We start from the raw sequence: 72,089 nt of genomic DNA, 5'->3' as shown, positions 1-72,089 counted from the left end.
GCTGTGCTGACCAATCATCAAGAACTTTTGACTACGGAGAAAGGCTGTGCTATATCACCTAACGAATCTACGGAGTTCTTCCCGGACCATACAATTTCTGGAGTGTCGCGATATAATTTGAGACTGAGGAAAGACCCCATAGTGCTGGAGAAAACTGGTTGAGCTACCGCCCTGGGTTAGTGAAATGGAGAGCCAATGTGGCAAGGGGGGGGGGATCAGCCATGCATTAGAGTAGTGACACCCGTCTTGGCCTGTGGTGAAGAAATCAGCGGCTGCCCAGGGATAAGAGCTCCAACAATTGTTTTTAATTAATTTCTGAAAGGGTCGATTATCACTGTTGCTAAAATGAATAACAAACTGATCATTAGTACTGTGGGGTTTGTTGTTGTTTTTGTGGTTATAGCAATAATCACCTAGTTTGTTGAAAAGAAGGCTCCTGCTCGTGAGTTTTTTGTTGCCACTACTCCAGTACCAGAGGATCACTATTACTTTACGATTCCCTATCAGGAGCAGAAGCACCGCCAATCGTACTTCAATAATACTTTCATTCAGATGTTGCATCATACTCACAATGCTACTAACTGTTGGGTATGTGGAATGATAGCTGCTCTTCAAAAGAAAGGAGGAACACCTTTCATTCCTCTTCCTTTTTCACACAATGGTTCTTGTCAAGCTTGGTATACGCTTTTGTTTGCATCTGGAAAACGTACAGAGGGCGGACTTCTTTTTTGCCTTAATAAAGTATGCTACCAAGACAAAGATGGGTATCCCCAAGCCAAAGGAACTAAATGGGAATGGGAAGAGTATCAACCGGACAATGTTTCAATAACATATGTCTTCACAAATATAAGAGACTCTGACAAGAAAGAACAATTTGTGATTTCTGTTACAAAAACTAAAGCAGATTTATGTATACGTAGCATTGGGCGAATTCCAGTGGGGATAAGCGATTGTACCTTGATTTTAACTATTGAGGGTGTAAATAATAGTAGTTTTACAGCTTCACATAATACATATTTTGTTTGTGGTAACTATGGATATTACCATCTACCTGTTGGGTGGTCAGGTGTGTGTTATGTATCTTTTCTATTACCCCCTGTGTTTTTGGCACCTGCATCATATCACCGAGATTTTAAACTGTTCAATGACATCATTAAAAATAGATATTAAAGGACACTAAGTACAAATGAGGTAGACCAAACGGACACTAGCCTGCAACAATATGTTGATTTTAATTTAGGGTTGTTCTCCTTTGTGGGTGCTGCGTTAAACAGTAGGAAAGTGAGACGATTGACTAGGGTTGTGGAAGCTGTTACCAATCAGGCAGCTCTGGCACTTGGGAATATTACTGAGGAGCTCCAAATTGCATGGATTGTAGCGCTCCAGAATCGTATGGTACTAGATGTGATATTAGCTGATCGAGGTGGTGCATGTCGCATCATCGGTAGTAGTTGCTGCGTTTTCATTTCAGATCACTCACCTTCAGTATATGATGCAATATCTAAATTGCATAAAATTGCTGCAGAAATCCACACACAGACTGGTACTTGGACTTTTTCTGGATGGTTTTGGGCTATTGTTTCCGCTTAGGGCTGGAAACTACTGACTATCCTGTGTGTAATGATTACAATATTTTTCACACGATGTATCTGTATTCAGTGTGGTCCAATGTTCTGCTCCATGTGTATTACTGCTTGTATGCCTACCAAAAGAAATATTACAGGAATGAAAGCACAACACATGTTAGATAAGGAAATAGCTAAAATGATGAGCATAAATATACAAGATGAATATTTAGATTATCCCACAAAGACAAATGTTTTCAGCTAGTGCTGAAAGGGTCGTCTGTTGTAATTTAGTAGTGATTAGATTAAGCATTAGCAGAAGACATCTTGTATTTAGCAACTATTGTGAACAATTCACGGAATCCATTTTGTATTCATGGCAGCCATTTTCTCTGCCATGTGCTCGCCATGTGCTCTGTCCTACCTTTCTCTTAACTACTCTTGATAATCTGTCTAGTGACAAGTTATATTTAGCATCTCCCACTTTCGCACATGCCCAGTAAGATCTGCAGCTGTTAGTAATCAGTAACAGACAGTAATGTGTCAACTAGTCCTTGAAAACTGTTAGCCCCTCCTACCTGTCGACTGTGCATTTCCATATGACCGTATATGTATGTAAGTCTTGCTTCTATAATTGTACCACCTTCTTTTAGCCCCTGCGTGGGTATAAAAGGGCCATGCTCTCTTAGTTCAGTGTGCTACTTCAAACATTACCGAAGGGTGCTGTTTGAACTGTAGTACCACCTCATGAGGTTTAATAAACTTTGTCTTTTATTTCAGTTTCTGTGCCAACTTCTTCCTACATGGTCTGAGGACTTTGTGCAGAGAAGGGCGAACCCCTTGCACTAGTAGGCCTTGCTGAGGCTTACTTTGACATTGGGATCTATTATATCTGTGGGCTTAATGCTCATTACCGTCTCCCTAAGGGATGGTATGGGACATGTTATTTGGGGATAGTTTTCCCAAAGATATACCAGATTGGTGACTCAAAGCAAATACCTAAAATGTCTGAATTACAACATGCTAGACAAAAACGAGAGACAGCGGCTGCTGTCGTTGGTGACATATTTGAAGCCATAATTCCTTCAGTAGGGGTTATCTTAAACTTCATAAAGATTCGAAAGTTGTCTATTATTGTGGATAACATGCTGACAAACTTCACAGGGGCTATACTCCTGATGGATACTGAACTTGCTGCGGAAAGAGCTATGACTCTTCAAAATCGGCTTGCTTTAGATATTCTTTTAGCAAAGAGCGGCGGAGTCTGTAAGATGCTTAACAAGCGCCATTGTTGCTCATTTATTCCAGATAATAGCAAAAAGATTAGAGGTATGCTTACTAACCTAACTAGAGATAGTGCAGATTTAAAGGATTTGAAAGAACCTGGAGTTTGGGAAAAAGTTGGAAAGGGAATTGCCAGAGTAGGGAGCTGGTTTAGCAATATTTGGAACGGGGTTCTCGCAAAAATATCAGGGGGTCTATTAATTGTTTTAATTTGTTTATTGGGTTTGTGGGGAGCATGTAAAATTAATGAAAGAATTAGAAGAAATTGGACAAAACGGAACAGAAGAAACGAAGAAAATGAAAGGGAGAAAATGTTTAATGAAATTTGGGAGAGTTTACACAAAGGACAAGATGTTGAAATGCGCATTATGCGCAAGGTGAAAAATTGAAAGTGAAAGGTTGAAAGGGAAAGGTTTGTGTGAGGACGAACGTCATCAGAGGAGGGACTGAGAGAGTGTAGTTTATATAATCTAAATTAACATGAAATGTTTATGAACTAATGTGTGATAATGCCGCATAGAAACTGTATTAATGTATTTTGCTTAAACGTGCACTTGAAATGTGACCACAGGGAGTGGCCGCCAATGTATAGAGGGACTAATGAAAATGACTAATGATTATGAATTCTTGTATTAAAGAATAGTTTTATACTAATTATTAATGATTATGTTATTAAAGTTATGCTAAATAAATCTTGTAGGCCTTAAGTTAGCATGAGCCGAAGCATAGCTGCCTGGCTCTCATATTAAATGTGTTTTTCTAAACGTGCAGTGTGCTGACTCGCAAAAGGACATGACCTCTTGTTTTTCTTCAACTAGAAGCTGAATGTAACTATAGTGGATCCGTTCTCATGAAATTCATATTGCTTGTAGAAATGTTTAGTTAAAATGCAACAGTGTAGATTAGTATAATGTACAAGGTCGTTCAAACCGGTACCGACAATGGAGCTACTGACCAAAGATGTGCAAAGAATTACAGAAGTATGAAATCCTACCGGACATGCTACCTCTGAAGACGTCAATCATATGGACCAATAAAATGTCTGTGAAATAAGGTGGGGTGACAAATTTGATGAGCTAATTCAAAGTTAATTGGGTAGAGATAGTGGGGTGCAACCCCTTAGCCAATTAGATTTTAGTGGAATGTACAATGAAAAGCGATAAAAACCCATGACACGGGGAGCCTTTGGAATTAGTTAAGGAATGCTATTGATTTTATCCAGAAACTTTGTCACTCTGTTTGGTGACTTATTTGGTTTACTTAAAACCCTCCTCTTCCTTAGATTGCACATTCACACTTTGCCTCCTTATGAGGGAAGTGCCCTTTTTGCCCCAGAGCTGAGTTTTGACCAATGGCGAATCATCTGATGTCCTGAAGACGAAGACTGAACCTGAGTGCTGACCCAAACCTTGGAGGGTAACTATGACAATGAAAATGTGATTTGTCTGTTTGCTTTTCCTTTCTAGGTACCAACTGGTTACTTTTAACTGAGACCATAGCTAGATGTTTTTCAAATTGGTGTTCTAAATTGTTTTGCATGAAGCCCAACATGCCAATGCTAATCAGTGGTTAGGACAGGGGTTCACTAAACTGACGCAAAGAGACAAACGACTGAATCTATGCTATGTTGAACTGACGCATTACTGACACTCTGCTAAAGTTGATCTATGTTGACGCTGTGTTATGTTTTATTAATTGCTTATCTTGCTTTGATAAAGTCTTATTCGAGTTGCCAAAGTATGACAATCTTATTGAGTGTTTTGGTTTTGAGATTATCACATCTGCTTATAGAATTTTAACTAATAGGGATTAAAATTCATAAAATTCTACTAAACTGGTGTGGTTATTCATGACTGCCAGGTCATGGTGGTGTCTTGAGTTGATTAATGTCTTTGACTAAAGTGAAATGTATTGTGGTAATAAATATTGATGACATTATTGATATATTGATTGACATATTGATTAGCTATCTCATCCTAAGGTGTCTCTCAACTGGGTCAAAAGATTCATTGGCCTAAAACGAGTCCTAATGTGTAATAAATTATCATAAAGGGATGCGTTACCACACTCATTTAAACATTAGCAAAGAAACAGAGCTTTTCTAAACTTCATAACTAGCTGCCCTTGCGATATTTTTACATTTGTTGAAGTGCACATTTTACCAAGCCATACAGCTGGTCTCCATAAAAATCTATGCCAAATGCACGCAGCACTTGCCCAAACCTCCAAAATGCACGCATGTACATTGTTGTGCAATCCTTTCTACAGGAATTTTACCAGTTTAGATGCAGCACTTGTCCAATCCTCAAAAAAATGGCCGCACGCACCTTGATGTGCATGCCTTTCTACCGGAATGTGACCATTCCTATCATTCTGCCACAATGCTCTCCATGCACAGTACCTGGCTGACGCACTCCGAAATATTAACATGCAGTGTATGTAACTTCACCAGATATCTCGAGGATGCCATCACTACTCCATGATGCTTTGCAGACCACATCAGCACCGTAGCAAAAGCTCCAGTTGTGGCAACAATTCTTAATGCACGACCGGCATTGTTAACTTCTTGACAATGCACTCCAACTGTAAGTCCACACTCCATTCTTCCCGATATTGAGGTGCTTGTCTCGTCACTCTGATGATCGTCGCCAATGGAACATACATAAACTGATATATACATGTTTTTGTGGGTAATCCAGAGATACTTTATTGTAGCATCTCATCCAACAAGGATTTACTAGCAACTGACCATCATTCAAACTACATTCTATTTTCTACATTCTGTATTCTATGTGACATCACATAGCTGACCAGCATACAGGCAGTAGTGCACAGACAGCATTGTGCAGAGATCACAAGGGTATTTATACATTTTTAGGCCAAACTTTAATTGTCAGTCTTAGCTACAATGTCTAATGCTTGTGAATCCTATCAGAATCACGTTGAATTACTGCCTTTGTCGGGTGAGGAGAAATCTAGATTGGACATTCCAATCACCAAAGGTGAGGTTTTTCAGGCATTTAAATAACCAAAGTGGGCTAAATATCTGGGCCTGATAGACACAGTGCTTCTTTTAATGAAATTCATAGATATTCGGAAAGGGGTTCTAGTGGAATTTTGTATACGCTTAGCATTGATGGACAAAGTTCAGGGGACAATGTCAGAACCAACTGTAGGGATGCTATCAAAGGAAGGGAAACAGTTTGTGAAATCAAGCGCTATAAGCCTATATCATTAATAAATATATAAATGAATATAGATTGTAAATTATACATAAAAATACTTCCCAATTGATTAGAAAATGTATTGCCTAAATTATTCCATGCAGCCCAGGAAAGCTTTAAAAAAATAGGTTTTCAAGCGAAAATGTTAGAATGCTGGCACATGTGCTAACAAAAGGCCAAACTGGTAGGTTTTCCAGTTGCCCTAGATGCAGAGAAGGTTGGCAGTGTTTATTAAATTTGGATTTGAAGGTTTCCTCATATGAATGGACATGATCATGACCAGTAATTAAGAGCAAATATTAGTGTGGATGGGTAATTATCTTTGGGATCCCACTTTAGGACCTCATATTTACCTTATAAACTGGGCACATACGTGGACAATGTTTTCATATTTACTGAAAGGTCATATGACATAACTACAGAGGAATCCTCTAGTGTAACAAGTAATTCTCTTAGCAAAGACAGGTTTTAAGTAATGGCGAGGGATCAATATATTGTGGAGGTCAAAGCATATCCCATCAATGCGGCTAATTTGACAGCCTGGAAATCTGAAATACCTTTGTTCATGGATTACCAATGACCTGGTGGCTTTGTTTGTTTACAACCAAGCTACAGTACTTGGAAAGGTATCTCATCTGATGGCCACATGGTCGAGTAGAAAGTACTAAGTAATGGTTACATCAATAAATAATTATTTAATTTGCCTGGCTCCAAGCACCGTATCCCCTTTTTTCAAACAGATTAGATACTTGATAGCTATCTTCTTGGGGAATGGGAAGAAACCATGTATTACATTAAAGAAACCCATGCAAAAGAAAGAATTTTAGAATGAAATAGAGCAGAGTTTGTGATGTTCCAAAACCCATTCCTGATCGGACAACGGATCAGTCGGTTTAGGGAAAATTTAAATATCTCCCTGAGTGAGTGGAAGTTGAAAAATCATTAATACTCAATGCACCACTGTTAGAAACGGGATCTCCATTTGGCAGTCAGTTTTCACCTTGTCCAAGTAAGAACCTTTGCTCTAATCAGGGTAAGGGAGATACACAGTTCAGATAACCCCTGCTCGCCACCTTTGTAGCTTGGCACAAGCAGTCAGGCTTATCTCAGAGACAATGTGTAAAGTATTTGAACAAACACACACATTTTAGAAAAATAGACAATATTTATCTAAATCAAACAAGACTTAAATGACAAAAATCCCATATACACAGTAAAAGATATCAATTTTTAAAGTAAAAAGAGTCTTAATCGATAAATATCAATGGATGTGTTGTTTTAGCACAAACTACATGGTATGCGTCAAAAATAGCGCTGCATAGCAAGTGTGCGTCTGAAAAGCAAGCAATGCATTGATTCCTTATTCACAAGTGAGGCTGTGCATCGATTCTCTCCACGCTGTGTAATCAATGTGTCAGTTTCCGGACAAGCAGCCTCAGGTCCGTGTGGTGATGTTGAAGATTTTGACCGCCAAGGATGACACATGGAAAATCTGGATGCACAGCAGTGATTAATCCGCGCCGAGCTGGCGATGTGTCAATTTCACTGGTACTGCATTGATTTTTCAGTCACAGTGCAGGCATTGCATTGATTTTTCTGCCGCACAGCTCTGGTGTGTGGATTTTCACTCTGGTTCTACCAGTTTCTCCTTCCAGGGGCACCAGGACTGGATGTGGCCCCACTTGGCAAGTCAGGGTGGTCTTAACAAGAGAGCCCTGGTGCTGGCAGATGAAGTCTTTAATGTCCCTGAGACTTCTCAACAGGAGGCAAGCTCAGTCCAAGCCCTTGGAGAATCTTCACAAGCAGGATACACAGCAAAGTCCAGTCTTTGTCCTCTCTAAGGCAGAAGCAGCAATTTCAGGCCAACCCAGCAAAGCACACACAGCAAAGTGGCAGTACTACTCCTCACAGCTCTTCAGCTCTTCTCATTGGCAGAGGTTCCTCTTGATCCAGAAGTGTTTTAAATACCTGGGTTTATGAGTCCCCTACTTATGCTCATTTCTGCCTTTGAAGAAGGCAAACTTTAAAGGAAAGTTTTTGTAGTGCACAAGACCCTTCCTCTTCCTTGCCCTGCCTCAGTCACACCCTAGGGAACTTGCGACTGTATTCTGCAGGGACAGACACAGTCCTTTCAAGTGCAGGTGACAGCTCCTCTCTCCCACTCTAGCCCAGGGAGACTCATCAGGATGTGCAGGACACAGCTCAACTCCTTTTATGTCACTGTCTGGAGTGAATTCACAAACAGCCCAACTGTCAGTCTGACCCAGACGTGGATTCACCAGCCAAGCAGAGGTACAGAATGGTTAAACAAGAAAATGCCTACTTTCTAAAAGTGGCATTTTCAAACAGACAATATAAAAAACAACTTTACTAAAATATGGATTTTTCAATTGTGAGTTCGGCGACCCCAAACTCCACATCTCTATCTGCTCCCAATAGCAATTTGTACTTAAAAGGTATTTCAAGGCAATCCCTGTGTTACCCTAAGGGAGAGATAGGCCTTAGAATAATGAAAAATGAATTTAGGAGTATTTCACTATCAAGACATATAAAACTCACATGTCCTACCTTTTAAAAACACGGCACCCTGCCCATGGGGCTGCTTTGGGCCTACCTTAGGGGTGGCATACATATTGAAAAAGGGAAGGTTCGGGCCTGGCAAATGGGTACACACAGACACTGCAATGGCAGGTCTGGGACAGGTTTACAGGGCTTCTCATATGGGTGTCACAATTAATGCTGCAGGCCCACTAATAGCATTTGATTTACAGGCCCTGTGCACCTCTGGTGTACTTAACTAGGGACTTACCAGTAAATGAAATATGGCAATCATGGATAAACCAATCACCAATACAAAATATACAGAATGCATATTAACTTTACTACTCGTTAGCAGTGGTAAAGTGCCTAGAGTCCTAAAGCCAAAAAAACAGGTCAGAAAAACTAGGAGGAAGGAGGCAAAAAGTTGGGGGATGACCCTGCTAAAAGGGCCAGGTCTAACAACCACTGGTGATAATATCACTGATTCTGCGAAGGATGTAAAACACTCTAGATGCATTTTGAAAGACACTTCAATTGTGTTTCTACACTTTGGTAGTAAACAACCTGAAAAAAAATGCCTGAAAAAATGATACGTTTGTACCTAAAAGCTGTGTGAAATAATCTAAATAAACAGAGAATTCCCAAGTTAGGGAAGCTGGGCTTCAAAAGGGTTCTATGTTTTATGTGATCTAGATAAACATCAACTGCTGCTGTCCTTTGTCGATTGGCAACAGAATTATAAAAAAGAGAACCTGGAATTCTATAACTTTTCAAAATAGCAGTCTCAAAATTGTTGAAACTTGGGATCCAGGCCTGCTGAGTCTTCTTCTGCGAGTTATCCATACATACTTGCCATCCTTGCTAAGTTTTCACAAACATCTTAATAGCTGGCTCCTGGTCCAAGCATTTGAGGCTTAAGGGATAGGAATACTAAGTTTGAGCTGCTCTTCTGCTCTTTTTACCTACTCATGCACCTAGAGGCCTTTGGTGATACAGTGCATAATAAATTCTTATTCATATTACAGACAGGGACATGTAGTTTAAAAAGTATATTCAATTATACATCTGATTTATTATAGGGAAAATGAACAGCATGCATACTTCAGTAACAACATTTCTGGTGGATACTCTGTCTAAGCACAGATTCCTCACCCTGTGAATATTCCCCAGGCATCAAACTGAATAAGGAAACTTTAAAAGCAGTGCTCCTCTGGAGAGGTAGGTGGAGCGTTCCTCTGTGACAGTGACAAGTGAAGCCGCATCTAAGTGCTACCCATGTGCACTGAAGTCAGATGCTTTCCAGGATGAACGTTCCCTTATACATAGAGCCTATCTGCAGATTGGAATGACCAGAGACAGATCTCAAAATTGGGATCTATTTTAGATATAAAGTTCAGTTCACAAAACAATGAGGTGCAAGGGCCATTGAGGAATCTGCAGTTAGAGTATCCATTAGAAAGACTGTTACTGTAGGTAAGTAACTTGTTCTTCTGATGGATACTTCAAACTGCAAATTCCTCACCTTGTACATAGATGCCATAGCATTACCTCCCATGGTGGGTGGGGTCTATATACTGGCTCAGACCAAGAAGTAGTGCAGGAACAAGCGGGCAAACTGATACTCCCAACTGACCAGAAGGTCAAGATATTAGAGCTTTGTGAGCGCATGAATCAACACCCACATAGCTGCATGACAAATGTCCAAGACCTTTTTTGGAAGAAAGATAGTTTAGGTCCTCAACGCCAACGTATCTGCAAAGAAAATGGTATAAGGTGAGTTGACAGAAGCAACTGCTCATTCACACATCTAGCCAGTATGATGACGAAAAAGACTGTCTTCAGTATCAGAAGTCACAATGGACAATTGTGCAGTGGCTCAAAAGGAGTCCATATTAGGAAAGTGAGGTCTAGTCTCAAGTCCCACTGAGGTATAACAAATGGTCTTTGGTGGAGGCAACTCTTGCAAACCTTTCAAAAATCTCATCCGAATAGGTGATTTAAATAATGAAGGCTGATCCAGAAATTGCTAAAAAAGGCAAAAGAATCAATAAGTAGCCCTTAACAGTGCTCAAAGCAAGTCCTTTCTAGGCTAGGGTGAGAACGAACAAAATAAAGTCAGGCAAATTTGCGTGTAATGAGTCCGTTTGTCAATCTATAAATTTGTTCCAAAGGCTGGTATACACAGATTTTGTGGATGGATGCCTCACAGCCTCAAGAGGAAGGTCGAAGAAGGTCATCTGCCACCACTCAGTCTCCAGGCATGGAGATGTAGATTGTGCAGGCCTGAGTGCTGAACCCTGCCCTGTTTTGACACAAAAGGTCCTCCCAAATCGGTAACTTGGTCAGAGGACAGATGCTCATGACCCGGAGTTCCAAGTACCACACTCTCCTGGCCTAAACAGGTGCCACTAAAATGAACTAGACCCGGTAATTCCTGATCTTCCGCAGAACTCAGGGCTGAAAATACAGTGAAGACAAGTCATACATGAGCCCCAAACTCCACTTTAGACCAAAGGTGTTTGCGAGAGAGAGCAGCTTTTGAAACCGTGATGAACGAAAGTGTACATATTGCGTGTTTTCAACTGTGGCAATAAGATCAAGCTAGTGTTCTCCCTAGAACTGGAAGACATCCTGTTACACCCATGAGTGCAGCTGCCATTCATGATCATGATTCATTGGAAGTCCAGCTTCTTCCAGTGGCACAAAGGTTCCTGGCACAGGGCCCAAGACCCCAATCCACCCTCCTTTTTGCAGTACCACATGTTGGTGTTGTTATCTGTGAGCACTGGTACCAGCATTTTGCTGATGGTTGCTGTTTTTGTTGGCTTTGAAAACTCTGTGCACTTTTACTCCTGTCAACCAATGGTAAAGTGGTTGGGCTCTCTCTTGAAAACATTGATATATACTTGATTGGTCTATTCAATGTACTTCTAATTCCAAAGTATATGGTACTACCTGTAACCAGGGCCGGTAATTTAAATGTTACTAGTGGGCTGTAGCACTCAATGTTCCACCCACTAAATTAGCTGTATAAAACATTTCTCAAGCATGCCACTGCCATACGTCCTGACAGTGAAAAACTCCTAAAGTCATTTTTCACTGTGGAAAGGTTACCTCTCCCATAGACTAACACTGGGTTACCTTGTTACACTGATTAAGTGATAACTTCAGTTTAGGAATAGATAGAGAAATGTGCCTTCTACTAATTTGAATTATAAATTATTATCCTCTTCAATAGAAAAGTTTGATTTTATGCTACTATTCAGAAAACGCCACTTTTACAAAGCTGGCATTTTCCTGCTTAAATCAAATGTGCTTTCCTGTCAGTATCCAGGGTTAAACGGCTGTGAATGGTTCTCCTGTGGTGTGTTGAGTATACAAACATGGGAACAAAAGAGGCCTGGGTGTAGAGGAAGTGGGTCTTCCTGACAGGATACTTGATAAGGAGCTGTGCCCTCCCCTGATTCAACTTCAAAGGACCCTGTCTGTTGCACACAAACAAACCTGACACCAGCACTGCCCTTGTCTTTGTTGCCCTAGAATGTTTGGAACCAAACCGAGGGAAAGGACAAGCACTTACCAGACCCAGTTTGGGACTAGGCCAAGGATTGCCCCCACATAAAGGCTGGCACTCAGTATAGATGTGGCATCTTCAGAACCTCTCATCAGAACACTCGTGGACCTGTTGGAGATTCAGATGAAGGACTGCCCTGCTCTCTGAGTAAGGAAGACTGAACCTGCCTACCTTGAACCCAGGGCTTCCGGATGTGATTCCAAGGGTCAGTTGGCTGAACCCCTGTTTAAGCTACAGTGATACAATAAGCTTCCAGAGGCTTCCCTACAACTGCCCAGCTGATAAGCATCACCAGGACCTGCCTGGACTCTGCTGTTGGCCTCTGCTAGAGTGAGTCCTGATCCCCAAGGAATGCCCCTGCCCCAGGTCCTGGACCCTTGGCTGGCATCAGGGTATAGTCCTCTTACCTCAAATCTACAAAAAGCTGCACTTCAGGTGAAACTCCAAATGTTTGTGGCTCCTTGTGACTGCAAGTTGGCTCCTCGTGGCAACAACGGCCACCACTTCTCCCTCCATTGCTACATTCCTATGTCAACATGCTCTTTACATCAAGCAGCAACTGCCTGCGTCATTCACCAACACAAAGCTCCAGTGACAACAACTCCTTACTCCAACGTCGACCTCTTCACAGCTTCCACCAACAAAAAGCTCCAGGTTAGGCTCCTAATATGTGCTTGGACTTTGAGAAAGTATACTCTTCACTGTGGCAAAGCTGGTCCCTGTGCCTGACCTGCACTCCATTGCAGTTTCTCTGAACTTGTGATTTTGATCTAGCCGAGCACAACCAGATAACTGTGAGTGGCGCTTTGTGCTTCTTGGTGCTATTTTTATTTGAACATTTGAAAATGATTAACTCCAGTTCTACTTATTGGATGTCTGTTGTTTTGGTGTGATTTTATTTATTAAAATGTACTCTATATTTCTAAATTGGATTAGGATATTTACTGTATTGTGTTTTCACTTTATCTCTGTTTGAGTGCTGCATTAATAGTATACACACTGGCTGTACCTTAAGCTTGACTGCTTTTGCCCCAAACTACCACAGGGTTAAGCACAGGTTTATTTAGAGACTTTGTGGTTCACCCTGAGATTCACTGTGTTTAATTCTTGAGTGGAACTCTCACCCCTCTCAACTAGTAAGCCAATTTCTCATACTTAGAGTCATCCCCACTGATATGTAAGACAGACCCTGAAACATCAAGACCATAGCCTGTGTGTTGGAGACTCTTTGCTCTGGGGGAAAGCCACAAAACGGTAACATATGCAGAATAGCTCTAATGAATGGGAGCATTTGCGTAGAAGTCAGGTCTGACTTCAGCATGTTGATAGTGTACCCCAGGAGATCATCTGAAGGTGGTTGATGACTGCCTGGGGTGATCCCACCTTCAACACCCAGTTAACAAAGTAAGAGAAGACTGATACCCCCAACTTCAGAAGTTGTGCTGCGATCAACACCATCATTTCAACATTTCTTGTAGCAATACAGACAGGTCATCCTCCATCAGCAACCCTTAAGGTGGTAAGAGGTGCAGCAGGTTAGAGAGAAAAGGGACAGTGTATCCCTGATGGAGAATTTGGAGGTCCAAAGTAATAGTGTGCATCCCTTGGAGGAAACATCTGATCCAACCTCCTACAGGGTGGCTGTGTATTGGCAAAGGCATCTAGAGCTGCTTTGGATCATGTGGGAGCAGAAGGGCCAAGGAATGACTGTGGCTCTGCTCTCCTTAAACTGCTCCAAGACCAAGGCCACTTTCACACCAAAAAGGTGAAAGGTGTCAAACAGCATGTGTATGTAGGATGCTGTACATCCCCGTAGAAGCCTGTAGACCTCATCCAGGCATGGCACCGAAGGGCAACACTAGTGCCCATTACTTGACCTAACCAGCCACCCATGGCCAATCCAGAATATATGATGAATGTTGCTGCTCCTCAACTATCCCGAATAGCCTGTGTAATGGGTGCTTGAAATTATGATATGCCAAAGGGCATGAGAGTGGTCATCCAGAAAGAGATGACATTTACAGAACTCAAGTCTAACCTATCCTTTTTGATTGTGGACATCCGTATCATCAGGGTCTCCGGTCTTGAGTGTTAAGTAAGAAAGGCTGGGTCACCTTGTGCGGGATGATCCTGACGAGTGTCCTGCTTGTCAACAAGTGGACCTCAACAAGGTTTTGACCAAGTATCCAAACGTTTATCCATAAGGGCCTCGAAAAATAGTTACATGTGCTCTGAGGGAGCCTGCCCAGGTTGAGTTGCGTCAGTAAGTACATTAGCCTTCTTTTTCATGGTGGGAGCAGTTAATCTAGACCTCCTGCCACTCTTCACATGACAACAGAAAAAAGAAGCACTTTCCTCTGTGGCAGGACCAGGAGTTAAAGAAGATCAGTATCTGGAGAAGTATCCAGTCCACTGGCATACTGAGGTTTCTCATACCAAGGATTCCTTATCGTACTGCACAACACAACGGTACCACTCAGTAAGGACAAAGTTACAGAATTTGAAGGGTTGCTAGTGGCTGCATGCCGGTCAGAGCCAGGCGTGATCACGATTGAAGTTGTGGTTGATTCTGTTCAGAGCCTGATAACACAATGGGCTGTACATACTCCTCCTGTATCAATGATGTCGGCATTGGCATCAATGCGAAAGTAACCAATGCAGAGGATGGCTACGGAACTGAAGCAAAAACCAGTGCAGAACCCGGTGCAGTTTGAGGAGCACATAGGGCGCACCCGCCAGTAGAAGTCTGACTAGAGGTCCCTGAGAATCATTGGGGCCTGAAGGCGCATCAGAGGAAGCTGGTAAAGTGCTGAATAAGCCTCTCTGAAGGCCTCTACTTGCTGTGACATCTTAGATAAACCTGAAAATTCAGAGTGTGTCAGAACCAAACTCAGAATTGGTGTTGATGGAGATCAGGAGTGACAGCGGTAGGCACGATGATGACTTCATGCACTTTCTGGAGTCAACGAGTGATGTAAAAGGGCCGATTCCCAGTTCCCCTTCTTATGCTTCTTCTTGGGTTTACCTGAAGACTTTAACTACGACAATGATCTGCAGTGGGAATGGCTCCAGGAGTGGGAACAGGACCTTCCTTTTGACTTTGACTAGTTAAGGCATGGAGTTTTCTTGTGTTTGTAAATGTAAAGACTGACCTCATGGTCCAGTATGGTCTTTAGATTCATCTGGGCACAGTAGTCACAGGCTCTGGAGTCCTGCTCTGACCTCAGGCTCCATAAACAGACTTTGTGAGATCTGTTTGCTCAAGTCCCTGCATTGATTAAATTGTCATTGCCGTTCCCATGCATGCCTTTATTAGTCATACTTTTACAACGAAAAATTGTTGTAAAGGCATGTGTGATAAAAGCATTAGTGGTAACAATGCAGTCGTTGTTCTGACCGCGTAGTACAGGCATGCGTGGTTCGCACATTAGTTGTTCCATCATACAATCAACTCAGACCTGCCACAGTTTTAACTGTCAGTTTGACCTAACAAGTGCCCCCACTTGCCAGGCAGAAGCATTCCCTTTTACCACATGTAAGGCACCCCTTAGATAGGCCCACGGCAGTCCCATGGGCAGGAAGCATTGCATTTAAAAGGAAGGACGTGTACTGGGTTGTTTTACATTTCCTGATAGTGAAATACTGCTAAATTTGGTTTTCAGTATTGCAAGACCTATCTCTCCCATAGCTTAACATGGGGATTGCCTTGAAATATCTTTTAAGTGTAATTTCCCATTGGGAGCAGATTAAGATGAGGAGTTTGGGGTCTCTGAACCCACAATTTGAAAATACATCTTTTGGTGAAGTTGTTTTTTAAACTGTAAGTTTGAAAATGCCACTTTTAGAAAGTGGGCATTTTCTTGATTAACCATTCTGTGACTCTGCCTGGCTGTCGAATACATGTCTGGGTTAGGATGATAGTTGGGCTGTTTGTGAATTCACTCTAGATAGTCACACAAAGGGGGCTGAGGTGTGCCCTGCATATCCTGATAAGTCTTCCTAGGCTGGAGTGACAGGAAGGATCTGACACTTAAACCTGAATAGGGCTGTGTTTGTCCTGACACAAAGGGGTCTCCAACCCCCGGAGTGTTTCTGGTGCTAGAGCAGAAAGGTAGGGTCGTATACACTACAAAGACTTTCCTTTGAAGTTCACCTACTTCAAAGGCAGAAATGAGTATGAGTATAACTATTGGACCTCTAAGACAACAACTTTAGAACACTTCTGGGCTGAGCATATTCTGCCAGAAGAAAAGCTAGATACTGCAGGAGGGATTGCTGCTCTGCCTGTTGCTTTGACTGAGCTTGCCTCCTGTTAGAAATCTCAGGTACATCAAAGACTTCATCTGCCAGCACCTGGGCTCTCTTGCTGAGAGTCCTGACTCGCCAAGTGGTACCAAATTTAGTTCCTGGGCCCTTGGGAGTCAGTTCTGGTATAATCAAGAATAAACTAAGTACATTGACTCCAGAGCGTCTTCAGAACTGGTGCCGTTGTTCTACTCTACACCGCTGCCTGCAACGGAGCTGTGGTCCCCGTTGAGGGCAACGACTGTGACCGATGCCACAGGCCCAATGCCACTGCAGCGCCTCTGAAGTCCAGCCACATCATGAGTCCTGAGTGCTCTGTCCACGATGCCCTGGACGCCTGATTCTGCCACAACACCTATGGCCCTGTGTTGTGATTGCAACACCACAATGTCAACTCCTCGAGTCTTGACCGGCTGGATTCATCAATCCACCGGATCACAAAGAAACAACGCCTCCCTGCTGACGCTGCATGTGTTGCTCTGCTTTCAACTAAGAGGAAACAATGCCAAAGAATGCAGTACTCAGTCTGAGTAATGAATTTATTAAGGCACTTCCCAGATATCAAATAAAAGCTTACGAATATATGAACATAAGCATTTAACTTGAATTCAGTGAAACACGTGCATATGCCAAAATACTCACAGCAGTTAAACAATGACAGGCAAGAAATGATCAATATATCAACAGTACATATATGCAGTGACTATATATATTGTCAAGCTAAATAGTTAAGAATTAAAATGCATCACCATAGAGGTTAAATCTATCATCCTTGCCAGCACCGAGCATAAGAACCCTGAATGGCTGAGGCAGGAGAACGTCCATGAATGGGATTTTCCTGATCATTATGTCCACTCTCAGACAAGCTCCTCTGTCTCAGTGCTAAGTTTTCCTCCTCCTTTATGTCTTAAACTAACTCAAGAGGAAGATTCTGGTAACACCCCTCCCTTCAAGCAAAAGAACTGTCCGGGCCCCAATGCACATTCCTCAGACAGAAGTATACTTTTCTCTGATGAAAACATTCTCATCCTTGTACACTCTTATCGTAGCCACATCTCCCATAACATGTTCTAGCATTGTATGACATTGCTCTGGTGAGAAGAGCGGAACCACATTGCGTGTGGAAAACAAGCTCAGTATGAAAAAACCCTGCTCCGCCACTGTGACGACACCTGAAGCTAAGCACAAAATGGAGTCAATGGTCAAGATGGAGTCAGTGTTAAAATACATATAGCATTACACTCCACACTTTGACTAGTGACTCTCATAACATATTGGTCTCAAAGTAACCCTTTTCGGTCTAAACGTAGTAATTAGGTTAGGTACGCATTGTATACAGCAACATAGCATTATTATAATACAAATGACTACAAGTATTCCACCTAAAATAGAACAAAGTTGCCCAAAATCAGGAACCCAGCTAAATAACCAATCCCACCACCCTTTGTTCTCATCTTGTTTCACTCCCTTCACCAATTTGTGCAAGGGTTCAATGTGAGACTGGATACATTTAGAACAATCTGACAGATTAAAACAATACACTCTTTCAAATTCTGAGCAACCATGATCGTGTTTGCTTTTCTAGTGCCTCGTACATCTAGTAATAGCTCCGCTAAAGCAATAGATTTGCTCTTAATGTTTTTAACCATCAAACATGCTAGTTTGTTAATAACTCGGGTATTATAAACAGCTTATCCTGGAACTCCTACCATAGAAGGACCTAAGCTTACCTATTATGATCTAGATAACAGTTTAACTTCAGAGTCACAATCTTCGCTTAGTTGAACGGTTTCTCTTTTATTTTGAGTATGTGATACGGAGTGAAATGGAAACATCATGAGTTCTAACTGCATAAAGGCACACAGTCCTCCATTTATATTTACAGGAATGTAAGTTAATGTGATATTTCCACAAGAAAATAACCATCCAACCTGAAATTTGACATGCTTGATGTGACTAGCCGCAGACATGGGGTTCTTGCAAGACATGCTATTGTGTAAATTTTTACACATTTTATTGCTTCTTCGTTGACATAGTACTTGTTGTTTCCACAGGGCTTCTTCAGGAGACCCCATTGTTGCTTAAAGGTGCATTTGAGTACACTGTCCAATTTTGTGAGTGTCACAGGTTAAGTTGTAGCAGACATCACCAGCAGTAATATTGTTAGTGATCACTTGTGTCAGGTTGTCCCATTTTTTTTCAGTTGTTTCTTGGCAAAACCAACAGTATTCATAAGGTGTAAAGTGAGTCAATACATCACTTTCTTCCACCACTCCATCCTTGTGGGTGGCATTAAATATTTGGAGCAAAAAGCTGGCAGAAGTTGGTATCGCAACATACAAGTTGAAATGACGTCAACGGTGCTTTTCATATTGGTCATGCAGAAATCTTATCGGTTGAGCACAGTTTGTGCAAAGGGGATCCAAACGTTCTCAGGTTGATGCAGCAGAGGTGTCGATCAGCGCTGTTGGAAAGTCACTTCAGAGCTGGGGGCTTTCAGCCCCTCCCGACCCCACTCACACATGCCCAAATACTGACCACATGGTGCAGTCAGCACAAAGACACCTTGTAGTATGATCCTGTAAAAGAGACAAGTATGATCATTTTCGCAAATAACATTTATCAGCTGGTACGTGCTCCCACTTCTCAAGTCCTGGTTTCATGACTGGCAAAACATTGTCTTTGACTATGATTTCTGCTGGCTCAGGAGGATGATTTAGGGATTCTACCCACACCTTCGCACCAGGATTTTTAGTCAGTTGAGCCAAAACCTCCCTCCCCATGCACTGTAAGAAGAGCTGGGGCAGTCCCCTTTCTAACTAATCACCCATACACTGGAATGATGACAATCTGAACAATTCTGTCTCCAGGTTGTATTATCAAATCAATGAACCCACTGTTCAAAAGAATAGTTTGAATCTCTCCTTGGGAGTCTGCATCAATCACTCAGCCCAAGACTTAAATACCTTTGAGTGCCAGCCCAGATTGAGGAGCAATCAATCCGAAATGCCCAGGGAGAATCTGTATCCCAACACCTGTTTCAATGAAAGCCATGTCTCTTGGTTTCAGTCTGTACATGTTCGGAGCATGCAAATCAAGACCTGCAGATTCTGGTGTTGCTCGGTATGGAGCTAAGGCTCCTATTTTTGTCTCCAATACATGATAGTATTTGTTGCAACATGGGGTTTTATCTGTAAAGCTGGGGTTAACGTTCGCATTAATGGTGTTTCTGTATTTGTCAAGGGTCTATTATTAAGTATCAACAACTTCTCATTCAAATGATCTCTCCAATTTCTCAGGGCACTGTCAGCTAGTTTTCGTAATTGGGCTTTTAGTAAGCCGTTCATTCTCTCAATCAGTTCTGCAGCTTGTGGGTAGTATAGAATATGATATATCCACGTAATATTATATTGTGAACAATAGTCTTGCGCCAATTACCTTTAAAATGTGACCTGTTGTCACTCTGGACCTGAAGTGGGAGTGCGTAATACAACATCAACAAATCCAGTGTTTTTATGGTGTTAAACAGAGTAGCACGTATGCATGGAAAAACAATCAGATATCCATAATAAGTATCCACCACCATGCAGGCGTTTTGACACTTCAACTATTCTGTAGTGGCCCAATGTAATCAATTTGCCATATCTGCCCTGGCAACTTCCCTCTCCCCAACTGACCTCTAACAGTTTGCATGACAGATGTCTGCTGGGTATGTTGACAAATAGGACATGGTATGATCACTGTTTTTATCAAATCTAGGATAATGTGCATTCCTCTAATCTCTGCCCACCTGTTACTGGCCTTCTCTCCTGGGTGTCCACAATTTTGGAATACCCATTTATCCATTCCCACCAATTCAGAATCCTGCATTGCCACTTCTGCCTCTGAGATGTTGGCTTGATATACAGTGACAATACTTTGCTCTAACATTTCCCAAATTTCCTGCCATAAGTCTTTGCCCCACACCTCCTTGGAATGTATTTGCCAGTTGTGTGCATGCCATGTGGGAAGCCAGGTAGCTAGCCCATTGGCAGTAGACCAAGAATCAGTATAAATGTGACATTGTTCAGGTAGTTCTTGTTTTAAAGCTTGATATACTGCATACAATTCTCAGTATTGACTACTCTTCCCTTCGCCGGTAGTAGAAAGCAGCTTCTTGGTTACAGGATTATATGACACTGCCTTCCAATGTCTCTTGGCCCCTACATACTTGGCTGAACCATCAGTGAACCATACTTGCTTCCTGTCTACAGGGGACAAGGATTCAAATGTCCCATTCCACCTCTCAGGTGACTCTTTTATTTCTGGCACCTCTGCAACACCTTATCATCCTGCACAGGTGCCTGTGCCACCTGTTCATGCAGGGCCACTAATCCTGCTAGTCCGACTCGGGCCATGTCCTCTATGTACCATTTTCAATTAATGACACTTGTTTCCTGTGCATGTCCTATTCGGTGAGTTTTGGGTGAACTCATCACCTACTGCATTATCGGGATCTTGGGTCTGTGAATTACATTATGCCCTTGGGTCATTTGCTCAGTATCCGCTAAAGCCCAATAGCATGCCAGTATCTGCTTCTCAAAGGGAGTATATCACTCTCCAGCATCTGGTAACTTTTTGGTCCACAAAGCCAGGGAAACCCTCTTTCTTCCCTGTGCTGCCACATACTCCAGGTTGCATATTGCTCCTGAACAGTTATACGTAACTCAGTATCTCCTTCCTGTATTGGCCATAAGCCTAATACCTGTTGGATCATCTCCTTTGCCAATACAAACGCACACTGATGCTGCTCTCCCCATTCAAACCCATGTTTCTTTCGAGTCACTTTGTACAAAGGGACCAAAATCTGACACAAGTGAGGGATATGCTGTCTCCAAAGCCAAACATTCCAATGAATCAATGAGTTTCCTGCTTATTATGGGGTGTGGCAAATTCTAGTATCTTTTTTCTTATCTGCAGCAACTTTTCCCTCTGTTCCTGATACTACTGAATTCCTAGAAGCTTCGCATTTTGAGAGGGTCCTTGCACCTTATCTTGATTGATCATCCACCCTTTGCTTTGCAAAAGTTCCACAACCCTGTCCAATTGAGTCTGTAACTGTTCCTGCTTTTCTCCCTGAATCATGACATCATATATATAATGAGATAACTGCACCCCTGGAATGACAGGTACTTCATCCAGGTGCTCTGCCACCAGCCAATGACAGATGGTGGGGTTGTACACATACCCCTTAGGCAAACATAACATAATACATTGTCTTCCACAGTGTGAAAAAGAAAATTGCCCCTGGCTCTCAAGGGCCAATGGTCTGGAGAAGAAAGCATTAGCAATATCAATGGTTTCATACCAGGTCTCTTTATGTTTTTGTATCTTTTCAATGAAAGTAATGGTGTTGGGGACTGCGGTAGTCAAAGAGGGTGTATATTTGTTAGATTCTCGATAATCGACTGTCATTTTATAGCACTCATCCGGTTTGTGTACGTGTGACAGAGGATTGTTCCACTCAGTGGTGACTGAGGCCACCACACCTGCCTCTATCAAATCCTGTATAGTCTTACTTATCCCCTCATGCCCTCCTGGGATTCAATACTGTTTCAAATGAACCACCTTGGAGGATGGGGACACCTTTACTAGGGGTATCTTCAGATGACCCCCGCTCACTGCTGCTGCGGAAATGTATCTCTTTGATACAAACTGATAACATCCATCCTCCAAATATAAAGTCATTCCCTTCAGAATGTAAATTCCAAGAATATACTATAACAGTGGCACAAGCAAAACAGTTTATTCTCTTTTTGGCATATGTTCATTTGAACAGTAGTCTGCACAGCAGGAGTTTGCTTTCCACGAACCCTGTGATGGTGTTGTGCTGCCCTGTGAACGTTTTCAGATTTCCATATATTAAAGAGGACTCTGCTCCGGTATCCACCAAGACCCGAACCTTTTGAGCATTTGTATGTGCCACGTGATTTTCTAAATCAACATGGGGTCTATTATCTTTGCGAGCCCATACCTGTATTGGAGTTTGGCCTATTTCCTAATCTGATTTAAATCTGCCGACTTTTGTCAAGTCTGTATATATGCTCTCTTATCTGTGAGGCGATTCCTCTCCTTCTCTGTTTTCCTCAGTCAACCAGTCAGTACTCAAATCATCCTCCTCCCTCCCTCTCGGAGAAGCATTCCCCCCCTCTTTTCCTTCCTCCTGCATCTTTGACATGCCCTGATTCACGCCTTTGTCATTCTGCTTATTAACCTTTCTGCTCCCCTCCTTTCTGACCAGCCCTCACTTGCGATACATCTCTCACAGACTCTTGGTATCTATCCCATCCATCTGTTGTTTGTTGACAACATCCTTCAGCAATGCCATAAACATATCTCTCCTAGATTCTCTGTTATTATCTGTGCGGCCTTCAGACCTCGAGGCTCTCTCAGGTTTCATCCAGTATCCCAGCTCTCCCAGCTCACGGACAGCCTCCGGTACATCCTTTAAAGGGTTAGCTGTCTGATTTGATCAATAGGGTCATTATCACATGTTTGTAGGCTGGAGGAGCGAAGTGAATTGTTTTGTTTTGCACTGATACAGAGAGCGATCTGTCCAACAGACGGTGAGCATCACCTAGAAAAATGGCAGTTTTCATTCTCTCTCCCTCAATTCTCTGCATTGCATCTCTTAATGTATATCAGGGTTTATCATTTTGTGACCAGTCTGACTCTGTAGGATGCTTATGATTACACCCCATGACTGCTAGCTGCAATAGGGTGAACTGTTGGTTACCCTGATATTCCTAAACTGCTCCTATACAGTGGATTCAGAGCTAAGTATGCAAAACTTTGGAGCATCTCCTACATCTAGCATCACTGCAGAAGCTCGTGTGTCAAATAATTGCACCATCTATGTAAGCAATGTTTCCCCAGATCTCTGCCGAAATCTGTTTGTAACATCATTAACTTACTGTTGAGTATAATCCTCTAGAGAGTCCATGACTGCTCCCCCTTGAGGAATTGCGGTCCATGTTATGGCTTTCGTCTGTGTATGGGCTGCGCATGAATCATTTTCTGTTTGTCTGCCTCTCCCTGACCACCACTGTTTTGACAAGTCTCTTCGGCAGAATCAGAAAAGTCAGTGGAATCCCAAATAGTAGCATCCCAAACATCCGAATTCCAGTCTAGCCCTGCTTTAGCAATGGCTAAATGAACTTGCTTTTATTAACTCTTCCCCTGCACTTTCTGTAATTATACTGAGCCACACACACTGCAGCCTTCTCTGTCACGGTCTGGTAAGTATCAAGTTTATCTTGCAGTAATTTATTCTGACATGACAACATTGTCGAGTTATTCCTGGCTTCAACTAGCTGCCTCTCTAATTGCTGACATTCCTGTTCTAACTGAACACATTTCTCATGCATTTTTCTATAAGCAGATAAAATGATCCAGCCCGTCTGCCTAAGATAGCTAATTCCTGTCCCTTCTCTATGGGCACTTTTTGCCAACAATTTAATACCTTTGTTGGTTCAACATCTATAAGACATGCATCCGAATTCTCACTCAACCCAGCACCACCCGCCCATTCATTTGCAAGTACGTCATAAGGTGCTTTCGCCCAACCTGGCATTTCATTTGGTACCTGGGAAACTGCCTTTGATTTTTTGCCAAACATTTTTCACTTATTCATCTTTTATTTCGAAATCCTGCAAAGTGACGTCAAGTTGTGTTGCTCTGCTTTGAACTAAGAGAAAATGATGGCAAAGAATGCAGCACTCTTTGTCTGAGTAGGGATTTTTTAAGGCACTTGTCAGATATCAAATAAAAGCATACGAATATATGAACATAAGCATTTAACTTGAATGCAGTGAAACACATGCATATGTCAAAATACTCAGAGTTAAACAATGACAGGCAAGACGTGCAATACATCAGCAGTAAATATATGCAGTGAATATACATATAATCAAGCCAAATAGTTAAGAATTAAAATTAATCACCATAGGGGTTGAATCCATCATCCTTGCCGGCACCAAGTCAAGGAACTCTGAACGGCAGAGGCAGGAGAACGTCCCTGAATTAGATTTTCCTGAGCAGTGTGTCCACTCTCAGGTGAGCTCCTCTGTCTCAGCTCTAAGTTTTCCACGCCCATTATACCTTAAACTACCTCAAGAGGAAGATTCTAGTAACCCCCATCCCTTCGGTTATGAAATTCACACGTTGGCAGTACTCGGTTTGTGTTGAAAACACATGAAATAACTGGCCAGGCTCGATACGCATTTCTGAGACAGAGCTTTACCTTTCCCTGATGAAAACATTCTCATCCTTGTACACTCTTATCGTAGCCGTATCCCCCATAGTATGTTCTAGCATGGTATAACCCTGCTCTTGTGAGAAGAGCTAAACCACATTCATTGTGGAAAACAAGCTTGGTTTGAAAAAACCCTGCACCACCACTGTGGCAAAACTTGAAGCTAAACTCAAAATAGAGTCAATGGTCAAGATGGAGTCAGTGTTGAAATACATATAGCATTACACTCCACCCTTTGACTAGTGACTCTCATAACATACTGGTTTAAAAGTAACCCTTTTTGGTCTAAACATATTAAGTAGGTTAGGTATGCCTTGTATTGAGCAACATAGCATTATTATAATACAAATGACTACAAGTATTCCACCTAAAATAGTACAAAGTTGTCCAAAATCAGGAAGCCAGCAAAATAACCAATCCCACCACCCTTTGTCTTCATCTTGCTTCACTCCCCTCACCAATTTGTGCAAGGCTTCAATGTGAAACTAGAGAGATTTAGAATTATCAGACATGTTAAAAGAAGACATTCCTTCAAATTCTGGCTAGGCTTCAATGTGTATTCCAGAGACAGAGCTGTACCTTTCCCTGATGAAAACATTCTCATCCTTGTACACTCTTATCCTAGCCGCATCCCCCATAATATGTTCTAGCACGGTATGACCTGCCCTGGTGAGAAGAGCGTAAGCACATTCAGGCCCTCATTACAACCCTGGCGGTCGGTGATAAAGCGGAGATAATACCGCCAACAGGCTGGCGGTAAAAAAAATGGCATCACGACCATGGTGGAAACCGCCCACACAGACAGCCACTTTAACATTCTGACCGCCACAGCGGTAGCAGCAAACACCGGGGCAGTAACCACCAACAGACAGGCGGAAGACAATGTACCTCCCACACTATTACAAAGCACCAATCCGCCAGCTTTTCTGGGGCGGTACCAACGCCATCAAAAGCACGGCAGAAACAGTCATTGGAAGGGAAACCACTCACCTCTCGACATCCAATGAGGAACCAGGACGCCATGGAGCCCGAGTTACCGGTGTTACCAATGTTGGTTGACCTCCTTATCTACCAGGAACATCAAAGACGTCGGCGACGACCACGGTGAGTACTGCACCTAGCACACAGGGGATGGGGGGAGGAAAAAGAGAGTGACACACACAAGCAATACGCAATACTCCCACCCCCACCCTCACCCACAACACCATACACACAAACAAATCCAATCACATCAGAGATACACCCCTTCACCCCCTGGAAGAACGCAAGGACAAAATGAAATGATTGTAACCAGTGTAATAATCGAAAATTCTGATAGACCAAGATAACTTTAAGTGATTAGTATGTACAAATATTTACAGCAAGTACACAAGTCCATATATTGTTCCATTAAATGTCTGTGGATCAGTGGTCCCAAAAAGCATGGGCGAAGCCCACACATGACACCTGCCTCAAAACGGAGAGAACACTGCAGGGGCATCAGGTTGAATAAAACTCAGGCACCTCATGGGGAAAGGGGAGGGGGGCACCTCAGCCGGATGACGGGACGACGCCACTGCTCCTCGAGGGGGCTCCATGCCCACTGCCTGGTCCTGGGGAGTGCAAAGCCACAGTCTCTCAAGTCTCTCAAGTGGGTGCACTGCCCACTGCTTGGTCCTGGGGAGTTTAAAGCCACAGTCTCTCTAATGGGTGGTTTGCCCACTGTTTGGTCCTGGGGAGTGCAAAGCCACAGTTTCTCTAGTGGGTGGTTTGCCCACTGCGTGGTCCTGGGGAGTACAAAGCCAGAGTCCCTCAAGTGGGTGGTTTGCCCACGGCTTGCCCCTGGGGAGTGCAAGGCCACAGTCTCTCTAGCAGATGCTGTTCTCCACTGGTTCTGGAGGGGGCTTTGTGCCCAGAGTGCTTCATCCTGCCAAGGACTGGGATACTGGATGCTTTTCTCCACTGGTTCCGGAGGGGGCATTGTGCCCAGAGTGCGTTATCCTGCCAAGGACTGGGGTAGTGGATGCTGTTCTCCACTGCTTGTGGGGGGGGGGGGCTTTGTGCCCAGAGTGCTTCATCCTGCCAAGGACAGGGTGAGTGGATGCTGTTCTCCACTGGTTCTGGAGGGGGCTTTTGTGCCCAGAGTGCTTCATCCTGCCAAGGAATGGGGTAGTGGATGCTTTTCTCCACTGGTTCTGAAGGGGGCATTGTGCCCAGAGTGCTTCACTCTGCCAAGGACTGGGGTAGTGGATGCTATTCTCCACTGGTTCTGGAGGGGCCTTTGTGCCCAGAGTGCTTCATCCTGCCAAGGACTGGGTGAGTGGATGTTGTTCTCCACTGGTTCTGGAGTAGGCCTTGTGCCCAGAGTGCTTCATCCTGCCAAGGACTGGGTGAGTGGATGCTGTTCTCCACTGGTTCTGGAGGGGGCCTTGTGTCTAGTGATGCTGCACCTGGGGTGTGGCAGTTCCCATTCCCTCACCTGGGTGTCTGAGCCACGAGATTTTCAGCGAACAGGTAGCATGATACTCCATGGAGGCAGAGCCACACTCCACCCTGCGGCGACTTAGCCTGCCAATTGCTGATAGTGCCAGTGCTGATATGGTGCCTCATGTAGTGTGTGCAGGGTCCAGGATATCTCCTGCAGCCTCGGATGGCTGCCCACTAGGGATGCTGCTGATGTCTGCTGTAGTGGCACTGGCTGGGCACGTCGCTGGGCAGGTAGCAGTGGCAGTGGCTGCGGCGGTGTCTGTGCGGAGATGCTGCCGGTGGTGCAGGTGTCTGCACTTGTGGAGGGAGACACCAGGCTGTCTCCTGCAGTCTCGGAAGGGTGCCCACTGGGGATGATGCTGGTGACTGTAGTAGAGGCAGCAGATGTGCAGGTGGTGGTGCACGTGGCGGTGCAGGTGGTGATCATTGCAGCGGTGGCCACTGCTGTACAGGTTGCTGGTCTGTCTTGCCGAAGGGGTGACACCAGTCCTTCACCCGGAGGCTCTGTGCCCTGAGCTGACTTCCCTTTGCCCTGGTGTCCCTTGTCCACCTTGGGACCTTGGCACTGTCCTCTTTGGTTCTGGAAGAGGCATAGCTGGGTGGTTGGTGCGGCTTTTCTCTTCGGCATGTGGGCCCCTTCTTTACCTTGGCAGGTGGCGGAATAGGGTGGTCTTTGGTCTCACTAGGTGGCACACTGGCAGCCCTGATGGGTGCCGCCTTCGATGTTCCCGGACTTGCAGAGACCACACTGGACGAGGATTTTGTGGCTGAGGTGCTGGGCTGGGATCTGGACATCCTGGCCCTAGGGTAAGGACGGGGGGGAGGTGTAGGGAAGAGGTCAATGAAAGCTAGGAAATGTTTTTTGACACACCGGGAAGATGGGGAGGGGGTTTGGGAGTGGAGGGAGAGGTAGTGGTTGTAGGAGGTGTACATCTGCTGAGTTTGGGTGAAGGTGCATGGGCTGGAGGCTGTTGTGAGGTGGATGGTTGTTGAGTGGGTGTGTGCCTGCGTGTGTGTACTTTGGGAGGAGGGCTCACAGCCACACTGGGAGAGGACACAGGGGACGTGTGCCTGGTAGTGGGGTGGTGTTTCACGTGAGCGGTGTGTGGTGATGGGCGTGCTAGCAATGGAGGTAGTGGCTGAGAATGTAGTGCATGCAGGTGTGAGTGGAGGTGAGGCTGGGAGGGAGGTGGACGATGTGGAGGAGGGGGACACAGTGGAGGCAGTGGATGTTGGTGTGTCTGCATGGGTATGGTGCTTGTGTGACTGCCTGTGGGATGTGTGGTGCTTATGTTTGCCTGAGCCACTTTTGTGTGCTGATGTGTGTGCATGCTGGTCTGATGGTGTGCTTGGGATAGGCTGAGGTAGAGGGGATTGGGTCGTGGTAGTGGAGGTTGGAGGGGGAGGCTGGACACAAGGACAATGGCTGCCATCAGTGCTGAGGCCAGAGCCTGAAATGCTCTCTGTTGGGCCACCACGCCATAATGAATGCCCTCCAGGTATGCATTTGTTTGTTGCAAATGGCTCTCGACACCCTCAATGGCATTCAAACTGGTTGACTGCCCAACAGTGAGGGATCTCTGGAGGTCAATAGCCTCCTCACTGAGGGCAGCAGGGCTGACTGGGGCAGGGGCTGAGGTGCCTGGGGCGAAGGAGATGCCCACCCTCCTGGGTGAGCGGGCACGGTAAATACGCTGAGGGGCTGCAGGGAGGGCGGTGCTGGGGGGGTGGCGGCTGTACCTGTTGTTGCGGTGGGCACAGAGGTGCCTGCCACCGCAAAGGAGTTCCCATCAGAGGAGGAATCGCTGTCGCTGATGTCCCCTCCTGTCCCCGTCGTGGAGCTCCCCTCACCCTCCGTCCCACTGGTGCCTTTAGACTCCGTACATTCACCCTCCTGGGCCATGTGGGTTGCAGCTCCCTCCTGCTCCGGTGCTACTGCTCCTCCGCCAGATAATGTTAATGCACACAAAGACAGGGTGACAAAACAAAAAGGGGGGGAAAGAAGACAGAGGAGACATATGGTCAATGCCAGAAACAACACCACCGTTGGCGGACACAACACACAGGGAGCAGCCCTATGCACTAGGCCATGCATTAACAGTTTTTAGGAAAATCACCTGCCTGTGGGGGACTATGCTTAAGCCCATTTGCTGCACACCTGGAACTCACAGGAGCCTGACTAGGTGTAGATAGCCACTACCACTATTGGGGTTGGAGTGCCACAGAGCCTGCCTACTGATCCGGTACATCAGGGGGCTCATGGTGCGACGGGCACCCCTTCAACGTTGGGAGGCCATCCCCAACTGGGCCTCCGCCGTCTTCTTGCTCCAGCGACGCAGGTCCTCCCATCTCTTGCGGCAGTGGGAACTCACAAGAGCCTGACTAGGTGTAGATGACCACTACCACTATTGGGGTTGGAGTGCCACAGAGCCTGCCTAAAAAGGGACCTACCCTACCAAGTTCGCCCTGGCCTAGGGGAACCCACAGCCCACTTCCCCCACCCAGACACCTCGTAAAGCGTGCAGTCAGCTGAATGACACTGTAATCACCCCCTTGTGGCTGCTGTGATGCCCTCAAGCGCACATCCAACTCCGGATATGCCACCGCCAGGATCCGGTACATCAGGGGGGTCATGGTATGACGGGCACCCCTTCAACGTTGGGAGGCCGTCCCCAGCTGGGCCTCCGCCGTCTTCTTGCTCCAGCGACGCAGGTCCTCCCATCTCTTGCGGCAGTGGGTGCTCCGTCTATGATAGACCCCCAGGGTCCGCACTTCCTTGGCGATGGCACGCCATATACCCTTCTTCTGGTGGGCGCTGACCTAGAGAAAAGGTAAAGTGAGAATGGATTTTACTCCCCTGTCCGGTTATTCTTACTCATTGGCCCCAAACTTCCCAACCATGCCTTGAAACACATACACTGACCATTCTCACATGCAGGCCACAGCCCCCCAATGCATCTTCCATCCACGCCACTCCATACATTAATGTCCCATCCACCATGCACACAGTGTACTCATCTATTTGTCTGGAGGACCGTAGAGTAGTGTGTACTGGGAGAGGACCCCATCCACCAGGTTGTCCAACTCCTCCGTGGTGAAGGCAGGGGCCCTTTCCCCAGACACTGTAGCCATTGTCGCTTCCAGACTCAGGTCACAGCAGCACTTGCAGTGTAGGTCCTCTCCTGTTGAAGGTCAGGTATCAAGTGAGTGAAGAGATAGAAAATGGCGGTCACGTCCGCGGCGGTGCGTACCGTCACCGCCGGCGTACATCGTCATTGGCTCCTGGCACCCATGGGACCCAATGATAACCAATGCTGAATTGCGCAGCGGTCTTCGTCCGCCAACCGCGATGCTGCACAATGCCAGCGCAGTTACCTCATTTCCTCTTGTCCCTCCTTACAGGTCAGGCAGCTGCCATTTCAGGGCAGGCACCTAACTGCGTCACAGCACTTTTGGGCAGGAATACGGACAGACAGCACCACACACCGATTAAACCACAATAGTGCAAAACACCCTTGTGCAACCTATGTGGTATATGACCCTCTGCTCACCCTTCTCCTCCATAGGGCACATCTACTGGGGCAGATGATGAGATGGCGTCATCCTCCGGTGTACAGACCCCTGGTGGACCTGTCGACAATGGAAGACAGACACATCATTATCACCTACAGACTTGATCGTGCCACAATCCATGAACATTGTGCCCAGTTGGAGCCAGACCTGATGTCAGCTTTCCGCCATCCCACAGGAATACCCCCTCTAGTGCAAATCCTATCAGTGCTCCATTTCCTGGCCAGTGGTTCTTTTCAAACAACAGTGGCCATGGCATCAGGGATGTCTCAGCCAATGTTCTCTAACGTGTTGTCCAGAGTGTTGTCTGCCCTGCTGAAACACATGCGCAGCTACATCGTTTTCCCCCAGGTGGAGGATTTGCCCACAGTGAAAGCTGACTTCTATGCCCTGGGACATATCTCTTCTGTTCTTCTGTTCTTGACTCTTCTCTCTTCTGTTCTTGACTCTTCTCTCTGTTCTTCCTTACTCCCCTCCACCTCTGTAACCCCCCTCCCCTATCTTTCTTCCTTACTCCCCTCCACCTTTAACCCCCCCTCCCCTATCTTTTCTCCCCTCCCCTCTACCTGACCCCCCCACCCTCCGCTTTCTCGCCGCCACCTCCTGCTCCGCCCGCCCCCCCTGCTCCCATTCGTCACCTCCCTCCTGCCCCCCCGCGCTCCTGCCCCCAGCTGACCCCTCCTCCCCCTCCTCCCTCTTATGGCGGCCGCTGCGCAGCAGAGTTAGCGACCCTTGACCCGAGGGTAGGTCGCTCCCCCTGCCGCTGCAGCTCCACCAGCCCAGGCTCCTGACACCTCCCAGCAAGACCTGCAAAAAACAGTAAGTACTCCCCCCGCCCAGCCCCTCGCCCAGCCCGCGCTACTCACCTCTCGTCTCCTGTACCTCTGTCTTCTGCCTTCCACTCTCTCCTCCAACCTCTCTCCGCACCGCTGCTGTCCTTCTTCCCTTCGCTCTCTGCTCCTCTTCTGCAGCCCTCTTGCTGCGTGTTCTCTCTTCTTCTTTGTCCTTCTTCTGTGTTCTTCATCTGTGTTCTTCATTTGTGTTCTTCTTTCTCCTCTGCACCCCGACCTGCATGTTCTTTCTTCTTTCTTCATCTGTGTTCTTCTTTCTTCCCTGCACCCCGTCCTGCGTGTTCTCTCTTCTTCTTTGTCCTTCTTCTGTGTTCTTCATCTGTGTTCTTCATCTGTGTTCCTCTTTGTCCTCTGCACCCCGACCTGCGTGTTCTTTCTTTCCCCTCTGCTTCTCAGGTCTCTCCTCTTCTGCCTGACTCCTCTTCCTTGACTCTTCTCTCCTCTTCCTCTTTACCCTTCTTCTTGGCTCTTCTCTCTTCTGTTCTTCTGTTCTTGACTCTTCTCTCTTCTGTTCTTCTGTTCTTGACTCTGCTCTCTGTTCTTCCTTACTCCCCTCCACCTCTGTAACCCCCTCCCCTATCTTTCTTCCCTACTCCCCTCCACCTTTAACCCCCCCTCCCCTATCTTTTCTCCCCTCCCCTCTACCTGACCCACCCACCCTCCGCTTTCCCGCCGCCACCTCCTGCTCGGCCCCCCCGCTCCCATTCGTCGCCCCCCTCTCACCCCCCGCCCCCAGCTGACCCCTCCTCCCCCCCTCCTCCCTCTTATTGCAGCCGCTATGCGGCCGCGCCGCTGGCGCACCAAAGGCAAGCCCATCTGCGCCCGTCCGCGCCTGGACCGCGCCCAGCGCCACGACCCCTGGCCCCCAGCACTCCAAATCCCTCAGCACCGCTACGACCCCAACACCCTCCACGCCCTCAACCCGGGGCGCTCCAGCACCTGCTTCCAAGCCAACCCGAAACGTACCCATGGACCCTTCGCATGCCTCACCTGCAAACTCACCTTCCACCGCGAAACCACCACGCCTGCCAGCCCACGCGCCAACAACCACCTCAAATGCATCCTGATCAACGCACGCTCCGTCCACAAGCACGCCGTGGAACTATGGGACCTCCTGGACTCCACCGCACCGACGGCTACAAGATCTCCAGGAGAGACAGCACCAACCAAGTAGGTGGAGGAATCGCCATCGTCTTCAAGTACTCCATCAACGTCATCACCTACACCGAAGACACCCCCCTCGCCGCCGAACACCTGCACTTCCAGATCCACACCGACCCCAGGACCACCCTCAGAGGAACTCTCATCTACAGACCCCCTGAACCAAGCGCCCTCTTCAGCGACTCTATCACTGACTTCATCTCCCCGCACGCCCTTGCCTTGTCGGACTACATCCTCCTCAGTGACCTCAACTTCCACCTGGAACAGAACAACGACCCCAACACCATCGCCCTGCTCGCCAACCTCGCCAACCTCTGTCTCAAGCAACTGGTGAACACCCCCACTCACATCGCCGGACACACGCTCGACCCCATCTTCTCCGCCAGCAACCACGTATCCTTCAGCCACTCCTCCGTTAATACACTGGACCGACCACAGATGTGTCCACTTCACCTTCCGACACGAGACTCGCTACCTCCGCACACAATCCATCCCACGCCGACATTGGAACAAAATCACAGTGGAACAGCTTCTCTCCACTCTCAGTGACAACCAACCCACCTTCTCCACCGACCCCAACGACGCAGCCCTCAGCCTCACACATTGGATCACCAACTGCGCAGACAACCTCGCTCCCCTCAGACGCCTCCCAAGACAGACCAACACCAAAAAACCTCTCTGGTTCACAGACACCCTCAAGGAATCTGAAAAAAACTGCTGCACCCTCGAGAAAGCCTGGCGCAAGGACCACACCGCAGAAAACATGTCTGCCCTCAAAAACGCCACCCGCGAACACCACCAACTGATCCGCGCCACCAAAAGAAATTCCTTCACAGACAGACTGGACAAGAACTCTCACAACAGCAAAGAACTCTTCAACATTGTCAAAGAGCTCTCCAACCCTAACGCCAACGCCATCACGCCCTCACAAGACCTCTGCAACTCCCTCGCCACCTTCTTCCATCGTAAGATCACCGACCTACACGACAGCTTCGGACACCAGACCCAGCCAACCACCACAGAACCTACAACCCCAGCCATCACCCTCAACGCCTGGACTCACATCAACACAGAAGAGACCAAAGCCACCATGAACTCCATCCACTCCGGTGCCCCCTCGGACCCCTGCCCACACTTCATCTTCAACAAAGCCGACAACATCATCGCCCCGCATCTCCAGACCATCATCAACAGCTCGTTTGCTTCTTCCACCTTCCCCGAGAGCTGGAAACACGCGGAAGTCAAAGACCTACTGAAGAAACCTACGGCGGACCCCAGCGACCTTAAGAACTTCCGCCCCATCTCGCTCCTCCCCTTCCCTGCCAAAGTCATAGAGAAGACCGTCAACAAGCAACTTACCAATTTCCTTGAAGACAACAACCTACTCGACCCCTCTCAGTCCGGATTCCAAGCCAATCACAGCACAGAAACCGCCCTCATCTCAGTCACAGACGACATCAGAACTCTGATGGACAACGGAGAAACAGTCGCCCTAATCCTCCTCGACCTCTCGGCTGCCTTCGACACCGTCTGCCACCGAACCCTAATATCCCGCCTCTGCTCCACCGGTATCCAGGGACAGGCCCTGGACTGGATCACCTCCTTCCTCTCCAACCGCTCCCAAAGAGTCTACCTCCCACCTTTCCGCTCATACCCCACTGAGATCATCTGCGGCGTCCCACAAGGCTCCTCGCTCAGCCCGACTCTCTTCACTGTCTACATGAGCCCCCTCGCCGACATCGTATGCAAACACAACATCAACATCACCTCCTACGCCGACGACACTCAGCTGATACTTTCCCTCACCAAGGACCCCACCAGCGCCAAGACCAACCTGCAAGATGGAATGAAAGACATCACAGAACGGATGAAACTCAGCCGTCTGAAACTGAACTCAGACAAAACGGAAGTCCTCATCCTCGGAAACACCCCGTCCGCCTGGGACGACTCCTGGTGGCCCACGGCCCTTGGCACCGCACCAACCCCCTCAGACCACGCACGCAACCTCGGATTCATCCTGGACCCACTTCTCACCATGACCAAACAAGTCAACGCTGTATCATCCTCCTGCTTCCTCACCCTCCGCATGCTCCGAAAGATCTTCCGTTGGATCCCCGCCGACACCAGAAAGACCGTGACCCACGCCCTCGTCACGAGCCGCCTGGTCTACGGCAACACCCTATACGCAGGAACCACCGCTAAACTCCAGAAACGTCTGCAGCGAATTCAAAACGCCTCCGCCGCCTCGTCCACGACATACCCCGCAACAGCCTCATCTCTGCCCACCTGAGACACCTGCACTGGCTACCCGTCAACAAAAGGATCACCTTCCGACTCCTCACCCACGCACACAAAGCCCTCCACAACAAGGGACCCGAATACCTCAACCGTCGCCTCAGTTTCTACACACCCACCCGTCAACTTCGCTCCGCCAACCTCGCTCTTGCGCCGTCCCTCGCATCCGCCGCACCACGGCAGGTGGGAAATCCTTCTCCTACCTGGCGGCCAAGACATGGAATTCCCTCCCCACCAACCTCAGGACCACCCAGGACCACCTCGCATTCCGGAGGCAACTCAAGACCTGGCTCTTCGAGCAGCAGTAACCCCATCCCCCTAGTGCCTTGAGACCCTCACGGGTGAGTAGCGCGCTTTATAAATGTTTATGATTATGAACATCATTGGTGCCATTGATGGTACACATGTGGCATTTTTCCCACCCTGCAGGGATGAACAGGTGTACAGAAACCGCAAAAGCTACCATTCCATGAATGTGCGGATGGTGTGTTTGGCAGACCAGTACATCTCCCATGTGAATGCCAAGTATCCTGGCTCAGTGCATGACGCTTACATTTTTAGGATTAGCAGCATCCCTTATGTGATGGGCAAACTCCAGAGTTCACACAGGGGGTGTGTGGCTAATAGGTGAGCCCAAGGTCCCCACACAGTTTGAATAGGTGTCTGGGTATGGGTGAGTCCATAAGGGTTGGTGTGTGTCTAACAGATACCCCTTGATATTTGCAGGTGACTCTGGTTACCCCAACCTGTCATGGCTACTGACCCCAGTGAGGAATCCCAGGACAAGGGCAGAGGAATGCTACAATGAGGCACATGGGCGAACTAGGAGGATTATAGAGCGGACGTTCGGCCTCCTGAAGGCCAGGTTCCGGTGCCTCCATCGGACAGGTGGCTCCCTATACTACGCACCGAAGAAGGTGTGCCAGATCATCGTGGCATGCTGTTTGTTGCACAACCTGGCTTTGCGACGCCAGGTGCCTTTTCTGCAGGAAGATGGGCCTGATGTTGATCTTGTGGCAGCTGTGGAGCCTGTGGACAGTGAAGAAGAGGAGGCAGAAGAAGAAGATATTGACAACCGAAACAACATCATCATGCAATACTTCCAGTGAGACACAGGTAAGAGACTGGCACTGCTTCTCTCACATCAGACTATTGTAGGACATTGCATGATTCTGCCTTTTTACCTCTGTGTATGGACCGTGACAGTTCACTTTGTCTTTCCTTTTCACAGATCTGAGTACCACATTCTGCCTTCTGCTATGTTTACTGGTGCCCAACAACTGTCATACTTTGGTATGTGAAAATGAACATTGACATTGATATTTGTCAGAGATATTGTAATAACACATTTGTGAAAGTACAGACTGACTCCAGATTGTTTTGTGATGCAAGGGTGTTTATTTAAGTGCTAATCAGTAGAGGGGTATGTGCAATGGGCTGGGGTGATGGTGGAGGAATGTCCATGGTAGAGTCCAGTCTCTTTGTATCATAGGTGCATTGTCCAAGGGGGCATAGGAAGTGGAGTAATGGCAGTTCAAGGTGGTCAGGGTGACATAGTGAGAAAGAAGGGTGACAATCAGGAGAGTCTTATTTCCTGGCGGGGGTGTTGGCAATGTTCTCTGTCTTGTGCCTGATTTGCAGGGACCGTTTGTGGGCTGGTTCTCCTTCTGCAGGGGGTGGGGTGCTGGTGGCCTGTTGGTCCTGTGGCGGGACCTCCTGTCCACTATCTCCGGCAGACGTGGAGGGCTGTTCATCGTTCGGGCTAGTGTCAGGGGCCCGTTGGTGTGCCACTGTCTCCCTCATGGTGTTGGCCATGTCTGCCAGCACCCCTGCAACAGTGACCAGGGTGGTGTTAATGGACTTCAAGTCCTCCCTGATTCCCAGGCACTGTTCCTCCTGCAGCCGCTAGGTCTCCTGAAACTTGGCCAGTACCTGGACCAGGGTCTCCTGGGAATGGTGGTATGCTCCCATGATGTTGGAGAGTGCCTCGTGGAGAGTGGGTTCCCTCGACCTGTCCTCCCCCTGTCGCACAGCAGCCCTCCCAGTTTCCCTGTTGTCCTGTGCCTCTGTCCCCTGACCCATTTGCCCACTGCCACTGACGCCAGGTCCCTGATTGTCTTGGGTTAGTGGGTTTACCTGGAGTCCCTGTAGTGGTGGACACACTTCTGATTGACGTGTCCTGGGGACAGTGGCATGGGCCCGCTGGGTGGGTGCTGTGGTGGTGTTTCCTGAGGGGGGAGGTTCAGTGGTGGTTTGTGACCCTGTCAGGGGAACCGACTGTCCAGAGGTCCCTGATGGGCCGGGCTGGTCATCTTGATCCAGGCGTGCAGAGCTGCTGTTGTCACTGTGGGCCTCTTCTGTGGGGGGACTGTGTATGGCTGGCACCTCCTGTCCGGTGATGTTGGTTAGGGGTCCTGTTGGGGTGTAAATGCATAGTTATTGAATCTGTGTGTGCCATCTTGTGCAATGGGTGAGTTTCCCTCTACTCCTGTGCTTGCATTATTGCCTTGGCCCTTGTGTGACCTGTGATTTTGTGTCCTGGGTGAGTCTCTCTACTGGACATGCTTTGGTGATGGGTGTCCATGCAGGTCTGTAATGGGTGTCCATGCATTGGTGTTACATGCAGGGCTTGGTATTGGGATGGGTGGGTTGTGATGGTGGGGTATCTGTGAGGTGTTGGGGTGATGGGTGTGAGGATAGCGGTAGGAGTTTGTGATGGCATGCAGGAAGGGTGGGGGGGATATAGTAGTAAAAATATGACTTACCAGAGTCCAGTCCTCCTGCTACTCCTGCGAGGCCCTCAGGATGCATGATCGCCAAGACGTGCTCCTCCCATGTTGTTAGTTGTGGGGGAGGAGGTGGTGGTCCACCGTCAGTCCTCTTTACGGCTACCTGGTGTCTGGATACCACAGTACGCACCTTCCCCGTAGGTCGTTCCACCTCTTCCTGATGTCATCCCGTTTTCTGGGGTGCTGTCCCACTGCGTTTACCCTGTCGACAATTCTCCACCATAGTTCCATCTTCCTAGCAATGGATGTCTACTGCACCTGTGATCCGAATAGCTGTGGCTCTACCCGGATGATTTCCTCCACCATGACCCTGAGCTCCTCCTCAAAAAACCTGGGGTGTCTTTGAGGTTCCATAATGTTGTGTGGGTGATGTGTGAGGTGATGTTTGTTGTGCTGTGTGATGTGTTGTGTTGGGGTGCGTTCTTTGAGGTGCGTGGATGTTGTATGAGTGATGATGTTGTGTGCCTTTGGATGCTGGTGTTGTGTTTGCTATTCTCTCTCTCTCTGCTTCTTCAAAAATGTCATTGTAAGGGGTTGTGGGTAATGTGGGTGGGTGTTTTATAGTGGTGTGAGTGTGTGGGTGTGGTGTGTGTATGTGTATCAGGTGTGTGTATTTGGAATTGTCCAATGTGGTTGTGTTTTGTAAATGTGGGTGTATTTTGAGCGTGCCTGTGTGTACCGCCAATGGCTTCCCCCGGTCGAAAGACTGCCGCGTTGATTCGTGGGTCGTTATAGTGTGGGCGTATTCCTGTTGGTGTGACGGTGTAGGTTTTGCTATCGCCAGTTTATCACTGACCTTTGGTGTGGCGGACTTGTGTGGGTGTCTATATTGTGGCATATTACAAGATGTGGGTTGTAATACCTGTAGCGGCCTTCTGCCGCGGCCACTGTATCTTGGCGGTCGTCAGCACGGCGGTAAGCAGGATTTACCGCCAGGGTTGTAATGAGGGCCTCAGTGTCTAAAATAAGCTTGGTATGAGAAAACCCTGCGCCGCCACTGCGAAGGCACCTGAAGCTAAGTACAAAATGGAGTCAATGGTCAAGATGGAGTCAGTTTTAAAATACATATAGCATTATACTGCATCACCTCCCCTGCAACCATAAGGAACCGATGCCTAGTAATAAGGAACTGATGCCTCACCTCCTAGGTGGCAGTAGGAAACCGAGGCAGCACCGGTTCCAGCAACGTCCCTCTTCCCTGACTGCATGCAACATCTTTGTTTCCTCGTTTTCCAAAGTAATATGCCTGGGGTCCGTGCGACTCCGTGACTGTCCCACACTCCCTCACGAGTGGCATCTGACTGTTGGGAACAACCCTGTCAAGACGCACTGAGAGCCACAGATTGGAGCTATTGTGTTTCTAAGTGCTTTACTGAGATATAGGCCCTCATTACAACATTGGCGGTATTCACCGCCTACCACCACGGTGATGGCCGCCAACATACCGCCGCCATGGCTACCAGCCGTTAACGCGTATTAAGACTGCCGACGGTATTCCGCCAGATTTCTGGTGGAACATTGCCAACTGTCATGGCGGCGGATGGCAGTAAGGTGGTGCTGTTGCCAGCAGCACCGCCATGCCAGCAAAACCCCATGACCAATGATACGGCCTGGAGGTGTTTTGCTTGTGGACGCTGCTGCTGACAGCAGCGCCGTGGACCGTCTCCAGCCGGATGACCCCCAGCAAACAGGTAAGTTGGGTTCTCCGACTGGAGAGGGGGGTGGGGGGTGCTGTGTGTATGTGGGGGCGGGGGTGTGTGTATGTTTTGGGATGCGTGCATGCGGGTGTGAGTCGCGTTGGATGCATGCATGAATGAGTGATTGTGAGTGTTGTGTGTTGTGGATGCATGTGTGTGACAAGCTATGTCGGTGTGTGTAGTGGTGTGTGGGTATGCATGTGTGCATGCGTGGGTGGCGGTGGCGCGCCAATTTCTCTCACGGAGCGCTCCCGCTTGGATTTGGACTCCGCCATGACTCGCGGGCAGAAGAGTATGAGGCCTACTATTACTATTGTTAGCTAAAGTAGGACTTTCATTAGTGCAATACACTTAGGCCCTCATTTCAACATTGGCGGTATATACCGTCTACCGCCATAGCGATGGCCGCCAACATACCGCCGCTGTGGCTGCCAGCTGTCTACCAGTATCATGACCGCCAACGGTATTCCACCAGAATGCTGGCCGAACACCGCCGACGGTCATGGCGGCGGACGGCGGTGAGGCGGCGTTGCTTACAGCAGCACCGCCACGCCAGGAAAACACCGCCGACCGTATCAGAAGCAAGGATATGGCCTGGCGGTGTTTTGCTGGCGGATGCTATTGCTGACAGCAAGGCCGTGGACCGTCTCCAGCCGGAGAACCCCCTGCAAGCAGGTAAGTCGGGTTCTCCGACCGGAGAGGGGGGTGGGGGGTGTTGTGTGTATGTGGGGGGGTTTGTGTGTATGTAGTGGTATGTGTGCATGCGGGCGTGAGTCGCATAGGATGCATGCGTGAATGAGTCATTGTGAGTGTTGTGTGTTGTGAATGCATGTGTGTGACAAGGTATGTTGGTGTGTGTTGCGGTGTGTGGGTATGTATGTGTGCATGCATGGGTGGTGGTGGGTATGCGTGTGTGCATGTGTGTATATGGGTGCTTGTGTGTGTATGTGTGGGGGGCAGGAGCTGGAGGGGGAGGGTGGGAGAGGGCTCTGGGGAGGGGAAGGGGCCGGGGAGACCTTTATCAGTGTCAGGGAGGGGATTCCCTGGCACTGATAGTGCCTACCGCCATGGTTTTTGTGGCGGTATGTTTGGCACGAAAATCATGGCGGTACACCGGGTCATAATCCCGAGGGTGGGATTGTGGTGGCCGCCGGGCTGGAGACCGAAGTCTCCAGCCTAGCGGCCATTACCACCCTGGTGGTCGGTATGTTAAAGTGACGGTTTTGGATGGTGGTAACCGCCATGGTCCAAATCCCATTTTTTTTACCGCTGGCCTGTTGGCGGTATTACTGCCGCTTTAACACCGACCGCCAAGGTTGTAATGAGGGCTTTATTGTCTGAAAAACAAATCTAACAACCCCCCTTTGATGATTCACTAGAGCCATCACATTTTGCTGTTCTAAAATACATTTTACAAAACAGTAGTCATTTTGAGTCTGGATTCTTCATATTGCTTAATCTTGTTATAGATGTGACTTTGCAACTCCTCTAATTCAATGTAAATTATTAACCTTTTTCTCCCACTCATTGGTGACAGCTTCTTATTCCCAACAAATGTCCCACCCTTCGATTAAATATGTCCAAAGCCTTTAATAAAGAGAAGAGAGGACACATTATTACAATTAAGACTATTAATATGGGCATTAGTATTAGCTTGAGGATTCTTCGTCCTACATTTCCAAACCACTTACTTACCTTCCCATGATCCAGTCTCCTCCAACTCCTTACAACTCCAACTCCTCAGTATTACACTTCCTGTGTAATACTAGTTAATTTAGTCACAACGTTATCAGTCTGGTTATCAATTTTAGAGATGAAAGTGTAACAGTGATTAAAAAAAGAATGCAAGAGCCAGCTTTCCTTTGTGAATAAGATATCTAACGCAAGGCAATTTTGCATTCATCAAATCTCTCATAGCCACAAATTTCTTCCTAATGACGGTTAGTGCACCTGCAGTGTTAGTAGCAAGCCTATCCACTAAGGTAGATCATTTTCTAATCTTCACATCTTTAAAAAGCTAGCTTAACATAATGCATTATAGCACCAAACATCTCTCCCAGGCACCTGTTCCAACTTCGTTTTCTTAAACTAGAGGTGTTCACTAGTATGGTATACCCTCAGAAAGGCCAAAGGTACAAAGCAGCTCTGCGCTCAATTACCTGGTAACTGGAGATCTACAGATTTACCAAAAACATTATATATTTCCCTAGTACTAACTTTCTGTCCTTTGAATGTTTGATCCCTCACCAAATACGTATGATCACAGTCACTCCATTCAACCATTTCTGCAGCTTAATTCCCTTCTCTCTCATGAATGTTACATAGTGTCCCCCTAGATACCAGATTCAGGTTTAAGTTTGGATGAATTTTTGTATCTTCAGCCTTTTCTTTCCCCTGACTGGAATTACCTTTTGTTCTTCCACCTGAACTTTCCTTCTCCTTTTTTATCCTTTCATTATGTTTGTTAATATACAACTCCTATAAGCATGGTTAATTTTAAAACGTAAGCGCACATGCACTTGTGTTAGTAGAATTATGTTTAAGGCTGGAAATACTTCACCATGTACTCCCTTTTACTCACCCTTCCAAATGCTTTTGAGAACCGAGAAATAGGGTTATCATCCAGATGTACAGGTTTGAAGAGTTTGTGATAGGTACTTTCTTTAAAGGGTATTCATAATCATAATTATGGTTTCCTGGTGACAAAACAGGTGCAAAAACATGGGATAGGAGAACAAATAGGACAAAGGAAGGTGGAAAAAGCAGACCACCTCAACTGCAGATGCAGGCAAATAAAAGCAAACATAACATGTTTTACTTTCTATGTACTCCACTAGCATTTGATAATAAACATTGTAACTAAAGATACCTTCAGATTTAGCTTTGAGTTTTAATTTCCATTTTAATTTTTCTTTACTATTTACTTTTGTCTGATTCACCTTATCACTAGGCAAGGTTTATCCATCCAAGAAAAAGAGGTCTAGCAACAAGTCAACTACAGGAATTGCTAAGAGAACTGCCAAAACTATTGGAACAATTTTACAGTGTGCTTTAAATGCCATGACAATCTCTTTACAGCTAAGATGGGGGAAAACTTCAGTCTCATTGATGTTCAGTCCAGCTCTTTGTGTCATTAATTGAGTCCACACTCTACACTACAGTCTCTACCCTATCTCGATATCTAAAGGGACTTTTGTCTACTTCAGCTGAATATCTGTGACTCACTAGTCCTTTAAACATCAGTCTAAGGTACAACAGTAAAACGTCTCTTCCCCTTCATTGAGGTTTTGCACTTTCAGAAGTTGTTTGGTAATATTCTTTTTCCTTGATGACAGTCTCAGCATTTCATGGAAGTTCATCAGCATTAGTCTGATAGTCATTTAAGTAAGTGTCACCATTCACAAAATACATTTGTTCAGGGCTTGAGTATTTTTTCTCCAGTTCTCTGAATCTTCTTGGTCTCTTGTCACCTGGCTGCAAGCCTTACCTGTTTTGCATTCCCTTGCTCTTTTACCTCTTTTTCTTCTATAATAGTCTTTGGCCATCTTGATTTTATCACCACTCACCTTTTCTCGTTTTCATTCTTTGGCCAGTTGTCTTCACTATACACTCTCTTCTTTGAGGTACTTGTCCCTTCTGGTTGAAGGAGCACATCTTCTGGAGTCTGGATTCACCCCTACTATTTCTCCTGCATAATCTTCAACTGGCTGTGTACTGATTCCTGTTTGATTGTTCTCTGTTTCCCAGAGCTCACCAGGGACTCTGTAAGTGCTGAGTTTCAGTCCTGATTTATGTGTTTATCCTCGAACTGTAGACTCTGGTACTTCCCTTGGGCTTTCCTCTGACTGTAGTTCAGGCAAGTGTTACTGTGAACTCTCAGGTAGGACCTCTTTTCCTACTTCCTCTGATGCTCCAGAAACTTCCAATTGAGTCAGTCTTAAAGAATTACTGCTTGTAGTCCCCACTTATTCTTTAGCTTGTCTCACTCAGTTCATGTCCGAGGCATGTATCCAATTCGGCAGTCATGTGCATTTCACGACAGTGTTGGTGACAAGGATTACTTGATGAGGTCCTCTCCTGTGAACCTCCAAATAGGACCTGTGCACATGGTTCTTCACAACAACCCAAATACCTAGGTTCAAATCATGACAAGGTTCGGGTCTCACTGCTGTAGTCACCTGATGAGAGATAGAATGCACAATCAGTCCTTTGCAATAGTGGAGCGCTATGTCATCTGTGATTTTTACAACTGTAGTTATAAGAACGGAAGGAATTCTCATGGCCCCCCTTATCAGAATCTTGTCGGTGGAGAGTCCTGTACTTTTGCAGGGGCTACTCTGGATGCTTATAAGTACCAGCAGGAGTCCTTCTGGCCATATGAGAGATGTGGAGGCTCATGCTTTGGCCAACTCAGTTTTAATCATCCTATCGACCTTCTCAACCACTCCTGAGGCTTCAGACCGATAACCGCAGTGAAACACCTTGTCAGTTTCTAAGGCTGTACACAACAGATGCATCACTGTATTTTAAAGTAACTGCCTTGATCTGATGCACAACAAAGAGACATGCCAAATCTTGAGATCAGCTCCTTCAAAAGTAGTTTGGCCAAGGTCAGAATATTGCATCTCCTAGTCGGGTATGCCTTCACCCAGTGTGAAAACAAATAAACAATTATTAGGATATATTGCAGATGGTGACAGCGAGGCACCTCCAGGAAATCAATATGAAGGTGGTGGAATGGGCTGCTTCACTTCCTTATGTGACTCATGGTCACAGTGGTCTTTCTGCCTGCATTGACTTTCTGTCATACAAAGCATACAGTATTTGACATACATTTTCAGCCTTGACACAGAAGTGTGAATTGTAACAGTACAGTTTAAAAGTCTGCACCATTCCATTCTTGCCAACACGTGTCTGATCATGTAAATGTTGACGCATAGCTGGCAGCATGGAGTCGGGCAGAGCTAGTTTCCCATCATTAGACACCAGATCTTGCTAACATCCCTCATACAATCTGCCCTTTCCCATATTTCTTTCTCAAGCTCATGCTCCTAATTTTAAAGATTATTAAAGGTCTACACAGTGGTCAATAATATATTCAGATCCTTTTTATTTTCATCATTGCATGGTTCAGCCAAGTGAAATGTGCAGGACTTGATCACCATGTGATGTAATCCACATAACGATTTCCATTGGTGTCAAAATCATCTCCATTCTTGTGGGCAGCACATTTCACAACTGCTATTTCACTGGGTAACTGGAGTGCATCCAACACATTCACAACATACATGCTGTTTCATATGGAAGAACCAGAGGAAGTTGAGAAACCACTCTGTGACCACAGCTGTTCCAAGTTGTGTACTCTGCCAATTCCATACTGCCTGTCTGTGTAAATGGTAACCCTCAGCCTATCACACATGCAGCATGTCATTCCTAATGCTACTAACAGGCCTAATGTATGGAGGTTACATGGCACAAGTAAGATGCTTCCACAACACTATTTGTGGTGCAAACAGCATATGCTGCTCTCAAGATAATGTGTCAGTCTCTCAAACAAGAGCCATCTACAAATAATGTGTGATCAGACACTTCAAGTAGTACATCCAAAATACCTGGATACATCAGCACAACTATGGTCAAACTCATCTTCTTCAGAATTGCTGTCAGGAATGGGAAAAAGGGTAGCAAGACAATGCCTTTATGACACATTTTAAACTCACCTGTTCATATTTCCTAAGGTTAGTACTTGTCATGTGTTAAATTTGAGCGTGGGTCAAGAGGATCTCAATTGAACATGAAACCGTCACAATGAGTGGATAACCCATTATAGTACCCTCACTTTGCTGTATGCTCAGACTAACAGCAGTGACTCGTTTTAAACAACAGGGAAGCAAAGCAGCCTCTCGATCAGGTGTTGAGTAAAAGTATGCCACTGGCCACTTCAACTCTTTGTGTTTCTGTGCCAATGCAGACACCGTACACTATCACATTCATGGAAGTGCAAGATAAATTCCTTATTGTAGTCTGGCATTCCTTGAGCGGGTAAGTACATTTTGAACTTCTAGAAAGGCTCCCATTCATTACTCATCAAATGGTACTGGGTCATTGATATTATTATGCGTGAGCCTCTATAGGGGCTTCACCTCTAGGAAAAAGTTTGAAATCTACTGGCAACAGTAGCACACCATTCCCAAAAACATTTTCAGCTACCTCTCTGTAGAAGGGCACCTTATTTTGAAGACTATGAAGCTATGCTCATGCAACACTCTCCTCACTTCTTTTTCAAAGTAATGCCCTAGATAACTGTCTTCTTTCTGACAGTACTGCAATTTGTCGGGCAACACCTTGTGCCTATTCTTAAAAAGGTGGTTGCGAAGGGCAATTGTGTCCTGTCTACATGCTTCCAGGGTCATAGATGTCTTGAGCAGATGATCGATGTACTGCATCAATGTGGTTGATTGAGTAAATTTTTAGTACTTCTGCATATTTCATCCCGCCATTTTATAAATATATTGATCTGCAACTGTATACATCAAGTGTGTGTCCTTCATTAAGGCATCTTGTGTAATGTACTATATACTCCTTCTACTCTCTCTTGCCAAATATTTTTCTACTCATGCCAGATTTGTAATTTGGTATTGTGGTGCTGGATTAAAATGGATATCTTGTTTTTAATTCTTTTACTTAAGGTTTTTAATGTGTTGACATTTGTCACATGACAGCGCTGATGAAGCTCTCACATTAGTGAAATGCATTGGCTATCTATGATGGTGCCATTTATAACAAAAGACTGAATAAAGGCTCTTTTAAATTACTTTGGCAGCAAGTATCTTGAAGCATTGATGTTTTGGACATAATGATATTTGAAACAGGACCCATAATTGGACATATTATTGTTACCTCTCTGTTCAAGTGTATAATTTCAAGTTCTGGGCTGCTGGCCAGCTAACCCATGGAGGTGGGCAATGAAGTTATGAGTTTTAAATAAGGGTAGTTACTGGTGGTGCAGTGCCTTTGGCCTTAGCTGTCCTCTTTCGGGTGTTTAAGACTTCAGTATTGGGACTTCTATTGGCATCACCCCAACCCTGAGGCATGACATTCTGTACTTGAGCATCAAATTGCACTCTATCAGAAATAAATCTGCCTTCTCTCTTCCAGTGCCCAACCTTTTTGCAGATATGACAAGGGGTAACCTTTTTCAAAGCACTAATGTTCATACAACCAATGTTTCATCTACCTCTCTCCTGCATACCGAATAGCAACTCCTTGTATGCTCACATTCACACCAAGTGCAAGATCATGACATAAATCAGTTATCACTTAACTTCTCTTACCACCTTTCCATGCCAACTTTGTTAGCACTATCATATACTTCTCCTTCAATTTCTTCTGCCTTGCGTTTTGAGTATTACTTCAGTATTTTGCATACTGAAGGGTATCATTGAGAAACTTTGTTTCCCAAGAAATCACATTCTGCTGTATCTGGGAGCTAAGCTCCGGATGCAAACCAAGACCAAATGATGAGATAAAACTGCTTAAATTCTCTGCAGTCAGTCCTTAGATTCTACTATGCTCCCTGTAAACCTGCACCAATCTCTCAAAGAAAGAATGTACCAACTGTTCTGATTCCTGCGTTGTTCATAACATTTCTGGCCAATATACTACCTTCAGCTGCACCTTAGTTTTCACATGTGCAATCCTACCATCATATTTAGCCTTGACCAAGGACGATGGGGAATTTTATTCACAACTCTCTCGGCTCTTTGGTAAGCAATTCGACAGCTCTCTGACAACCCATCCACAGATCTCGGGGAACCACTATCTCAAAGAACATGTATTGACCCTGCCAAAAAATCTTAGAGATAGCTGCTATTCTAGTGACCTGGGTGTACCATTTATCTAGGGTTTTGAACTAGTGTGGTTATTGTCTAAGGTTCAAGATCTTGGATTATATTGATTATTGTTAATGCTTACATTCCTCATTGATGACATCCTCTCATTCCTATGTTGTGTCGATCCATTGACCTCTAGCGCAGAATCGAGTATTCAATTTAAGTAATAGCTAGGATTCTGTAGCGCTGCAGCAGTTTTTGGTAGCACATTACAGTTACGTCATTGTTTGATGATGTCATAAAGAGGATGATGTAAGATTTCTTTCCTTTTCCTGAAAATAACATTTGGTGGTTTTCTTTTTCTGAAATGTTATGTGGATTTGACTAGATGAGTTGCTAATTGCCTTAAGTGATTTTCCCCAGTTCTTGGCGACCCTCTAGGTTGAAGGGCATGTTTCTAGCGATGTTTGGTTGAATTGAGGGAAGTGATTTGCACTTGCACAGCTTGAGCTAATTTGCAGATGATTGAGGCGTGTATGAGTTTAGAGGAGTGGAAATACTCAAGTAGAATTTAGAAGGGGTGGGCGTACTCCTATAGGTATGAGATCAGGGAAGCGGCATTCTTCATTTGAGTGAGGTGCTTGATGCAGGAAACATTTTCCACGTGGTTGTTGATGACAGACCTAAGGAGAGAAGTCTGGGACTCAGGAGTATATTGACAAGCATAGTGAGACATTTGGTATATGTTGTAATTTGTCCATTTAATAGACCGGTCCGGCGTGATTGGTAAGTTGGGGTTGTGAGATAATTGGTGTAATTGAAACTATACTGAGACTTGGTGAGTACTAAGTGCACTAGGACGACAGTCCAAGGATCAGTTGAGAAGTGAAATTTGCAGGTCGAATTTTACTCACGATTGAGGGGAACTGTGAAAAAGAGTAGGCAAAAGCTGAAGGTTACTTTGGAAGGTTCTGAAGTGATTGTATTACCCTACCTGTAGTTAATAGGCAAGGTTGTTTTCTTTTTTTGGTTTTGAGTTTTGCTTGCAAATTAATATTGCGTTGATTTTATGTGTGGATTGTGAAAGAAATCAGTACGATAGACTTTGTCAGTGTCTCAGCGATCATGCTGGGAAGGGGTGTATATGTTAGTGTGACGTAAGTGGTGAGGCACTAAGAATTGTTGATTAGCGAGAAGGGTCATGCATGGATTTGTTGATCAGTCCGACAATAGAGTAACGCGATTGGAAGGTGAGATGGTCAAAGAGAATTGTGGGATTGTAGTCACTTTTCCTGATTGGTTGTTTTCTTTTCCTTATATTCAATTTATTACTTGTTTCGTTTAGTCTAACTCAGTTTGTAAATAAATTTTATTGTGGACATCAGGTTTGAATAAAATTCAGTTGAAAATGAAGTTTTTCAAGGCTTTGAGAAGTGCAATGAGAGGTGATGAATATATTTCGGCACTCGAAGGAGAAATTTGTCCACCAGAAAATACTCTAGCATATATCGTGTTTGAGGAGAAAATCGCAGGAGTGTGTCTTTGGTTGAAACACTGGGTTAAGACTACAAGAAAAGAAGGTAGTTTGGCTTTTCCGGAGAATGGAACACTTAATTTGAGAATTTTGGAGAATTTGAGGTTGAAGATGTACAGTTGAGGTCAGCACAATACGAAGCTTTAGCGATTTGGGAGCTACTAGCTAGACAGCAAAAGGCAATGAAATTTGAAAAGAAAATAAGGAGAGTAGAAAGTGTCATGAATAAGGCCATGCGCGGTCCAGGTCCCGCCCGAAACTGTCCTGCCCGAAACTCCGCTGCGCAGCACTGCGGCACTTTATGCGCACCACTTGTCATCCCCTCTTATTCCAAAGGTGCCCACCAGCGTCATCTGCCCTGTGGCAAAGCTCATAGAGCTGCAGGTTCAGGACTTTGGTGGACAAGATGCACTTATCAGTGCTATTCCATGAAGGGACGACAATCCCCATGTTTTTAGAGGCAGCAGCCATCTTGGGGTGTGGCAGGCCCATAAAGCCCAGCCACACCCAAGCACGTTGCTCACTATTTTAAAGACTTCGACCTCGTGGGGGTTCCTCTGAAGAAGAGCAGATTTCCTGCATGGCAGATGGACGGCAAATCGGAGTACCCTTGTTTCCATGGTGAATTCAGATACCAATAGGTCATACTCGTGGCGGTAAGGTCTTGATGAGTCAAGTCTTGAAGGGAGTTGTTACTTCCAAAAGGCAAAGCGCCCCTTAGCACAACGAGCAAAGCGTTTTCAGTTTTCAGAGAAAAGCTGCCTTGGCCCGACGATTAAAGCGCTTCAGAGCACAGAAGTAAAGCGCCCCATAGTACAACGAGCAAAGCACTTCAGGACACACATGTAAAGCGCGCTTGGCATGGTAATTAAAACGCTTCAGTCCACATAAGTAAAGCGTCCTTGGCACGGAAATTTAAGCGCTTCAGTCCACATGAGGAAAGTGGCCTTGGCACGGTAATTAAAGCACTTCAGTCCACATTAGGAAAGCGGCCTTGGTACGGTAATTAAAGCGCTTCAGTCCACATGAGTAAAGCGCCCTTGGCACAACAATCAAAGCGCTTCAGTCCACATGAATTAAGCGCTGTTGGCACAACAATCAAAGCGCTTTAGTCCACATGAGTAAAGCGCCCTTGGCACAGCACTCTAAGCATTTCAGTCCACATGAGGAAAGCGCCCTTGGCACAGCAATCAAAGTGATTCAGGCCACATGAGTAATGCGCCCTTAGCATAACGAGCGTAGCGCTTCAGATGAAACAAATGAAAGCGCTATCTGGCATAAGGAACAGAGCGCTTCAAGTTCAATGAGTAAAAACTTTCCGGCCTTATAGTTGTGAATATGAAAGCATTTTTGGAGATAAGCAAATTATAGTTTTTATTGTTTTTTGGAAAGCATAATACGTGAAAAGCACATTTAATTCTTTGAGATTTTCTAGGCCATGATCAAAGATTTATGTTATGAATGTATAGATGATACAGGATTAATATTCAGAGTATGATAATAGTCCGAAGCTCTTGCCATCTCTTGGTTCTGAGGTTGTAGTTTGTTCTTGTTCCATGATTCAAAGAAGGGGCTTTGCCCTCACATAAAAAGTGGTCTCCATCTGATATCACGTAGATGCATTTAGTCAAGAGTCTATTGATGAGTTATACTGCTATAAATGAGTAAGTGCATATTTGTTCTAACCTTTTCTTTTCAGATCTCTCTCCCTGCTGTTCCCTACCCTAATTCCCTTCCCCCCGACTGGCTTCATCATAACTCTGTGCTATAATAGCTTTCTGAGTTGGTGACGCTGGGAGGTGGGCCTTTTGTTCAGCGACGTGCAGATCCCGAGGAAAGGATGCTGTGACAAAAAGACATTAGCAGAGGCTAGATGGAATGAAGAGCAGAAAAGCTGGAGAGTAGAAACACTATAGGGAATTAGATTATTTCCTGCAAGAACAAAGGAGGATGAGAAGGAAACAAAATATGGAAGAAAAAGAAAAAGGGTTCAACAGAGACTAAAGAACAAAAATTGAAAGACTTGAAACGAGTCATGTTTATTGATGACGGTGAGATGGATGAAGATGAGATAGTTTCTGAAATTTTAGAGACTTATCCTCCACCAAATATGAACCAGAGGAGTGATGTTGGATCAAACGGGAGTGGAATTAGTAGTACAATTCCTACTGCACCATCCACATCAGAAATATCAGAAGGTATCCTAAACAATGAAAGAGTTCAGATGCAGAGTAGTTTCAATGATTCATTGAACAACAGACAGCAATTGGAAATAAGCTTTCCTGAAATACAACCAGAGGCTCAGTTTACAGTATAAGGACAACTACTAATTTAGTGTTGTCGCCTGGTCAGCAAAGATTGAACATAGGAGAGCCTGTTCAAATACAGATTCCACAAATGCAGAGCATGGGTGCAGGACAGATGCAGAGGGTTAGATCTTTAGCTAATCCAGATGCAATTACTGTACCTATCACGATGGGTCCGCTAACTCCATTATATGTACGAGTAAACAACAATGGAGTTAAATCTCTGATTAAAGTTCAGAATAGGGTTTTGGAAAAATCAATTCCCAGACAAGGATAACCTTTGAACGAGACTAATTCTTCAATAGATTTGTCTCCTGTTGAGAATTCTGGGACTATATCTTACAATAGTCAGAATCAGAGATTAATGGTTCTGCAACAATGTGCAAGATCAGGACAAGAGCAGGATTTAGGTGCGCAATCTAATGGAGTTTCTTTGAATGGGTTGTCTGCACAAGAAATAACAAAATGGTTGGAAGATTTAAGTCATTCAAAAATTAGAGGAAAGACAAGAAAGAAGACACAATAAACAGAGTGAGATTGACAATGGAATGATATTAACATTTGGAAGGGACCATGGGGATAAACAGACTTGAATCCTATACTGAAGCTCAATTGAGATATTTGGGTAAAATAATTACCAGGGGAGCAGAGAAGCTCCACCAGCAGTTACAAGAAATAGCAGATGAATATGATATTGATTTATCAAAAATGAAAAGCCTTTAAAGAAGTTAAAGATTAAACATGTAGGAGGAAGATTTTACACACAGGGATAAAAACACATCTTAGAGAATTACTTGAGAGAGTACAGGTTTGGGGAGCATTAGATAAATGGGAAGGCAGATGGGTCAAGAAAAGGGAAAGACCAAAGAAAGATGATGTGACACAGGCAGGAGATTCAGTAAAAATGCTGACAATAAGGGAAACACCAGGAGGGAATTTTGTACATGTACCTTGGAATAGTAGTGATATTTTTAGGTTTTACAAATGATGACCCGAGGTTGAGAGAGAAACCAATGGAGTGGTATCAGCAGACAGATAGGTTTGTGAAACTTGCGAAATGTCTGTGGCAAGACCTGAATACAGTCTTTGATATTGTTGTTCCAGCAGATTAGTGGATTGAATGCAAAAGGAATGTTGATTGGCCAACGAGTGAACAGCAAAGAGATCGGAAAACAGGTGCACCATCTTCCAAAGTAATGAAATATTACTATGAGGTCATTGAGTTTTTGAAAACAAGAGTCTCGCCGAAAAATGTTGATTGGCAACAAATAGATAGGATACACAGGAAGGGAAGGAATCGATTGATGCGTATTATGAAAAGGTTGTTGTAAGCGTTTAAGCAATTCAGTGGTGTGGAGACAATTGAGAAAAAGAACATGAATCATTTGGTGTTCAGGTTTGTTGAAGGGTTGAAACCAGAAATAAATCAGATGATTAAGAATCATCTAATTTGCTGGCAAGCAAAGCCAATTGATGAGGTGTTGCAGTAAGCTAAATACTGTAGTGATGAAATTGAATTGAAGCTGAAAAAGTTGAAAGAAAAAGTGATGGTGATGCAGATTAAGGCTGCACAGACAGGACTACAGTGAACTTTGTAACAGCTGCCACAGGAGAATGGTTTGTTTTCGAGTCAAGGTGGAGGCAGAGGTCGAGGTGGAATGATGCTTCTGGTAGTCAATAGAAATGTGGATTTGAGTTCAGTGGTGATGCAGGATGGGCAGCAAAGGCGAAAAGTGTTACCTTGTCATAATTGTGGAGTAATTGGTCATTGGAAGAGACAGTGTCCGATGTTAAATCAAGGTGGAGTTGTGCAACAGACAAATGGTGTCAATCCATATCAGAGCATGGGAGGACCTAGGATGGGGGGGGGCAAAATTTCCAGAACAATGTAAAGAATATGCAAGGTTTTCAGCCTTTACAGCCAATACAACAGGTACCAACAGGCACATAATGCACAACAACAGGTACATCAGATACAAATGCCACAAATGCAACAAATGCAGCCACAGGTGCAGATGGTGCCTGTACAGCACATGCCGAGACGGGTTCAAATGATACAGAGCTCTATGGATCAACAACAGGTAATGCTTTCGCAAGTGGTCACAAATCAGAAAAAGAACAAAAGTGTAAAAACAGCTGAACGGTTTCCTTTTATACGGTGAAAATGAAATAAAAGATGACTGGCCATTGGATACTTCAGATGAGGAAGAATATTTGATGGCCGCCTCATTATAGGTGGATCAGAGGGCTCCTTATGTGAAGGGTGAAGTGTATGGTCATGAGGTTAATTTTCTGGTCGATACAGGAGCAACACTCAGCATTGAGAACTGTAGAAGTTCCAGACATACTGATTTCAGAGAAGACAGTGCAGATAGTAGGAGTTGCAAATAAACATTTGATCAATGATCTTACAGAACCAGTTCTTGTGAAGGTTGGAAATATTAGAGATTTTTACAGTTTTACTGTTTGTGATTCTAGTCAAGTGTCATTATTGGGAAGACTTGCTGTGCAAAATAAATTGTTCAATTTTGTGTTCACTGAAGGAGATTGAGATTGAGACAAACAGTGATGGAGAAGATTCGACAGTTGTTGTCGAAAAAGGGATGTTGTCTCGAGAATTTCCTTTGATTGATCTTGATGACAGGACAGATTAAATAAGCAGCCAAATGAGGATAACAATTTGGTAGATTTAATTAATTTCTTTCCAGTCTTAGAAATAAAAGATCTGCCAATCGATTTACAAGAAAGAGTTAAGTCAAAGGTTTGGGACTTATCAGGAAAAGACATTGGTTTGATTAAAGGAGTTGAAGGAGTCAGAGTGACAGTGAAAGAGAATGCAGTGTTTCCACAAACTGCACAATATCCAATGACAAAGGAGGCGATTGAAGGGATAAGACCTTTGATAGAACACTTTTTGGAACAGGGTTCAAAGTATCCGAGGCACTCGTGTGAATAAATATGTGAATGTCCGTGTCTATTATGATAGGTCCAGTCTTCTTCTTGTCATGGAAATGTCCCAAACACACAATAGCCAACAGCCAACAGCTTTAATCCAATCTTTTTATTGTTTATTTGGAGATGCACGAAACAGCAAAAGCCAAGAGTCAACAGCCAACACGTGTTTCGTCATGCAAAAAAAATAGTCGCAATGACTTCCTCAGGGCTGTGAATAATACAATTTTCCATATTTACAAGTTTAAAAGCAAATCAGATCCATCATTTAACAAGTTGATTTCAATTTTAATCAACCATCACCAACATTGAAAGATTGCTTGCCAAAGTGTCAAATGGGTGAACTCAAACCTTAACATTTTGAAATTCTCCCAGAAAAACATATATATCTTTTCATTGTGTTTATATGATACATGTGATGTGACTTCAATAATAATGAACTCTGACTGGAGAAAAGAGGCATCCCCTAGAGGGCATTCTGCCACCACGCACTCGTGAAATAAGTGAAGTAATTAGAAAGAAAGAAATTGGTAGGAAACCTAGACACAATAGACCCCAAGAATCACCAGAATAGACAGAGAAAATATGTCTCCGTTAGGCCCAAGTTCAGAGTTTCAAGATGCATACCTTTAAGAAAAACTCCATAAGTCATAGTGCTCCAGGCAAATTGTATGAACTAAGTCCAATCGCTTCATACAATCCAGTTATGATTATCTACAGAGGTTTAGAATACATCAGTTTAACCAACAAGTTTATAAATGGGGCACGACCCATATAAGTCTAAAGTGACAAATCCTAAATAGCACCTTCCGTGAAGTAGAAGTGAACAGTAACAAAAATATCTATCAGTACCGGAGTTTCCCTTTCACTCCCCCAAAGCGTGTAAGCGAGGATTGATTAATCCGAACCAATGCGGAGACCTGCGTTAAGATACGAAACCCAAGAAAATGGAAAGAGGACTAGCGGTCCCTAGGTTGGAGCGCCTTGTTGAAAGTATTAATTTTGAACGTTACATTACACAATAGCAACGTACCAGTACATTAGTATCCAAACAATCATCATGAATATCTTGACTAAGTAAAAAAACATAGGTGGTCATTACAACCCTGGCGGTCGGTGTTAAAGCGGCGGTAAGACCGCCAACAGGCCGGCAGTAAAAAAATTGCAATTACGACCATGGTGAAAACCGCCAACAAAGACAGGCACTTTAACACTCTGACCGCCACGGCGGTACAAACAAACAGCGCGGCGGTCACCGCCAACAGACAGGCGGGAGACAATGTACCGCCCACACTATTATGACAAGCCAATCGCCACCTTTTCCGGGGCGGATTCACCGTGGATAAAAACAAGGCGTAAACAGGAATACCGAAGGGAAAACGCTCACCTCTACACACCCCACAAGGAACGAGGACGCCATGGATCCGGAACTCCAAATTCTACCTGCAATAGTCTTCCTGCTCCTCTACCAGGAGCACGAACGCCGACAGGGAAGACCACGGTGAGTACTGCACCTACGACACAAGGGAGTGGGGAGGGAAAAAACAGGGACACACACACGCAACACCCCCACCTCCATCCTCACCCACTACAACACACACACTAATGCATATCAATACATTACAGTTACACCCTCCAAGCCCCCCGGAAGAATGCAAAGACAATAGAAAATGAGTGTAACCATTGTAATAAATGAAAAGCAAGTAGGCAGAAATATATACATACACCATGTACAAAATATACACCAAGTATAGTAGTCCAGGTAGTGCACTAAGAAAGTCCATGAAACACTGGGACCACATGGTATGGGCGAGGCCCACACAAGATCCCCGACCATGACGGAGAGAACACTGCAGGGGCATCAGAGAGCAACTAAACAGGCACCTCAGGGGGAGGGAAAGGGGGGGCACCTCAGCCGCTTGAGTGCACAATGCCAAATCCACGAGGGGGTCACATGCCCACTGTTCAATCCTGAGGAGGGCAAAGCCACAGTCTCTCAAGTCTCTACAGTGGGTGGGTTGCCCACTGTTCAATCCTAGGGAGTGCAAAGCCACATTCTCACAAGTCTCTACAGTGGGTGGGTTGCCCACTGTTCCATCCTGGGGAGTCCAAAGCCACAGTCTCACAAGTCTCTACAGTAGGTGGGTTACCCACTGTTCAATCCTGGGGAGTGCAAAGCCACAGTCTCACAAGTCTCTACAGTGGGTGGGTTACCCACTGTTCAATCCTGGGGAGTGCAAAGCCACAGTCTCACAAGACTCTACAGTGGGTGGGTTGCCCACTGTTCAATCCTGGGGAGTGCAAAGCAACAGTCTCACAAGTGGTTGACAGTCTCCACTGGTTCTGGAGGGGGCATGGTACCCAGAGTGCTTCATCCTGCTGAGGACAGAGGTAGTGGATGGATCTCTCCACTGGTACTGGAGGGGGCATGGTGCCCAAATGCTTCATCCTGCTAAGGACAGAGGTAGTGGATGGATCTCTCCACTGGTTCTGGGGGGGCATGGTGCCCAGAGTGCATCATTCAACCCGTGATGGACTCAGTTGCGTCAGTGTCCCTGCCGCTCATGGGCTAGCAGTGCTTGAGATGGCAGTGCCCTGTTCAGCGGTGCTTGAGACGGCGGTGCCCTGTTCAGCGGAGCTTGAGATGGCGGTGCCCTGTGCAGCGGTGCTTGAGATGGCGGTGCCCTGTGCAGCGGTGCTTGAGACGGCGGTGCCCTGTTCAGTGGTGCTTGAGATGGCGGTGCCCTGTGGTGCTTGAGACGGCGGTGCCCTGTGCAACGGTGCTTGAGAGGGCGGTGCCCTGTTCAGCGGTGCTTGAGACGGCGGTGCCCTGTGCAGCGGTGCTTGAGACGGCGGTGCCCTGTTCAGCGGTGCTTGAGATGGCGGAGCCCTGTGTAGCGGTGTTTGAGATGGCGGTGCCCTGTTCAGCGGTGCTTGAGACGGCGGTCTCCATTGCAGGGTCTCAGCTGCTGGCGGTCCTTCATGGTCCAGCGGGGCTTTTGCTGGCGGTCCTTCATGGCCCCGCGGGGCTTTTGCTGGTGGTCCTTCATGGCCCAGCGGGGCTTTTGCTGGCAGTCCTTTATGGCCCAGCGGGGCTGGTGCTGGCAGTGGCCTCCTGGCCAGGTGGGCTGGTGCTGGCGGTGGCCAGCTGGGCTGATTCTGGCGGTGGCCTCCTGGGCAGCTGGGCTGGTGCTGGCGGTGGCCTCCTGGGCAGCTGGGCTGATGCCGGCTGGCCTCCTGGGCAGCTGTGCTGATGCTGGCGGTGGCCTCCTGGGCATCGGGGATGATGGCGTTCTTCTCCGCCGTGCTGCTCTTCCCAGACTTGCCGGGTTTCTTGTGTCCCTTCCCCACCTTGGAAGGTGTCACAGCTGACTCCACACTCCCAACGGGACCCCTGGGAGCAGCTTTGGTGGCTGGAGTCTTCCCCCTTTCCCGCCGGGCACTGGCCAACTTCTGATGCTTCACAGGTGGGGGACTGTCTGTGCTGTGGCTCCGTCCCACACTGGCTGCCCTGGTGGCCGGTGCACTCCAGATTCCGGTGACTACAGGCACCACTGGTCCCTGAGATGTTGTGGCTGAGGTGCTAGTTCGGGACCTATGAGACGGACGGGGTGGGGGAGGTGTGGGAAAGAGGTCAAGGTTGGACAGGAAAAGTTTTTTGGACACACTGGGACGGGTAGATGGAGGGGTTTTGGGAGTGGAGGAAGAGGTGGTGGTTGTACAAGGTGTACGTTTGGTGACTTTGGGTGAAGGTGCATGCGCTGGAGGCTGTCGTGAGGTGGATGACTGCTGGGTGGGTGTGTGCCTGCGTTTGTGTATCTTGGGAGGGGGCGTCACAGACACACTGGGAGAGGACACAGTGGGACGTGTGAATGGTAGTGGGGGTGGTGACTGCATGTGAGCGGGGTGTGGTGGTGGGTGTGCTGGAGAGGGACGTAGTGGCTGTAGAGGTAGTGCATGCAGGTGTGAGTGTAGACGAGACTGGGAGGGAGGAGGGAGACAAGGAGGAGGGGGACACAGTGGAGGCAGTGGATGTTGGTGTGTCTGCATGTGTGTGATGCTTGCATGAGTGCCTGTGGGATGTGTGGTGCTTATGTTTGCCTGAGCTTCCCTTGGGTGCTGAGGTGTGTGCATGTTGGTCTGTAGGTGTGCTTGGGATAGGCTGAGGTACAGGGGATTGGGTTGGGGTGGAGGAAGTTGGAGGGGGGAGGCTAGAGACGGGGACAATGGCTGCCATCAGTGCTGAGGCCAGAGTCTGAAAAGCTCGGTGAAGGGCCGCCTGACCAGAATGAATGCCCTCCAGGAATGCATTGTTTTGTTGCAACTGCCTCTCTACACCCTGGATGGCATTCAAAATGGTAGACTGCCCAACAGTGAGGGACCTGAGGAGGTCAATGGCCTCCTCACTGAGGGCAGCAGGGGTGACTGGGGAAGGGCCTGAGGTGCCTGGGGCGAAGGTGATGCCCACCCTCCTGGGTAAGCGGGCACGGGGCAAAGGCTGAGGAGCTGCTGGGAGGGCGGTGCTGGTGGGGGGGTGGCGGCTGTACCTGTAGATGCGGTGGGCACAGATGTTGCCGGCACCACAAGGGAGCTCCCATCAGAGGACGAGTCTGTGTCGCTGGTGTCAGCTCCTGTCCCCGCCGTGGAGCTCCCTTCGCCCTCCGTCCCACTGGTGAATTCAGACTCCGTAGTGTTGCCCTCCAGGGCCATGTGGGATGCAGCTCCCTCGTGCTCCGGTGCCACTGCTCCTCCGCCTGATGATGCTAATGCACACAAAAACAGGGAGACCACAAAAAGGGGGGGGAAGACAGAAGAAAGACATGTTGAGTGCGTGTGTTACCGCTACTGTTGGCGGACATGACAGACACAGAAGCCCCCTGCACTATGCCGTGCTCTTGGGCTCCACTGTTCAATTCCTGGGAAATGGCCTACAAGGCTATGGACAACATCTGCACACATAGATGACACAGGGGCATGACTAGGTGTACTTGGCACTCTACAGAGGTGGGCTGGGGTGCCACATGGCCTGCCTTACGGAGGGGCCTTGCCTACGGAACTCGCCCTGGCCTAGGGAAACCCACAGCCCACCTCCCCCACCCAGACCCCTCCACTGCGCGCAAAGTCAGCAGAATGAGAGTGTACTCACCCCCTTGTGGCTGCTGTGATGCCCTCAAACGCCCATCCAACTCCGGGTAGGCACCACCAGGATCCTGAACATCAGGGGGTCATGGTGCGATGGGCACTCCTCCCACATTGGGAGGCCCTCCCCAGCTGAGCCTCCGCCGTCTTCTTGCTCCAGCGGCGAATGTCCTCCCATCTTTTTCCAGCAGTGCGTGCTCCGTCTGTGGTAGACCCCCAGGGTCAGGACGTCCTTGGCGATGGCACGCCAAATATCTTTTTTCTGGTGGGCGCTGACCTACATGAAATGTACAGGGGAAAAAGAGAAGTTATTACCAACTGCACCATCAAAGTGATTGTCCCCCATCCCTACCCTTGCCATGTGGCACATGCATTCACCGTCTTTCATGCACGCAGCACTCTCCCCCCTTCCTTCTTACATCCAGACCTCTCCACACAGGCATAGCCCCTACAACATGCTCCCTGTGTACTTACCTGTTTGTCTGGAGGGCCGTAGAGTAGTGTGTACTGGGGGAGGACCCCATCCACAAGCTTCTCCAACTCATCCGATGTGGACAGACACTCGAGCCATTGTCTCTTCCAGACCGAGGTCACAGCAGCACTTGCAGTGTAGGTCCTTGTTGGTTGGTGGGTTATCCTGGGTTCCCTGTAGTGGTGGACACACTGCTGATTGACGTGTCCTGGGGACGGAGGTATGGGCCCGCTGGGTGGGTGCTGTGCTGGTGTTTCCAGAGGGTGGAAGGTCTGTGGTGGCCTGTGACTGGGTGAGGGGAACCGACTGTCCCGAGGTCCCCGATGGGCTGGGCTGGTCATCTAGATCCAGTTGGACAAAGCTGCTGTCATCACTGTGGGCCTCTTCTGTTGGTGGTGTGGACATGTGTGGACCCTCCTGTCCGGTGACGTTGGGTAGGGGTCCTGCAGGGGTATAAAAGGATGGTTATTACATCTGTGTGTGTCATGGTGTGCAATGGGTGGGTGACCGTGTACCCCAGTGCTTGCATTCCTGTGTGGGACCTTGTGTGATGATGGTTTAGGGGGTTGTATGGGTATTTGCAGTGGGCATGCTTTAGTGATGGGTGTCCATGCTTTGTTGTTGCATGCAGGGCTTGGTGTTGGGATAGGTGGTTTGTGATGTTGGGAAATATGTGAGGAGTTGGGGTGCTGGGGGTGAGGGTGAGGGTGGGAGTATGTGATGGCATGCAGGTAGGGTGGGGGATGTAATAATTAAGATTTGTCTTAACATAGTCCATTCCTCCAGCTACTCCTGCGAGGCCCTCAGGATGCAGAATCGCCAATACCTGCTCCTCCCATGTTGTTAGTTGTGGGGGAGGAGGTGGGGGTCCGCCGCCAGTCCTCTGAACCGCCAGGTGGTGTCTTGAGACCACGGAATGCACCTTCCCCCGTAGGTCGTTCCACCTCTTCCTTATGTCCTCCTGATTTCTTGGGTGCAGTCCCACTGCGTTGACCCTGTCCACTATTCTTCGCCATAGCTCCATCTTCCTTGCAATGGAGGTGTGCTGCACCTGTGCTCTGAATAGCTGTGGCTCTACCCGGATGATTTCCTCCACCATGACCCTGAGCTCCTCCTCCGAGAACCTGGGGTGTCTTTGCCGTGCCATGGGGTGGTGTAGGTGATGTGTGGGGTGGAGTGTGTGGTGATAAGTGTGCTGATATGTAGTGTTGTGTTGTGTGAGGTGCGTGGAAGTTCTGTGGGTGATGGTGTTGTGTGCCTGTGGATGCTGTTGTTCTTGCTGGTGCTCTCTCTGTGGCCTTCTTTCGGAATTTTTTGTCGTGGGGGTTTGTGGGTGATGTGGGTGTGTTTTTTACATTGTAATGGGTGTGTGGGAGTGGTGTGTGTATGTGTATCAGGTGTGTGTATTTCGAATTGTCCAATGTGGCTGTGTTTTGTAAGAGTGTGTGTATTTTGACCGCGGTTGAAAGACCGCCGCGTGGATTCGTGTCGTGATAGTGTGGTCGTATTTCTGTTGGCGTGACGGTGTCGGTTTTGGTTTCGCCAGTTTATCACTGACCTTTGGTGTGGCGGATTTGTGTGGGTGTCTGAATTTTGGCGGATTCTGACATGTGGGTCATAATTGCTGAGGCAGAATTCCGCTGCGGTGTGTTGGTGGTCTTCTGCACGGCGGTAAGCGGCTTTTACCGCCAATGTTGTAATGACCGCCATAGTGCCATAAACCTGTTGATTAGTAATATATGGCAGCTGGTCTAACAGAGTATGTGACCACTAACAATCCCTGAAATCAAAGCACCATACTAGTTCCATTAATAGGAAAATATAACGTTAGAACCAAATCTGAGGTGACGTGCCAAAGCATATTATTTAGTCAGCTCTACAAGCAACTAGCGTACATTTTGGAGGCTCTATGGTGATATGGAACCATTAGTTGGCGGCATGTGAACAAACACCGGAAATGCCGAGTACATAATCCGTGGTCATCTTAGTGTGATTATGAGTAGTATCCTGTTTTGTCAGAGTATGTTCTACCTTATTCGTGAACCGTCATCATCATTGTCGAACATGAGACACTATCATTGGTATTACGTGCGTATCAAATAAAAATCACTATATTAAACATCAATAAGCTGTTATGGGATTACACAATTTTTGGATTTGCCGGTCCTGAAGTCAATTAACTCAAAATGTATGTGAACAGCCCAATATCATGAGTAGTCCTCAGAATCCACAACGATGAGATGGGGCACCCAAATGAGTATATATAACTGGTTAATTTGGTTGAGATTATCAAAAAGCACTAAAATAGAGGTGTTATCATAATTTACCAAGTACAAGATATCAAATATTACATAGATAACAGTTATTTATACCAAACAAACAAGATTATTCCCCCAAGAAATATTCCATTTCATGATCTGTGTTCAAACCCTCTTCCACTGCTCTTAATTTCAAAATCCACAATTATTCCCGCTTTCTAAAGGATAATTCTCTATTTCCACCACAACGACCAAGATAAACTTATTGCCTGAAGCAGTAAGAGGGTCAAGGGGGCCAACTATGTCAATCCCTACCCTTTCACCCCAACCACTGGAAGCGGGATTAGAGGGGCCTTTGGAGTGCCACCAGTCTTGCCACTGGCTTGGCAGGTCACACAAGACTTGCAAAAATCTTTAGTGTCCTCTGACATCCTAGGTCAGTGAAACAAGGGGACAAGTCTTTCCCATGTTTTGATCTGGCCCAAATGCCCAGCCAAAGGAATGTCATGTGCAAGAGTTAGGAGGAACTCTGTACTGCAGGGGAATGACCAATCTCCTGGCTGCTCCAGGTTTTGGGTCCCTTGCCTCTGTGTACAAGAGGTTGTCCTCCCAGTAAAATCTATGGCTGTCACTGACATTCCCATTTTGCTGTTTGACAGCTTGCTGTCTGAGACCCTCTAATGTGGGACAGGTTTGCTGTGCCACACTCAGCTCTTCCCTGGCAGGCCCCTCTCCACCCAAAAGCTCAGCAGTGTCTGCTGCCAGCTCATCTGGTGAAGGTTCTGCACAGGGAGGAAATTCTTCTTCCTCAGAAGGAGAATCATCTGTAGAGGGAGGGATAGTGGGTAGGGATTTACCCTTGCTACCCCTAGCTTTAGGGAGCACTTGGTCCATTGTTCCAGGATCCATGTTACCCTGTCCTTTTTGCTTTTTGGCCTGAGCCCTGGTTAAAGCAAAAATATGCCCAGGAATGCCCAGCATTGCTGCATGAGCCTCCAACTCCACTTCTGCCCAAGCTGATGTCTCTAAATCATTCCCTAGTAGACAGTATACAGGTAAATCTGAGGCAACCACAACTTTCTTTGGACCAGTAACCCCCCAGTTGAGATTCACAACAGCCAAGGGGTTGCTAAGAGTGTTGTTATGAGCGTCTGTCACTTGGTACTGCTGACCAAGTAGGTGTTGTTCAGGGTGGACCAGTTTCTCTATGACCATAGTTACACTGGCTCCTGTGCCCCTGTAGGCCTGAACCTCAACACCATTTATTAGGGGAAGTTGCTTGTACTTATCCATATTAAGGGGACAAGCAACCAAGGTGGCCAAATCAATGGCACCTTCAGAGACTAAAACAGCCTCTGTGGTCTCCCTAACAAGACCCACCCCAACTACATTGCCAATAGTGAACCCAGCTACACCCTGGGGTTGGCTATTAGTAGGTTTCCCACCACCATTGCTATTACTAGGGGCACTAGAATTTGCAGCAGGGGTTGTGGTAGTGGGAGGTTTGGTGTTTTTATTGGACAACTGGAATCAGTTGCCCAATGGCATTTGACTTTACACAAATAACACCAGGGCTTTTTAGGCTGATTATTGGAAGAGGATTTGGACCCACCACCCCCACCAGAGGATTTTTGTGGGCCTGATGAAGACTCAGTATGTTTACTTTTGTCCCCACCCTTGTCAGAAGACTTACTATCCTTTTTCTTGCCATCCTTGTCACCCCCAGTATGCATTTTTCTGTTCACCCTTGTTCTGACCCACTTGTCTGCCTTCTTTCCCAATTCTTGGGGAGAGGTCAGATCCAGGTCCGCTAGGTATTAGTGCAACAAGTCAGACACACAGTTATTCAGAATATACTCTCTCAGAATAAGATTATGCAGGCTTTCATAGTCAGATACCTTACTGCCATGTAACCACCCTCCCAAGGCCTTCACTGAACAGTCCACAAAATCTGTCCAGTCTTGAGGGGACTCTTTTCTGGTGTCTCTGAACTTAATCTTGTATTGTTCAGTGGTTAAGCCAAATCCATCCAAGAGTGCATCTTTCAATACTATGTCATTGTTAGCTTCACTTTCTCTAACAGTAAGGAACCTATCCCTGCCCTTTCCATTGAAAGATAGCCACAAAATAGCAGCCCACTGCCTTTGAGGGACCCCCTGTACCATACAGGCCCTTTCAAGTGCAGCAAACCACTTGATGATGTCATCCCCCTCCTTGTGAGGGGGGACTATCTTGTGCAGATTCCTGGAATCATGCTCTCTAACAGGATTACTATCAGGAATACTGCTGCTGCCACCATGGGGCCCTAACCCCAACCTCTGTCTTTCCTTCTCAATGTCTAGGGATTCCCTATCTAAGGCCAGCTGTTGCTGTTTAAGCTTCAGTCTGGTCTCTTCAACCCTCAACTTTTTGAGGTCCCTTTCTAACAAGTTATCCTCAGCTAGGGTGGGTTGGGAATGCTTTGACACAGAAGACGAATTGGAAACTTCAGAGGGGGACCTGTCCCTAACTGTCTGGACCCTGGTAACCTGGCCTCTAGGAATAAAGGATGCCTTACTGTGATGGGAACCTTCATTGCTACTAGCATTACTAGGAGCCCTGCTAGGGGGCAGACCCTGCTCAGAAACCTCCCCACCCTTCTCAGGGAACTCTCCTGAATCAGACTGGGAAGTTTCTATATGTTCTAACCTCTCATTTGATGGACCAGCTTGGTTCTCATCATCTACAATAGTCATGTTAAACAGAAACTCTTTTGTAGGGTTCTTTCCTATAACTAAACCTTTCTCTAAGCAGAGACTCCTTAAGCTCTTGTAATTCAAAATGTCATAAGTAGCATTGACAGTTTTGGGAGCAGAATCTACCACAGACATGATAGAAAAAGGTTTAGAGATAGTGAGAAGAGAGAAAAAGTTTCAGAACTTTTTAAAGCACGGAGAAACAAACTTTTTCTAACTTTTAGACGTTTTAAGAAACTTTTCAGAACTTTGTAAAAAGTTTTAGAGAAGAAAAGCAAACCTTTTTGGTTCAGTGTACATACACTGAACTGTTTGGTATATAATTCTCTTATGAAAAGTACACAATGTAAGTTACAAGTACTTATCCCACCGCTGCACAACCAATGTAGGAGGCTGGCCTGGCTTGTAGTGGGTACCAAAGGTACTTACACCTTGTGCCAGGTCCAGTTACCCCTTATTAGTGTAGAAGAGGTGTTTCTAGCAGGTTAGACTGCTAGAAGGTAGCTATGGCAAAGCAGCTTAGGCTGAACTAGGAGACATGCAAAGCTCCCACTATCTCACTTATATCATATGCACAATATCATAAGAAAACACAATACACAGAGTTATTAAACATAAAGGTACTTTATTTTTATGACAATATGACAAAAGTATCTCAGTGAGTACCTTCAGTAAGAAGGTAAGTAATATACACAAGTTATATGTACACAAACCAAAATTAGGTAATTTAGAGCAAGAAAAGTAATGCAAACAGTGTAGAATCACAATAGATTGCAATAGGAGCACATAGGCATAGGGGCAACACAAACCATATACTCCAAAAGTGGAATGCGAACCACGAATGGACCCCAGACCTATGTGAGCTTGTAGAGGGTCGCTGGGACTGTAAGAAAACAGTGAGGGTTAGAAAAATAACCCATCCCAAGACCTTGAAATGTAGGAGTAAACTGCACCTACTACACCCCCAGAGAGCACAATAGTCGTGATAGGGGGATTCTGCAGGAAGAAGAAACACCAGCAGTGCACTGACAGCGGATTGCTGGACCTGAGGACTTGCAAGGCAAGGGGACCAAGTCCAATAGTCATGACCGAGTCCAGGGGGGGCAGGAGCCCAGGAAACCCCGGATAAAGGTGCAAGGAAGCTGCCTCTGGATGGAAGAAGCTTGGAGTTCTGTAAGAAAGAAAAGGACTAGGGACTTCTCCTTTGGAACATGGATGTCTCACGTCCCAATGAGGCTTGCAGAGGTGTTCCCACACAGAAAGACCGAAACCAGCCTTGCTAACTGCAAGGGTTGCGGTAGAGGTTTTTGGGTGCTGCGGAGGCCGTGGAAGGACCAGGATGTCGCCTTTTGGAGGAGGAGACAGAGGGGGCGCTCAGCAACTCAGAGAGCCCTCACAGAAGCAGGCAGCACCTACAGAAGTACCCCAACTGGCACTTAGAAGGAGAGTGAACTGGGGTCCATGCGAAGTTACAAAAGGGGGATCTCACGACATCGGAGGACAACTCAGAAGGTTGTGCACTGCAGGACAGTGTGCTGGGGACCCAGGCTAGGCTGTGCATGAAGGAAATCCTGGAAGAGTGCACAGGAGCCGGAGCAGCTGCAAATCACGCGGTACACAGCTTTGCAGTCTAGCGTGGAAAGGCAAGGACTTACCTCCACCAAACTTGGACTGAAGAGTCACTGGACTGTGGGAGTCACTTGGACAGAGTTGCTGTGTTCCAGGGACCACGCTCGTCAGGATGAGAGGGAACCCAGAGGACCAGTGATGCAGTCTTTTGGTGCCTGCGTTAGCAGGGGGAAGATTCCGTCGACCCACAGGAGATTTCTTCGGAGCTTCTGGTGCAGGGTGAAGGCAGGCTACCCCCAGAGCATGCACCACCAGGAAACAGTCGAGAAAGCCGACAGGATTAGACGCTACAATGTTGCTGGTAGTCGTCTTGCTACTTTGTTGCAGTTTTGCAGGCGTCCTGGAGCAGTCAGCGGACGATCCTTGGTAGAAGGTGAAGAGGGAGATGCAGAGGAACCCTGGTGAGCTCTTGCATTGTTATCTGAAGAATTCCCCAAAGCAGAGACCCTAAATAGCCAGAAAAGGAGGTTTGGCTACTAAGGAAGGAGGACTGGCTACCAAGAGAGGTAAGAGCCTATCAGAAGGAGACTCTGACGTCACCTGCTGGCACTGGCCACTCAGATCAGTCCAGTGTGCCCCAAAACACCTCTGTTTCCAAGATGGCAGGTCAGGGGAGTGGTCACTCCCTTTTCCTTTGTCCAGTTTCGCACCACAGCAGGGCTGGGGGATCCCTGAACCGGTGTAGACTGGCTTATGCAGAGATGGGCACCATCTGTGCCTATCAAAGCCTTTCCAGAGGCTGGGGGAGGCTACTCCTCCCAGCCCTTCACACCTATTTCCAAAGGGAGAGGGTGTAACACCCTCTCTCAGAGGAAATCCTTTGTTCTGCCTTCCGGGGCCAGGGCTGCCTGGACCCCAGGAGGGCAGAAACCTGTCTGAGGGGTTGGCAGCAGCAGCAGCTGCAGTGGAGACCCCAGAAAGGCAGTTTGGCAGTACCCAGGTTCTGTGCTAGAGACCCGGGGGATCATGGAATTGTCCCCCAATACCAGAATGGTATTGGGGTGACAATTCCATGATCTTAGACATGTTACATGGCCATGTTCGGAGTTACCATTGTGACGCTATACATAGGTAGTGACCTATGTATAGTGCACGCGTGTAATAGTGTCCCGGCACTCACAAGGTCTGGGGAATTTGCCCTGAACGATGTGGGGGCACCTTGGCTAGTGCCAGGGTGCCCACACACTAAGTAACTTTGCACCCAACCTTCACCAGGTGAAGGTTAGACATATAGGTGACTTATAAGTTACTTAAGTGCAGTGGTAAATGGCTGTGAAATAACGTGGACGTTATTTCATGCAGGCTGCAGTGGCAGGCCTGTGTAAGAATTGGCAGAGCTCCCTATGGGTGGGAAAAGAAATGGTGCAGCCCATAGGGATCTCCTGGAACCCCAATACCCTGGGTACCTGTGAGAAAACAGGGCTGATTGCAGAGGCCCCCTAACTTTTTGCCCCCATTTTCCACTTTTTGCTGGTGTTTTCCTGACTCTGATGGTGCCCTGGGTACTGCTAACCAGTCCTAGGGCCTGTGCTCTGTGTAAAATGGATATGCAAATTAGGCTAATTATAATTGGCTAAGTTAACCTACCTATAAGTCCCTAGTATATGGTAGGGCATGTAGGTTTAGGGACCACAGCATAGGTAGTGCACCCATAGGTGCACTGCTGAGGTGCCCAGTGTCATTTTAAAGGCAGGCCTGCCTTGCTGGCTGCTTTTAAATTAAAGTTATATGCAAATTCGACTTTGGAATTAAAAGTAGTTCCAAAGTCTTAAAGTACCTTATTTTTACATATAAGTCACCCCTAAGGTGTGCCCTATGTGCCCCTGGGGCTGGGTGCCATGTAACTATAAGCAGGGACTTTATAAAAATAGTTTTATAAGCCCTGGTGAGGTAAAAACAGCCAAATTCGTTTTTCCCTCATTGTAGTGAATGGCCTTCATAGGCTAGAATGGGGAGACTTTATTTTAATTTTTAAAGTCTCCTTAAATGATGCATACCAAGAGTTTGGTATCAAATTAATTGTTGTAATAAATCCCACAACTTCCAGTTGTTGGATTTAATATAACTTGTTCAGGTAAAGAGTTTTAAACTTTACCTGAAAAGTTGCCAATTTCAGCCCTGCATTGTTTTTGCTGCTGTGCTCTGATTGGCCAGCCTGAGCAGCTTGGCCAAGCTGCCTTGATGAGGTGTGAAGTGGTCTGGCTTCACACAAAGGAATGTGCCTGTGGGAAGGGATCTCCCCTCAGCAGATGGTGAGGCAGGAAGGGGGAGGGCTGCCAAACTGGTCTTCAAAGGCAGAGAAGGACATTTGGAGCAACCAGCAACACCCCCACATCCTGCAACCCCAGACAACTAGGTGCCCCCTTGATTAGATTAGGAGAGGGCAGGAGAGGGGTGTGTTTATGATTTTTAGCCACACCAGTGGGTGGGCTCAGCCAGATGTAACCTCCAAAAATCAGATTCAGCCATGATGGATTTTTAGAGAATATTGCCTCCTGGGATTGATTTTTGCCACACATCCCAGGAAGTGGTCATCACAGGGGGAAGGACCCTGCACCTGATTGGAGAACCAGGACCCCCCTGCTTTTCACCCAGGAGCAAGGATAAAACTGGCAGACCTGCACCCACGCCTCAGTTCCCTACCACATCCAACAAGGAAGAATGACAGAAGAAGAAGGACTGCCCTGCTGGACCCCTGGCCTGCACCTGGAACCTGCACTCAGAAGGACTGCACCAGCTGCACACTTGGGCTTCACCACAAGAAGGACTTTGCCTGGCTTCAACTGGTTCAAGGAGGGACTCCCTGTTTGCTACAGGTGAAAAATTGCTAACCAGAGTCCCCTGCACCAACTCCTGAAGAAAGCGACCAGCTGACCACTGTCCAGTGGCCAAAAAGGAGTTTGCGCCAGGTGCATTCTGGGAGTTGTAGTCCGCACCCCCCAAGGACCATCTCAGAACTTCTGGACCCTTGGGGTGAGCTGTGGACCCCAAAAGAACCTTAAAAGGACATCTGGGAGAAGCCCCAGAAGTTTGGAGAATTTTTGTAAAAAAGTTCCATAGAGGGACCGACCCGCAGCGGCAACTCTAGCCGGCTTGCCTCAACCGCGACCCGGCCTGATTTGCTGGTTCGTCCCGGTAAAGAAAAATCTCCGAAAAAGAGACTAAGGCCCTCATTCCAACATTGACGGGCGGCGGAGGCCGCCCGTCAATTTTGCGCGTCAGGAATACCGCTCCGCGGTCCAGAGACCGCGGAGGGTATTCCAAGTTTTCCCCTGGGCTGGCGGGCGGCCGCCGAAAGGCCGCCCGCCAGCCCAGGGGAAAACGACCTTCCCAACATGAAGCCGGCTCGTAATCGAGCCGGCGGAGTGGGAAGGTGCGACGGGTGCTACTGCACCCGTCACGTATTTCACTGTCTGCTATGCAGACAGTGAAATACATTTTGGGGCCCTCTTACGGGGGCCCCTGCAGTGCTAATGCCGTTGGCATGGGCACTGCAGGGGCCCCCAGGGGCCCCGCGACTCCCCCTCCCGCCATCCGGTTCCCGGCGGGAGAACCGCCAGGAACTGGATGGCGGGAGGGGGAGTCGGAATCCCCAAGCCGGCGCAGCAAGCTGCGCCGGCTTGGAGGATTCCTTGGGGGCAGCGGGAAACCGGCGGGAAACCGGCGGGAGACCACCGGTTTCCCTTCTCTGACCACGGCTAAGCCGCCGCGGTCAGAATGCCCCGCGGGGCACCGCCGGCCTGTCGGCGGTGCCACCGCGTCCCGCGGCCCTGGCGGAAGTAATCCGCCAGGGTCGTAATGACCACCTAAGTCCGAAGGTAAAAAGTTGACTGGGACCTCCCTGCCATCGTATCCGAGAAGGGCTCCATGGACGTCGGATCAAGATCCAGGTTTACCCCGGTCGAAGGATTTTCACCTCGAAAAAACGACTAAGTCCGAAGGTAAAAATCTCCACCGAGGATTCCAGCATTGCGTATCCGGAGAAGGGCTCCAGGAGGTCAGATTGGACTGGCGGTTCGTCCCGCTGAAGAAAATCTTCGAAAAAAAGACTAAGGGGGTTATTCCAACTTTGGAGGAGGTGGTAATCCGTCCCAAATGTGACGGATTTACCACCAGCCGTATTACGAGTTCCATAGGATATAATGGACTCGTAATACGGCTGGTGGTATATCCGTCACTTTACCGTCACTTTTGGGACGGATTACCACTTCCTCCAAAGTTGGAATAACCCCCTAAGTGTGAAGGTAAACTTTTAACCGAGGCCTCCCGCAGCCTGTAGCCGAGCAGGGCTCCATCGCGGTCGGCCTTAAACTTTGACTTTGCCCCCGTCGAGGTGCAACCAGATGACCCGATTGGCGCTTTTTGTTTCTAGGCGCTAAAAAAATAATAATTCTTTAAAAATTCATATCTCCGGTTCCCCGTATCCGATTTTATTCGTTTTGGTGTCATTTTAAAGATAAAAATATAATCTATTTTCATAAATTGGTTTTGGATATTAAAACTGTTTCCTGTGTTTTATTTAAATACTGTTTTGTGATATTTGAATGCTTTACACTCTGTCTCCTAAGTTAAGCCTTGACGCTCGTTGCCAAGCTACCAAGGGTTGAGCTGGGGTTAATTTACTGAGACCTAACTGGACCTTAGTGGAGGTTAGTGGCCTATTGCTAAGTGTAGGTACCTACCTGCCCTTACCAATGACCCATTTTCCAACAGTACCTCAGTACCATATACAAGGGAATTATATGGGTGTACAAGTATGCCAATGTGAATTGGGAAATTTAGTCACTACCCTGTTAGTGACAAATTTGAAAAGCAGAGAGAGCATAACCACTGAGGTTCTGGTCAGCAGAGCCTCGGTAAGACAGTTAGGCTTCACACAGGGAACACATACAGGGCACATACTATGAGCACTGGGGCCCTGCCTGGCAGGGTCCCAGTGACATATGGACTAAAACAACATACATACAGTGAAATATGGGGGTAACATGCCAGGCAAGATGGTACTTTCCTACAATACTTACTTCTCCATGCGAGGGAAGATTTTATTTCTTAGCTATGCTATATTGAGACTTTGCCTCGTCCTGTCTCTGCTGATGTGAATCGACTGATGTCCTGAGGACAAAGACTGACTCTGTTTGCTGATCTGTTGGATTGGTAACTATCTGATGCAAAATTGTAAAATTGTCTGTTTGCCTTTTCTTTCTAGGTACCGATTGCTATTTTGTAAGAGGCCATAGTTTAGATGTTTTTCTAAATTCATGTTTGCTAAATTGTTGTGCATGAAGCCCAACATGCTAATGCTAATTTGAGGTTAGTTAAGGTGTTCACAAATATCTGATGCCAATAGACAAATGACTGAGGTATAGCTTTGTTGAATCGTGTATTACTGAGACTTTGCTAAGTTGCTTCATATTAATGACGTGTTTAATACTGAATGAATATTCTCTATCCATTGATTAATTGCGTTCTAATTGCAAATTAGATGAGTTCCTAATGAGATTAATTGCTATTGAGATTAACAGAAATTATATTAAGTTGTAACATATAGGGAAATACATTTCCCAATACTTAGCTATATTGGTGTGGTTATTCATGGCTGAAGGGTCATGGTGTGTTT

At 46.6% G+C, this 72,089-nt stretch overlaps 1 long non-coding RNA gene across 1 annotated transcript; it reads right to left on the bottom strand.

Moving 5' to 3' along the window:
• Positions 1–17,013: 17,013 nt before the first annotated feature.
• LOC138297590 (uncharacterized) lies at positions 17,014–42,306 on the bottom strand. Its single transcript, XR_011204174.1, has 2 exons — positions 42,197–42,306; positions 17,014–19,072 (listed from the first exon to the last, which is right to left on the bottom strand). It is a non-coding gene; the product is annotated as an uncharacterized lncRNA (long non-coding RNA).
• Between the last annotated feature and the right edge of the window lie 29,783 nt (positions 42,307–72,089).

Source organism: Pleurodeles waltl, chromosome 1_2 (assembly GCF_031143425.1).
Source record: "Pleurodeles waltl isolate 20211129_DDA chromosome 1_2, aPleWal1.hap1.20221129, whole genome shotgun sequence".
NCBI lineage: Eukaryota > Metazoa > Chordata > Amphibia > Caudata > Salamandridae > Pleurodeles > Pleurodeles waltl.
Note: the sequence above shows the minus strand (reverse complement) of the source record. Positions and strands in the feature narration are given on the sequence as shown.